This window comes from Cherax quadricarinatus, chromosome 64, assembly GCF_038502225.1.
Source record: "Cherax quadricarinatus isolate ZL_2023a chromosome 64, ASM3850222v1, whole genome shotgun sequence".
Classification (NCBI taxonomy): domain Eukaryota; kingdom Metazoa; phylum Arthropoda; class Malacostraca; order Decapoda; family Parastacidae; genus Cherax; species Cherax quadricarinatus.
In genome coordinates this window covers 2,410,483-2,471,430 of record NC_091355.1, presented here as the reverse complement: position 1 = coordinate 2,471,430, position 60,948 = coordinate 2,410,483, and the positions used below count along the sequence as shown (strand labels likewise).

Sequence of the window (60,948 nt, the reverse complement as noted above, 5' to 3'; positions counted from 1 at the left end):
TAATACGGAAAGTACTTAAATGATCTGTTATCTATCAAGATCCACCACTCTAAAAAAAAATATTATTTTTTTGTCTATGGGTGGCGTCTGGTACAATTTTTTTTTCCGGAGGAATTGGAATATATTTCTGATGATATTTATTGAGAGGAGAGTGTCCAGTGGAGCCTTTTAAGAGCTCTCTCACTGTACTGGCTTTACAAATTTGATGTTAACTGTTTTTATTAATTATTTTGCACACACACACACACTACAAGGCTCTTATAGGAAGTATTTCTTCAGCTTTAGAGTTGTCAGGAAGTGGAACAATCTGGAGAGCGAAGTAGTGGAGGTAGGATCCATACATAGCCTTAAGATGAGGTACGATAAGGCTCATGGAACAGGGAGAGAGTGGATCTAGTAGCGACCAGTGAAGAGGCGGGGCCAGGAGCTATGAATCGACCCCTGCAACCACAATTAGGTGAGTAGACACTAATTAGCACTTCGTACCAATAGGATCATAGACTTCTGGCTCATGGCAGCATGACAAGCTTCTTGAGAGCTTGCTTCAAGGCTCATCAAACAGAACATAGTCTAGGTGGAAGCTGGAGTTGAAGAAGTACTGGAATCAGAGCCAGCAGCAACACCAGCTGGAGGAGCACCACCAGCAGAAGCACCACCAGCAGAAGCACCACCACCGTCAGCGGCAGCTGCAGTAGTGGTGGTGGTGGTGGTCGGAGGTGCGGTCACCAGCTCAATATTATTAGGCTTCAGATAGCTGTAAAGAGTTAAAAAAAGGTTAGGAGACGGAGGATCGAGCCTCCACCACTCCTTGCGTTGAATTACTCACACGGGTTTAGCACTTCATGAAGTGTAATCTAGGGATGCAGCCTCGGGGAGAGTGCTTCATTGATCACTATCATTTATTATACTGAAATAATTCAGCTGACGATACAAACTATAAATTATTATATTAGTTTAAATATATATGTTTTTTCAAGTTAAAATATTCTTGCTGAGCTCAAAGCCTTCAGGTATATTGCTGGGGAAGCGCTAAACCCGCGAGGCCTACCTGTAAGGAGAGAGGGGGACTGCAACAATGCTGAGCCAGTGACCATGATAGTGGAACTGCCACACTCCCTTCCAGCCGGCCTCTGGGTACACGTTCCACGTCCGCAGACACTGTAACAACGACAAGCAGACTGCTGATGACAGGATATATACACTGATAGGTGTATCTCTCAGTGTTTATTTTAATCTATATGTTAAAGTATTCTTGACTGGTGGTGAAAGGGTTACACGTAGCTTCAGTGACACTCGTCTATTCCACAGGCTTTAAACCCCATTAACCAGCCAACCAATAACCCCCTGAAGGTTTTACTATCCTGGGAAAACCCACTGTGTGGTAATTGTTCTTCAAATGTACAACATAGCAGCGAATGCTTAACCAGTTATGGGTCGTTATTTGACTGAGAACGATGTCAGAACTCAGAAGACGCCTGTCCTGTTGTCTGACCAATAAAACACCACCAACAATTACAACCACTCATGTAATTAACGTAAAGCATGATTATGCCATGGTTTTTAACGTGCAATCATAGCTAATAAAGCAACGATTATTTTGAAAATAATCCAAGTGTAAATTCATTGATACAGTAATTGCGAAAATCAGTCTGATTAAGTTAAAGGTAACTGCTAAACCTGTATGGAACAGACAGTGCTGTGAGTAAGGGCTTGTAGTGATAGGAATTATTGGAGGTGGGGATTTATGTCGGTGCATAATTGAAGTCAAAGTTGTGGCACTGGGTTACTTTTCATCAAAAAAGTTAAGTCTATGTTATTTGTGGAACTTTCGATGAAGAAGTTCGAGTGAATATGTCAATGCCTTGTACACTCTTTATATTAACAAATAAGAGCTAAGAAAATATATACTGCAGCACAAAGGTGGTTTAGGTTTAAGAACAAGAGTTAGTGGAATTAAAGTTTAGTGATGTAAAATTAGTGTCATAGGTTACTATTTAAGTCAGAGATGTAGTCTGTCAAATGTGGGACTTTTGGCGAGGAGGCCAGTCAGAGTGAATGTGTCCGGCCTTGAACCTATGGAAAACTAATTGTGCATGCTCTCTGATAGACGGGAAAGTCTATACAATGTAACACAGTTTGACCAATAAAGAAAAGATATACGTTACAGAACAAGTTTCTATTAAAACAATATTTTGCTCTGTGAAGAGAGTTATGTATACTTGATAGAGTTCTATACAGCAAAACTTTGCTTCTATAAAAACCTGTTGTTAAATTTATCTTTCCTTGTCTGGCAGATTTAGCTCATTATGCAGGACACGTAAATTTCCCACACCTGTATACCAACACATTCAACAAAAGTTGCACAGAGTAATGATCGAGCGTGTATACTGACCCCCATTACTGTGATCAAAGTTGCTTCGTCGATACGACTGCCGTTGTAAGAGATGAACATCACCAGTGGATTCTGTCAAGGAAGAAGAGGCTCAGACATTGTAATGATTGTTGATGTTTGTTATTATTGCTGTTGTTGCTATGAGGTGATATGTAGATATACATCACCTTTCCCTCTCTTCTGATAATAATGATAATAATTATAGATGTAGACACTAAATTTGTGTATGTGTGCACTTACCTCCTTATACAAAAGGTCGTGCTTACAGAAGTCGAATCTTATAACTTCTGAAGCCTTCAGTGTGTCCAACAGCCTCTCCTCGTACTGAGAAGATTCCAACCTGAAAGACCGTGGTGAACATTGAGTTTACGTGGGGGCTTTTCAGCCAACACTTGAAGACTTGGCTTATTAAACAATGATTGTTGGAACAGACATGATGTAAGCGATTTCAGTGTTCTAACAACTTACTGAAAATCGGCAGCCTAATAACATTTTAAGCAGGAAAAACATTTGTCACTTTCACTGAGGCTTTACCAAGTATTTGGTAAAACCTCACTATGGGTAACAAAGCCTCAGTGTGGGTGACAAAGCCTCGTTGTGGGTGACAAAGCCTCACGTGGGTGAGATCTTTGTGGGTTAGCTGTGAATTCTTCCAGCTATGTATTGCAAATTTTATTCCCGGTAAAATCTATCGTTACTCACTTGCGCACTTCACTGTCAGGAAGGTCGTAGTCGGTGGTGAGAGCGAGGATATGGTCCCTGAAGAAGTTGTGCTGGATACCTCCTTCAATAGTGACCCCACGGTAGCCGAAGTGTCTAGCTCTCGGTACCTCAGGGTACAGAAGAGCTCTTCCACTCCCTTCTCTGAGAGCCGACCCAAGAGGCTGATACCACTCTTTACTCTGTATGGGACAAGATTAATTATTATTATTATTATTATTATTATTATTATTATTATTATTATTATTATTGTTATTATTATTATTATTATTATTATTATTATTATTATTATTATTATTATTATTATTATTATGAGCTGCGAATAAGGGAAACTTTAGCACAAAAATTGACGTCTGCAAAACTAATCTTTCAAGAGATTTGGTATGTATTTTTTAGCTGCGGTATTTAACATGAGTCAATCTGCAACTATATTCAAGTATACTGAGTATATTCACAACCTAGCAACAAAATGGGAATAAACACTGAACATTTCGGCCCATTATGAGTCATTGTCGTGTTAATATCGGTCCAGGATGGATCGAAATGTCATCTGGAGGAGCCAGAAAATAGGTGTAACCACATAAATAGTTGAATTTAGATTCAGAAAGTGTTTAGTAAAGCACTCACTACGATTTGTTGTAGAAGAATGAAATGTAATCATTGAGATGAATACTTTAAGATGCCATTATAAATGTTAGAGAACTACATGAATTAGAATTGTTGGGTGTGAGTGGTACCTGTCTAGAATGGGGCAATAGGCTTACTGTAGTACTATTCTCACATACTCACATAATTCGCCAGAGGCCAGTTGGGTGCCATGTACTGGTGTACAGTGGTGTCTGGGATGAGGAGAGCTATGGGGTTGAGTTCATTGGTGCGATACACTGTAGTTAGATTGTTGGCCACATCTCTGTAGCCGAAGAAGTTGAAGGCGGAGATAGCCAGTACTGTAGGATCTCTCTGTAGCACTGGCGATACAGCCTGTAGGAACCTGCATCATAGTCCAATACTTTATAATCTAGCAACCAGGACTCGACCCATACAACTACAAACTGGTAGGCACTATTATTATTATATTCATATGGGAGTGGTAAACCCGTAGAGGTTATACAGTGTCTGAGAAATATTAGATAATAGACTGGCATAGTTTCACGATGGATTGAAACTTTTAGATTTCCTCTTGAGCTGAAGTCTGAAGATGATATTTTTTGGGCAACTTGTCATGTGTTGTAGCTACGGTATTGTGACTTTTTTCTTACTTAAAGATATCGACGGAGACCTGAATATCGTCTTCAAGAACCAGGAGGTGAGTGCAGGTGAAGGGCGGCAGTGAATCTTCTGGTAGGCCTCCCTCAGGCACTGTCTCCCTGGAGAACTTGGCACCCATCACGTCCCTGTCAGCCAAGAAACATCCATGGGGGTTCGTTTTAACAATTTCATAACAACGTGTAAATAATAAGTGAAATGATAATACCAAAAAAGCATGACTCCTTGTTGTTGAATCACTTAACATGGTATTTTTGAGTGTAACAATGCATGAAAGTCATGTAACAGGGTAATAATGTTGTTAGAATTACCGACATGGTACAGGATCTCTGTTAACAGAGAGGCTTTACTATCACTGATAAACTCTGCTGACTCAATACCACTGACAGACCGACCTAGAATCAGTATTTAGGCAAACTCTCAATGTATATAAACTGAGAGTTATATACCTCTAAGCACAAGGTCTATGTGTACTGGAAGGTGTGTTATCTTTCACTGCACAAACTGAGAGTTTGCTTTAATCTCTATTTTACGGATTAAAATATTTTTCACTGGAGGTGAATAGGTTACATGGAGCCTTAATGACGCTCATGTAATCAATAAACATTAAACCTAATTAACCAACCAATCTCTCAATACATACCCCGTGTTTGGAAGCTCTGAATGGCAATAGGAAACAAAAGAGGATAGACAGTAGACAAATAAGAAGATCAAAGCCTCAAGGAGCCTCACCTGAACACCCTCTGCATCTTGTGCCTGATGTGTGTCTTGGTGGAATTGCCTTGCTGGGCAGTGACCACAAGATGCACACCGAAGAGTCTGGCTACGGCAGTGATCTCTCTGTGATGAGTGTCACTGTACACTGCCACACGGTCTCTGTTGAGCCCTGAAGCCTCCCACAGTGCCTTCAGCGTCCTGATCACCAGCAGCAGGGTAGTCAACAATCAAATGTTTAATATCACACTTGACAGTTAGTGGAGTACAGTAAGGTTAACCTCTGTTTCTAGCGGAAGGAGGATCGAGCCTGCAGCACTCCTTGTGATTAATATCCCACATGGGTTTAACTCTTCATACACAATAATAATACTGCTGATGCTACAACCACTACTGTTATTGCTACTAATTTTAAAACAACGACAATTACTTTGATGCATTGAAAAATATAATTAAATAATCCCGGGACTAATCAAAAGATGAACTTAATTTGTAAATAACATTGTCAATATAAGGGTCATTAAACCCTTATAACATAATTGAAGTTACACATATATGGACAGATAGAAGTACTGATGTAAATTAATATATCCCCTTTATATAACGTGGGATATGCTTTATATAGCTTGGAATACCCCTTTATATAACGAGGGATACCCTTTACATAACGAGGGATACCCTTTATATAAGCCGGTGTTCCACTGGCTTACCAGTCCACCCCTTTAAAAATTGGTCATAGAATTTATCAGCTGCTATACTCACTTATAAAGGTAATGAGGTCTGTTTGAAGCCAGGATGACCACCCCCATCTCCTTGTACATCTTCTGGTGCGACAGCTGCGTGTCCACCTGCAAATATTGATGCCATGAGCCCACTCACCTTACTACCAAGCACTAACACTAAGACAATCCAGGATGGGGGGGGGAGGGGGTGGAAATCTTTAGCTCAAGTACTTTCACACTTCTCAGTGCGTCATCAGGAGCTATGCAAAGTTGCAAGGCAACAACATTTGCTGCCTTGCAACTTTGCATAGCTCCTGATGACGCACTGAGAAGTGTGAAAGTGCTTGAGCTAAAGGTTCCCCCCCCCGTGGCTTGTCTTGCATTGTTAAGATCGCCTGTCTGCAAGTTTTGCTTTAAGATGGAAGTAATAGGCGTGTTATGCAACCTGTTATAAAATCCTTTACATATTTATGCATCTTTCTACCACTATTCTCCAGTTTTTATTTAAATCATGAAAATACAAGCTACAAGATAACTGTAAGATGAGAGGAAGGTCAGGTGTGATCACTAGTATACTTAATACTACATCGTGTTTAAAAGCAACCAGAGTGGAAATTTTTTATAAGTGTTTCACACTTATGTGATATCACATTTGTGTGCCATCACCTGAGGGATAGCAACTACTGTGTGTGATGTTGAGGAGACAGAAACACAGACTAACAATTCTGCCAGAGTACAAAACATTTGCCAGGTTTCCACTGCATACTTGTAAGAGAAGAGGGAGGGAGGGAGGGAAGTAAGGAAGGAAGGAAGGAGGAGAGGACTCACCTTGTCATCAGCGTGGAAGAAGATATCATGCCAGCTGGTGACATCACACTCACACAGAGCTCCATAACCATCATATCGGTTGCAGAACACACGTCTTGCATCATTACGCTCGTTGTGCTCCCACTCACACTCTCCTGAGAAATACATTATTATTATTGTCACCCGTAGGGGTCATACTCAAGGAATGGGATATAATCAGGCTTGATCCAGGTAACGGAAACGTATCTCCAGGTCCCTGGGTCAAGAGTTCACTGACTACCTGAGTCTCCCCTCGGCTCCTCGTTTTCTTACAAAATTCACCATTTTCTTCTTTAACCCTCCGTTTTCTAACTAAAGGGCGCGTTTTCGTTTTAGATAGTGTTTTTTTTTAACCCAATCAATCAATCAATCAGTCAGTCAAGTTTATTCTCTATAAGGATTACAGTGCGGGGTTTATAGATTTTGGATATTGTGTGGTTTATATGTTTTAAAATACTAATTACAGAGGGGGCCACTAGGACACCTAGCATGGCTAGGCATTTCGGGCAGACTTAGAATAATTCTTAACTTTAAATTATTACAGATTATGGTATTAAGGCTAAGTGACTATTATTATAGTTTGTGAGTTTAGCAATGTGAATGCTTTTGTTTTGGCACAATACATAGTGTCTATATTGGAGTATCATAGGCAAACTTATGACTAGTTAGGATTCATTATTTTAAGATTAAGATTAGTATTTCTGGGTTTATAGTCAGTGGGTGAGTGTAATTGTGAACCACCAGGTGGTTATCATGTAGTTAGTTGATGGGGTGTATCAGGGAGATAAGATGTTTTCTAACTGTAGATTTGAAAGTGATGAATGTGTCTGCAGTTCTAGAGTTTTCAGGTAGGGTGTTCCAGATTTTAGGCCCTTTGACACACATTGAATTTTTGTAAAGGTTTAGTCGGACACAGTGAATGTCATAGAGATGTTTGATGTTTGTGTCTGGCGTTATGCCCGTGGGTCCTGTCACAACTATCAAGAAAGCGTTTTAGGTCAAGGTTAATATTGGAATTTAAGGTCCTGTAGATATAGATTGCACAGTAGTAAGTGTGGATGTTCTGAACAGGGAGTAAGTTTAGATCTATGAAGAGTGGGAGGGTGTGTTGCCAGGGATGGGATTTAGTGATTACGTATTCTTACGGCGGCGTTTTGTTGGGTTATTATTGGCTTTAGGTGTGTTGCTGCTTTCTTCTCAACTCACAATGCATTTCTCTAAACTCAATGTTTTCTTCTCGACTCAGCGTTTTCTTTGACTCATTAATTTGTCTGATTCACCATTTTCTTCGACTCGCAATTTTCAACTCAACTTACCAGTTTCTTTAACTCACCGTTCTCTTTGACTCACCATTCTCCTCGACTCACCGTTCTTCTCCTCGAGGTCAAAGTCGGTCCTGAGGAAGACAGGTCCTCCCCACTCGTATCCAGTATCAGCAGTAGCCACGTTAGAGTAGGTTTCAGCCATCTTGAGTCCCCCCTTCCTGGTGACCAGGGCCCACATGTCTCTGTAACCCAGCTTATCTGACCACCGTGACCCAAGCTCCTTCAGCTTGTTCCTGCCACGCCATGATAGGCTCTTACTAGCCTCGTCCTGTTAAAGTTACACGAAATTAAGCGAGTTTTCACTGAAGAATTACTTAGCACAGTTTTGTGATACAATGATCTTGAATCACACGTGTAGCTCAGTGTGTATATTTAATGTACGATCACCCAGCAAAGTTAAGCAGATTAACTTATTTCCATTAGCTTCCTATTTTACGAATGGAGTTAGACCAATAGTTTAATTGGTTGGGAAATGGGGTTTGAAACCTATCTACTATGGAAGGGTCTTTAAGGCTGCACAAGAATGCTTTAACACCTAAAATAGGGATTAAATTAAACTCTCAGTATTTAACGCTGAGAGAAAATACTCCTCTATCTGGAGTCTGGCTGAGTGGATAAAGTACTGTGTACTATTGATGCAGAGTTTACAAGTTCGAATCCTGCTGTGGACTGAGAGATAATGTTCGCCAATAATTTCGCCCGTTTGCAAATTATTAAGCACTTCTTGGTGTATTATATAGTAGATTATTCTCTCTTTAAATATACACCAGTATAACTTGAGTATCAGACCGGGCCGTGGGGGCGGTGACCCCTGAAGCTCTCTCCAGGTATACTCCAGGTATTGAAACAGATAATGGAAACCCTGAGAGGTGTATGTCTCTCAGTGTATGTATACTGAGAGGTGTATGTCTCTCAGTGTATGTATACTGAGAGGTGTATGTCTCTCAGTGTATGTACACTGAGAGGTGTATGTCTCTCAGTGTATGTATACCGAGAGGTGTATGTCTCTCAGTGTATGTATACTGAGAGGTGTATGTCTCTCAGTGTATGTATACTGAGACGTGCATGTCTCTCAGTGTATGTATACTGAGAGGTGTATGTCTCTCAGTGTATGTATACTGAGAGGTGTATGTCTCTCAGTGTATGTACACTGAGAGGTGTATGTCTCTCAGTGTATGTATACTGAGAGGTGTATGTCTCTCAGTGTATGTATACTGAGAGGTGTATGTCTCTCAGTGTATGTATACTGAGAGGTGTATGTCTCTCAGTGTATGTATACTGAGAGGTGTATGTCTCTCAGTGTATGTACACTGAGAGGTGTATGTCTCTCAGTGTATGTATACCGAGAGGTGTATATCTCTCAGTGTATGTACACTGAGAGGTGTATGTCTCTCAGTGTATGTACACTGAGAGGTGTATGTCTCTCAGTGTATGTATACCGAGAGGTGTATGTCTCTCAGTGTATGTATACTGAGAGGTGTATGTCTCTCAGTGTATGTATACTGAGACGTGCATGTCTCTCAGTGTATGTATACTGAGAGGTGTATGTCTCTCAGTGTATGTATACTGAGAGGTGTATGTCTCTCAGTGTATGTACACTGAGAGGTGTATGTCTCTCAGTGCATGTATACTGAGAGGTGTATGTCTCTCAGTGTATGTATACCGAGAGGTGTATGTCTCTCAGTGTATGTATACTGAGAGGTGTATGTCTCTCAGTGTATGTATACTGAGACGTGCATGTCTCTCAGTGTATGTATACTGAGAGGTGTATGTCTCTCAGTGAATGTATACTGAGAGGTGTATGTCTCTCAGTGTATGTATACTGAGAGGTGTATGTCTCTCAGTGAATGTATACTGAGAGGTGTATGCCTCTCAGTGTATGTATACTGAGACGTGTATGTCTCTCAGTGTATGTATACTGAGAGGTGTATGTCTCTCAGTGAATGTATACTGAGAGGTGTATGTCTCTCAGTGTATGTATACTGAGAGGTGTATGTCTCCCAGTGTATATACACTGAGAGATGTATGTCTCTCAGTGCATGTACACTGAGAGGTGTATGTCTCTCAGTGCATGTACACTGAGAGGTGTATGTCTCTCAGTGTATGTTTACTGAGAGGTGTATGTCTCTCAGTGTATATATACTGAGAGGTGTATGTCTCTCAGTGTATGTATACTGAGAGGTGTATGTCTCAGTGTATGTATACTGAGAGGTCTATGTCTCAGTGTATGTATACTGAGAGGTGTATGTCTCCCAGTGTATATACACTGAGAGATGTATGTCTCTCAATGCATGTACACTGAGAGGTGTATGTCTCTCAGTGCATGTACACTGAGAGGTGTATGTCTCTCAGTGTATGTATATTGAGAGGTGTATGTCTCTCAGTGTATATACACTGAGAGATATATGTCTCTCAGTGCATGCACACTGAGAGGTGTATGTCTCTCAGTGCATGTACACTGAGAAGTGTATGTCTCTCAGTGTATATACGCTGAGAGGTGTGTGTCTCTCTGTGTATGTACACTAAGAGGTGTATGTCTCTCAGTGTACATACACTGAGAGATGTATGTCTCTCAGTGTATATACGCTGAGAGGTGTGTGTCTCTCAGTGTATATACGCTGAGAGGTGTATGTCTCTCAGTGTACATACACTGAGAGATGTATGTCTCTCAGTGTACATACACTGAGAGGTGTATGTCTCTCAGTGTACATACACTGAGAGATGTATGTCTCTCAGTGTACATACACTGAGAGGTGTATGTCTCTTAGTGTACATACACTGAAAGTTTAGTTTATCACATGTTATAGTGACTGAAATATTTATACTGGTAGTGAAAAGATTACATGGAGCTTTAATGACCTTTGTGTAAATGATAGACGTTAAAATCCCTTTAACCGACCGACCTCTTTATAGATAAAAAAGGGTATATACATGGAGAGATGTGTATCTTTCAGTGTATTTACATCGAGAGATGTATATCTCTGTGTATATGTACCGAGAGTGCATATCACTCAATGTATAGGCACAGTTTATAATAATTCTCATTTCGTGTATTAGAAGTTTTGACTAGTAGTTTACAAATAACACCAACTAACCACCCAACTAACCACCCGACTAACCACCCGACTAACCACCCGACTAACTAACCATTCAACTAGTTAACAGGTATTTACCAGTACAGCGAAGACGATGATTCGGCCGTCACGAATATCGTCGATAAATTCGACCATCTCCTCCTCGACACCGACTGAGAATGTGTCAAACACTTGTCGAGCCATAACCTTGCCAGAGTGTTGGTTGATGACCACAACATGTAGACCGCGGTCTCCTAAGTTCCTGTAGATCTGAACAAAGACCAATAAAGGAGTGGTTTAAGGGGAAACTCTTTAAAATTAATCCTTATTCAACCAAGGAATATTTTCATTTATGTATTCAGTCTGTTAATAGTTCTGGGAGGTTCATGAACTCTACACACTAAATAAACCCTTAGTAGCTATATGAACCCCAGGAGCTAGATGTACACTAGGGACTTAAAGAACCCGTTACCCTCAGAAACATCTCACGGCTCACCTCCTTCTTGTTGAGGGACATGAAGACCTTATCTGAGCTGGACATGAGGGTCAAGGTCACCGTCTGATTGGTGATAGCATGACCTTTGAACCTCACCTGTAAATATAACAAATATGCAGCTAAGAAAGTGACTTCTGTGTTTTTTGTCTCAGGAACCTGAAGTGTTTTAGGAGTGACACTAATGCATGTCACATGTGAACTTTGCTGCTCCCTCATATATTTATCTAACCTATCAGTATAATAATAATGCTATACAATACCGAAAAGTAGACGAGTAAAACACATGTGTAACAGTTAGGTGTCTTCATTGTCGACACTTTTGTCACCAATAAAGATGTCCGACTGTTGCACCTTTGTTCTACTCATCTAGTCTAAGCTATTTTGAAAACCTTTACCTGATTGCTACTCTTGCTATCCTTGTGCTCGAAATGCACCGCTCGTTAGTGGCTTTCTTTTGTGCCTGGCAATATTTTATTATATGTAAACTACATTACCAGTATGCTGCAGAAAAGAAATAAATATATTATTATTATTCCACTTGTTTTTAAAACCATTCAAGGTTTTAGCTTCAACGAATCTACTCAGCAGAACTAAATTCGTTGGGATAATACAACGCATATTACCTTGTGACTGTCAGTGATGTTTGCAGTAGCCATGGACCATGACGAGGACTTCTTGGCCTTGTTGCCACTACTAGTACCACTACCACTCTTTTTCTCCCCACCACTACCACTCTTTTTCTCCCCACCACTACCACCCTCTTTCTCACCACCACTATTCCCCAGGCCACTGGTAGGGATGGCCGGGGGTTGCAGGGGAGGTGGGGGATTATCACGGGTGACGGGAGACGGGCGAGGTACCACAGGGGCGCCGTCTGAGCCCTGGTTCTGCTGCTGTTTCAAGGTTATCGTAGTATGCCCTAACGTCATCTTATTCTCAAAGATGGGGTCGATGGCCTCTCCTGTGCGGATGCAAAACAGTTATTGTGTACAATTAACTAATACAAATAAAATAGCTTGGGAAATTAATAAATAAATATTGAATTTAAATTATTACAATGAACATATATTTGTAAATACTACAGCTAAACAAGCTATAGATCAATATGGGCCACTAAAACAGCAAGATACACAGAAGTGTATGTCTCTCAGTGTGTATACACCTGTGCTTGCTACCCTGGGCTCGCTATCCTGGGCTCGCTACCCTGGGCTCGCTACCCTGGGCTCGCTACCCTGGGCTCGCTACCCTGGGCTCGCTATCCTGGGCTCGCTACCCTGGGCTCGCTACTCTGGGCTCGCTACCCTGTGCTCGCTATCCTGGGTTCGCTACCCTGGGCTCGCTACCCTGGGCTCGCTACCCTGGGCTCGCTGTACTGGGTTCGCTACCCTGGGCTCGCTACTCTGGGCTCGCTATCCTGGGTTCGCTACCCTGGGCTCGCTACCCTGGGCTCGCTACCCTGGGCTCGCTGTACTGGGTTCGCTACCCTGGGCTCGCTATCCTGGGCTCGCTACCCTGGGCTCGCTACTCTGGGCTCGCTACCCTGTGCTCGCTATCCTTGGCTCGCTACCCACCTGGAACGATGAGGTTGGATAGTTGAGGTGGATGCTGTGCAGGGTGTGTGGTAAGCAATTGCAGCAGCAACAGCACACACACAGCAGGCAGTACCACACGCTGCGGGAACAGCATAACTGTTACGAGGCGTTACAGAATGTTACGAAGTATATTAGAGGTAGTTACAGGGTGTTACGAGGGGTTAGGGACTGTTACAGGGTCTTATTGACCGATACAGGGTATTAAGCATGGATAAAGATACTAGGATTAATCTGGGAATGGTAATGGGTGCTAGGATTAATCTGGGAATGGTAATGGGTGCTAGGATTAATCTGGGAATGGTAATGGGTGCTAGGATTAATCTGTGAATGGTAATGGGTGCTAGGATTAATCTGGGAATGGTGATGGGTGCTAGGATTAATCTGGGAATGGTAATGGGTGCTAGGATTAATCTGGGAATGGTAATGGGTGCTAGGATTAATCTGGGAATGGTAATGGGTTGTTAAATGATAATGGGTCGTATATCAACTAAGATATCAACATTTTCTGAATTCGAGAGATATGTTTGAGAGAGAGAGAGAGAGAGAGAGAGAGAGAGAGAGAGAGAGAGAGAGAGAGAGAGAGAGAGAGAGAGAGAGAGAGAGAGAGAGAGAGAGACCTACCTTTATAATTGAACTAGCTTTACCAAACACACGTCGACGGATGAAGCTCAACAGTGTCATCCTGGAAGAAAAAAAACAGAGACTAAGTTAACGTTGTTACCAACAACAACACTACAACAACAATAAGAACAACTACAACGACTACAACAACAGCAACTACAACAACAATAAGAACAACTACAACGACTACAACAACAGCAACTACAACAACAATAAGAACAACTACAACGACTACAACAACAGCAACTACAACAACAATAAGAACAACTACAACGACTACAACAACAGCAACTACAACAACAATAAGAACAACTACAACGACTACAACAACAGCAACTACAACAACAATAAGAACAACTACAACGACTACAACAACAGCAACTACAACAACAATAAGAACAACTACAACGACTACAACAACAGCAACTACAACAACAATAAGAACAACTACAACGACTACAACAACAGCAACTACAACAACAATAAGAACAACTACAACGACTACAACAACAGCAACTACAACAACAACAGCTACAACGACTACAACAGCAGCAACTACAACAACAATAGCTACAACGACTACAACAACAGCAACTACAACAACAATAGTTACAACGACTACAACAACAGCAACTACAACAACAATAGTTACAACGACTACAACAACAGCAACTACAACAACAACAGCTACAACGACTACAACAGCAGCAACTACAACAACAACAGCTACAACGACTACAACAGCAGCAACTACAACAACAACAGCTACAACGACTACAACAGCAGCAACTACAACAACAACAGCTACAACGACTACAACAACAGCAACTACAACAACAACAGCTACAACGACTACAACAGCAGCAACTACAACAACAACAGCTACAACGACTACAACAGCAGCAACTACAACAACAACAGCTACAACGACTACAACAGCAGCAACTACAACAACAGCTACAACGACTACAACAACAGCAGCAACTACAACAACAGCTACAACGACTACAACAACAGCAACTACAACAACAACAGCTACAACGACTACAACAACAGCAACTACGACAACAGCTACAACGACTACAACAACAGCAACTACAACAACAGCTACAACGACTACAACAACAGCAACTACAACAACAACAGCTACAACGACTACAACAGCAGCAACTACAACAACAGCTACAACGACTACAACAACAGCAACTACAACAACAACAGCTACAACGACTACAACAACAGCAACTACAACAACAGCTACAACGACTACAACAACAGCAACTACAACAACAACAGCTACAACGACTACAACAACAGCAACTACAACAACAACAGCTACAACGACTACAACAACAGCAACTACAACAACAACAGCTACAACGACTACAACAGCAGCAACTACAACAACAGCTACAACGACTACAACAACAGCAACTACAACAACAACAGCTACAACGACTACAACAGCAGCAACTACAACAACAGCTACAACGACTACAACAACAGCAACTACAACAACAACAGCTACAACGACTACAACAACAGCAACTACAACAACAGCTACAACGACTACAACAACAGCAACTACAACAACAACAGCTACAACGACTACAACAGCAGCAACTACAACAACAGCTACAACGACTACAACAACAGCAACTACAACAACAACAGCTACAACGACTACAACAACAGCAACTACAACAACAACAGCTACAACGACTACAACAACAGCAACTACAAAAACAATAGCTACAACGACTACAACAACAGCAACTACAACAACAACAGCTACAACGACTACAACAACAGCAACTACAACAACAGCTACAACGACTACACCAACAGTTGTATCACATGAGAGTGTCTTACCTGGAGAGGTGATTCTGCAGGTACGAGTAGATATGTGTCTGAGGTACCTACGTCAGCAAGAAGAGCACTCAGGTACTTCTTTATGCCTGTTTTTCTTCCTTTCCTTCCTTCCTTCCTTTCTTCCTTCCTTCCTTCCTTCCTTCCTTTTTTCTTCACGGTAGGTACACACTACACAGAGGCACCTTCACCTAGCTCCCTCACCTGACTACACCTCAGGTACTCCTGAGAGGAGTCTCAACAACCTCAAAATTCCTAATTTTATCCTCGTACGTGTCATCTAGCCTCCTAGCCACCCGAGCCACGTAGATACCCATGACAAGTTGTTTCCTGTCCTCCCTATCCCGCCAGCCCTGACTGTCCCTATTACCGCTTCATGACTGCAATTATGTACGTTCTGTTGAGGTGATGTTTGTTTAGGAGATACTGTTAAAAATAAAAGCGTAGTCAACTGTTGTTAATGGCCATTTTTCCTGCCAGGAAGAGCTGTTTTTATCTGCTTTCTGTCTGTCTGTCTGACTGTCTGTATCTCTCTCTCTGTAGTGTATATACACTAAGAGGTGTGTATCTCTCAGTGTATATGCACTGAAAGGCGTATATCTCTATGTATACACATCGAGGCGTGTATCTCAGTGTGTATACTCTCACTGTATATAAACTGATAAATATGTACCTCTCAATGTTTACAATATAAAACGAGAGGTTTGTATCTCAGTGTATATACAGTGAGAATCTCATTGCCTCTCTTAAAGGTTAAAAACCTTTTGCCATTAGCCTAAATGACCCATGTCAAGTCGATAGGGTTCAAACTGTTAAAAAAGTTAATTTTTACATACTTGAGGCCGAAAGAGTTATTGTTTACCAGAAAACCAGAGAAGAGGCGAGCTATGTAGAGAAAGCTTGGAAGGTCGCAGTAATTATAGTGGTTAGTGGTTAGTGGTAGTAAATGGTGGTGGTGATGGTGAAGAGTGGTAGTGAAGGTGGTGTTGGTGAGTGGTAGTTATCATGGTAACTAAGTGGTGGTTGGTTGGTTGGTTTGTGATGGTGGCTGGTTAGTGGTGGTTGTTGGTCGTGGGTTCTAAAGTGCTGTGGTTAGTGCCTGGGGGAGACACTGTGACCTAGCTACGTGTGAGAATGATGGCACTGATCAGTCACAGTCAGGGCCAGGAGGAAGGAGGGAGTGAAGGAAGGAAGGGACGAACGAAAGAAGGATGAAAGGAAGGAAAGAAGGAAGGAGAGACACTGGTTATACCCAGGTGTTGCACTTGTGTGTAACACCTGGGTATGAACCACTCCTAGTTGTACTGACCCTATGGCAAGTCTCACTGTTGTGTTGTTTCATCCTCTTGAACGTTTCCCTCACTCATACTCCGTCACGTCTCCCACACGAAATAGCGACATAAATACCAGAATCTTGTGAACGTAATAAACTCATCTGACTTATCCCTTTAGAGAACACAGTGAGACAAGTGTCACGACTGCCAGGAAAATTAATGGGGTGGATAATGAGATTCTTAAAAAAGAGAGAGATAAGGTCACTGGCGACATTATTCATATCACCTGTGCTCTCTCGCTTAGTTATTGTTCAGTGTTGACGGCCCCGTCCACAGCAGAAGAGACATTGTTGGAAGAAATACTGCGTTAGTTTGCTACCTCATTATATTTTATTAAATGGTAGGGTGGGGTAAGCCAGTGGAAGGTATCGGTCAGATGAATAAAAGGTTTATCTGTGGATCATATGACTAAGACCCGCGTCAGGAAACACTTGTAGTATTTCGGGGGCGCTGACCCCCGAAACCCCCTCCAGGTATACTCCAGGTACACCTAACCCTACTGGGAATGCCTCACATTTCTCAGTGTGTATTCTCTGAAGCGAAGGAGAGATACATGATAACATAAAGTAATGGTGAAACCAGAGTGGGGACCAGTGACGAGTGGCGTTCCACAGGGTCAGTTTTTGGGATCCTCGTTATTCATAATCTACGTTAATGACCTGGATGAGGGAATAAATTATGACATGAGTAAATTCCCCCGAAGACCTGGAAGATACTTATCTTACTGTCTGAAGCGTCATATTTACCTCGTTATTAGGTTCATGAAAGTAGTTCCTGGCTACGTGGGTGTTGCTGCTGGTAATAAAATATCTGACATTTTTTGTGAATTGGCTTTGTTATATCTTGTGTTTGTTCTCTGTATTGGGTTGATAAAACCCTTGGTGGGTAAAATGTCTCTTTAATAAATATCCTGATATCGCATGTGTGTCATGCATGCAAGGAAGGAAATAATGAGGAAGACGCAAGAATGGAGTAGTAAGAATGAAAGGAAAGGAAGCAGCATGACCTATTTGAGAGAGAGAGAGAAAGAGGGAGAGTGTGTTAGCTCTAAGGTCATGAAGACTGCTCTTCAGGGTGTGGCCAGAAACGTGACACAGACAAGGACGGTACACAACCATGAAAAAAAAAGGAATGGAATAAGGGAAATACGAGATTCTTCTTCATTATTATTATTATTATTATTATTATTATTATTATTATTATTATTATTATTATTATTATTATTATTATATTATTAGTTGAAGGCGCCCAGTATTGGGCCCCTACTTAAACAAGATGGGTCCTACACAGATGACAGCAAGGAAATGAGTGAGCTACTCAAGTCCCAATATGACTCAGTTTTTAGCAAGCCGCTAACCAGACTGAGAGTCGAAGATCAAAATGAATTTTTTATGAGAGAGCCACAAAATTTGATTAACACAAGCCTATCCGATGTTATCCTGACGCCAAATGACTTCGAACAGGCGATAAATGACATGCCCATGCACTCTGCCCCAGGGCCAGACTCATGGAACTCTGTGTTCATCAAGAACTGCAAGAAGCCCCTATCACGAGCCTTTTCCATCCTATGGAGAGGGAGCATGGACACGGGGGTCGTCCCTCAGTTACTAAAAACAACAGACATAGCCCCACTCCACAAAGGGGGCAGTAAAGCAACAGCAAAGAACTACAGACCAATAGCACTAACATCCCATATCATAAAAATCTTTGAAAGGGTCCTAAGAAGCAAGATCACCACCCATCTAGAAACCCATCAGTTACACAACCCAGGGCAACATGGGTTTAGAACAGGTCGCTCCTGTCGGTCTCAGCTACTGGATCACTACGACAAGGTCCTAAATGCACTAGAAGACAAAAAGAATGCAGATGTAATATATACAGACTTTGCAAAAGCCTTCGACAAGTGTGACCATGGCGTAATAGCGCACAAAATGCGCGCTAAAGGAATAACAGGAAAAGTCGGTCGATGGATCTATAATTTCCTCACTAACAGAACACAGAGAGTAGTCGTCAACAGAGTAAAGTCCGAGGCAGCTACGGTGAAAAGCTCTGTTCCACAAGGCACAGTACTAGCTCCCATCTTGTTCCTCATCCTCATATCCGACATAGACAAGGATGTCAGCCACAGCACCGTGTCTTCCTTTGCAGATGACACCCGAATCTGCATGACAGTGTCTTCCATTGCAGACACTGCAAGGCTCCAGGCGGACATCAACCAAATCTTTCAGTGTGCTGCAGAAAACAATATGAAGTTCAACGATGAGAAATTTCAATTACTCAGATATGGTAAACATGAGGAAATTAAATCTTCATCAGAGTACAAAACAAATTCTGGCCACGAAATAGAGCGAAACACCAACGTCAAAGACCTGGGAGTGATTATGTCGGAGGATCTCACCTTCAAGGACCATAACATTGTATCAATCGCATCTGCTAGAAAAATGACAGGATGGATAATGAGAACCTTCAAAACTAGGGAGGCCAAGCCCATGATGACACTCTTCAGGTCACTTGTTCTATCTAGGCTGGAATATTGCTGCACTCTAACAGCACCTTTCAAGGCAGGTGAAATTGCCGACCTAGAAAATGTACAGAGAACTTTCACGGCGCGCATAACGGAGATAAAACACCTCAATTACTGGGAGCGCTTGAGGTTTCTAAACCTGTATTCCCTGGAACGCAGGAGGGAGAGATACATGATTATATACACCTGGAAAATCCTAGAGGGACTAGTACCGAACTTGCACACGAAAATCACTCACTACGAAAGCAAAAGACTTGGCAGACGATGCACCATCCCCCCAATGAAAAGCAGGGGTGTCACTAGCACGTTAAGAGACCATACAATAAGTGTCAGGGGCCCGAGACTGTTCAACTGCCTCCCAGCACACATAAGGGGGATTACCAACAGACCCCTGGCAGTCTTCAAGCTGGCACTGGACAAGCACCTAAAGTCAGTTCCTGATCAGCCGGGCTGTGGCTCGTACGTTGGTTTGCGTGCAGCCAGCAGCAACAGCCTGGTTGATCAGGCGCTGATCCACCAGGAGGCCTGGTCACAGACCGGGCCGCGGGGGCGTTGACCCCCGAAACTCTCTCCAGGTAAACTCCAGGTGAAGCCCTAAACCCGTGTGGGTCAGTCAGCTTTGAGCTAGTTACACACTATACGGGGATAGACTGACCCCGCACCCATCCTAGTGGATGGTACTCACACTATACGCATTCTTGTGGATGGCAGCCACACCATACACATGCTGTGAGAGTTGAGAGGTCTCCATACGAGGCTCCCATGGATGTTCGTACCTCCCTGGATGGTCGTACCTCCCTGGACGGTCGTACCTCCCTGGAAGGTTGTACCTCCCTGGATGGTCGTACCTCCCTGGATGGTCGTACCTCCCTGGATGGTCTTACCTCCCTGGATGGTAGTGCCTCCCTGGATGGTCGTACCTCCCTGAATGGTCGTACCTTCCTGGATGGTTGTACCTCCCTGGATGGTCGTACCTCCCTGGATGGTCGTACTTCCCTGGATGGTCGTACCTCCTTAGATGGTCGTACCTCCCTGGATCGTACCTCCGTGGATGGTCGTACCTCCCTAAATGGTCGTACCTCCCTGGATGGTTGTACCTCCCTGGATGGTTGTACCTCCCTGGATGGTCGTACCTCCCTGGATGGTCGTACCTCCCTGGATGGTCGTACCTCCCTGGATGCTTGCACCTCCCTGGATGGTTGTACCTCCCTGGATGGTTGTACCTCCCTGGATGGTTGTACCTCCCTGGATGGTCGTACCTCCCTGGATGGTTGTACCTCCCTGGATGGTTGTACCTCCCTGGATGGTTGTACCTCCCTGGATGGTCGTACCTCCCTGGATGGTTGTACCTCCCTGGATGGTCGTACCTCCTTGGATGGTCGTACCTCCTTGGATGGTCGTATTTCCCTGGATGGTTGTACTTCCCTGGATGGTTGTACCTCCCTGGATGGTTGTACCTCCCTGGATGGTTGTATCTCCCTGGATGGTTGTACCTCCCTGGATGGTCGCACCTCCCTGGATGCTTGTACCTCCCTGGATGCTTGTGCCTCCCTGGATGCTTGTACCTCCCTGGATGGTTGTACCTCCCTGGATGGTCGTACCTCCCTGGATGGTCGTACATCCCTGGATGGTTGTACCTCCCTGGATGGTTGTACCTCCCTGGATGGTCGTACCTCCCTGGATGGTTGTACCTCCCTGGATGGTTGTACCTCCCTGGATGGTTGTACCTCCCTGGATGGTTGTACCTCCTTGGATGGTCGTACCTCCCTGGATGGTCGTACCTCCCTGGATGGTCGTACCTCCCTGGATGGTCGTACCTCCCTGGATGGTCGTACCTCCCTGGATGGTCGTATCTCCCTGGATGGTTGTACCTCCCTGGATGGTTGTACCTCCCTGGATGGTTGTACCTCCCTGGATGGTCGTACCTCCCTGGATGGTCGTACCTCCCTGGATGGTTGTACCTCCCTGGATGGTTGTACCTCCCTGGATGGTTGTACCTCCCTGGATGGTTGTACCTCCCTGGATGGTCGCACCTCCCTGGATGCTTGTACCTCCCTGGATGGTTGTACCTCCCCGGATGCTTGTACCTCCCTGGATGGTTGTACCTCCCTGGATGGTTGTACTTCCCTAGATGGTTGTACCTCCCTGGATGGTCGTACCTCCCTGGATGGTCGTACCTCCCTGGATGCTTTTACCTTCCTGGATGGTTGTACCTCCCCGGATGTTTGTACCTCCCTGGATGGTTGTACCTCCTTGGATGGTCGTACCTCCCTGGATGGTCGTACCTCCCCGGATGCTTGTACCTCCCTGGATGGTTGTACCTCCCTGGATGGTTGTACTTCCCTAGATGGTTGTACCTCCCTGGATGGTCGTACCTCCCTGGATGGTCGTACCTCCCTGGATGGTTGTACCTCCCTGGATGCTTTTACCTTCCTGGATGGTTGTACCTCCCCGGATGTTTGTACCTCCCTGGATGGTTGTACCTCCTTGGATGGTCGTACCTCCCTGGATGGTCGTACCTCCCTGGATGGTTGTACCTCCCTGGATGGTCGTATCTCCCTGGATGGTCGTACCTCCCTGGATGGTCGTACCTCCCTGGATGGTTGTACCTCCCTGGATGGTTGTACCTTCCTGGATGGTTGTACCTCCCTGGATGGTTGTACCTCCCTGGATGGTTGTACCTCCCTGGATTTTTATACCTCCCTGGATGGTTGTACCTCCCTGGATGGTCGTACCTCCCTGGATGGTCGTACCTCCCTGGATGGTTGTACCTCCCTGGATGGTTGTACCTCCCTGGATGGTTGTACCTCCCTGGATGGTCGTACCTCCCTGGATGGTTGTACCTCCCTGGATGGTTGTACCTCCCTGGATGGTTGTACCTCCCTGGATGGTTGTACCTCCCTGGATGGTTGTACCTCCCTGGATGGTTGTACCTCCCTGGATGGTTGCTGTCCACCACACGAGGATGGTCAATGGCTACCAGCACAGACTAAGCCACAAAGACACATGGAAAACCAAAGATATAAGCTATCTTCAGCCGACTGCTGGAAAATTTAGCAGCATAAGAAGAGAGAGAACAGTGTGAGACTGTAGGGAGGTGGAGTACAAGCAGACAGGTGGAGTACAGACAGGTGGAGTACAGGCAGGTGGAGTACAGACAGGTGGGGTACAGACAGGTGGAGTACAGACAGGTGGGGTACAGACAGGTGGGGTACAGACAGGTGTAGTACAGACAGGTGGGGTACAGACAGGTGGAGTACAGACAGGTGGAGTACAGACAGGTGGAGTACAGGCAGGTGGAGTACAGACAGGCGGAGTACAGACAGGTGGAGTACAGACAGGTGGAGTACAGACAGGTGGAGTACAGACAGGTGGAGTACAGATAGGTGGGGTACAGACAGGTGGAGTACAGACAGGTGGAGTACAGACAGGTGGAGTACAGACAGGTGGATACAGACAGATAGAGTACAGACAGGTGGAGTACAGACAGGTGGGGTACAGACAGGTGGAGTACAGACAGGTGGAGTACAGACAGGTGGGGTACAGACAGGTGGAGTACAGACAGGTGGAGTACAGACAGGTGGAGTACAGACAGGTGGAGTACAGACAGGTGGGGTACAGACAGGTGGGGTACAGACAGGTTTAGTACAGACAGGTGGGGTACAGACAGGTGGAGTACAGACAGGTGGGGTACAGACAGGTGGGGTACAGACAGGTGGAGTACAGACAGGTGGGGTACAGACAGGTGGAGTACAGACAGGTGGAGTACAGACAGGTGGGGTACAGACAGGTGGAGTACAGACAGGTGGAGTACAGACAGGTGGGGTACAGACAGGTGGGGTACAGACAGGTGGGGTACAGACAGGTGGAGTACAGACAGGTGGGGTACAGACAGGTGGAGTACAGACAGGTGGGGTACAGACAGGTGGAGTACAGACAGGTGGAGTACAGACAGGTGGAGTACAGACAGGTGGAGTACAGACAGGTGGGGTACAGACAGGTGGGGTACAGACAGGTGGAGTACAGACAGGTTGAGTACAGACAGGTGGAGTACAGACAGGTGGGGTACAGACAGGTGGGGTACAGACAGGTGGAGTACAGACAGGTGGAGTACAGACAGGTGGAGTACAGACAGGTGGGGTACAGACAGGTGGGGTACAGACAGGTGAGGTACAGACAGGTGGGGTACAGACAGGTGGGGTACAGACAGGTGGAGTACAGAGAGGTGGGTTACAGACAGGTGGGGTACAGACAGGTGGGGTACAGACAGGTGGAGTACAGACAGGTGGGGTACAGACAGGTGGGGTACAGACAGGTGGGGTACAGACAGGTGGAGTACAGACAGGTGGAGTACAGACAGGTGGAGTACAGACAGGTGGGGTACAGACAGGTGGGGTACAGACAGGTGGGGTACAGACAGGTGGGGTACAGACAGGTGGGGTACAGACAGGTGGAGTACAGACAGGTGGAGTACAGACAGGTGGGGTACAGACAGGTGGGGTACAGACAGGTGGGGTACAGACAGGTGGAGTACAGACAGGTGGGGTACAGACAGGTGGAGTACAGACAGGTGGAGTACAGACAGATGGGGTACAGACAGGTGGGGTACAGACAGGTGGGGTACAGACAGGTGGAGTACAGACAGGTGGGGTACAGACAGGTGGGGTACAGACAGGTGGGGTACAGACAGGTGGGGTACAGACAGGTGGAGTACAGACAGGTGGAGTACAGACAGGTGGAGTACAGACAGGTGGAGTACAGACAGGTGGGGTACAGACAGGTGGGGTACAGACAGGTGGGGTACAGACAGGTGAGGTACAGACAGGTGGGGTACAGACAGGTGGGGTACAGACAGGTGGAGTACAGACAGGTGGAGTACAGACAGGTGGGGTACAGACAGGTGGGGTACAGACAGGTGGGGTACAGACAGGTGGAGTACAGACAGGTGGGGTACAGGCAGGTGGGGTACAGACAGGTGGGGTACAGACAGGTGGAGTACAGACAGGTGGAGTACAGACAGGTGGAGTACAGACAGGTGGGGTACAGACAGGTGGGGTACAGACAGGTGGGGAACAGACAGGTGGGGTACAGACAGGTGGGGTACAGACAGGTGGAGTACAGACAGGTGGAGTACAGACAGGTGGGGTACAGACAGGTGGGGTACAGACAGGTGGGGTACAGACAGGTGGAGTACAGACAGGTGGGGTACAGACAGGTGGAGTACAGACAGGTGGGGTACAGACAGGTGGGGTACAGACAGGTGGGGTACAGACAGGTGGAGTACAGACAGGTGGGGTACAGACAGGTGGGGTACAGACAGGTGGGGTACAGACATGTGGGGTACAGACAGGTGGGGTACAGACAGGTGGGGTACAGACAGGTGGAGTACAGACAGGTGGAGTACAGACAGGTGGAGTACAGACAGGTGGGGTACAGACAGGTGGGGTACAGACAGGTGGGGTACAGACAGGTGGAGTACAGACAGGTGGGGTACAGACAGGTGGAGTACAGACAGGTGGGGTACAGACAGGTGGAGTACAGACAGGTGGGGTACAGACAAGGTGGAGTACAGACAGGTGGGGTACAGACAGGTGGAGTACAGACAGGTGGGGTACAGACAGGTGGAGTACAGACAGGTGGGGTACAGACAGGTGGAGTACAGACAGGTGGAGTACAGACAGGTGGAGTACAGAGGGGTGGGGTACAGACAGGTGGAGTACAGACAGGTGGGGTACAGACAGGTGGAGTACAGACAGGTGGAGTACAGACAGGTGGGGTACAGACAGGTGGAGTACAGACAGGTGGGGTACAGACAGGTGGAGTACAGACAGGTGGAGTACAGACAGGTGGGGTACAGACAGGTGGAGTACAGACAGGTGGGGTACAGACAGGTGGAGTACAGACAGGTGGAGTACAGACAGGTGGAGTACAGACAGGTGGAGTACAGACAGGTGGGGTACAGACAGGTGGAGTACAGACAGGTGGGGTACAGACAGGTGGAGTGCAGACAGGTGGAGTACAGACAGGTGGAGTACAGACAGGGGTACAGACAGGTACAGACAGGGTACAGACAGGTAGGTGGAGTACAGACAGGTGGAGTACAGACAGGTGGAGTACAGACAGGTGGAGTACAGACAGGTGGAGTACAGACAGGTGGAGTACAGACAGGTGGGGTACAGACAGGTGGAGTACAGACAGGTGGAGTACAGACAGGTGGAGTACAGACAGGTGGGGCTCCATGGATATTTTTTCTCCCCCTCAATAATTCCTTTGCTCTACAAATGACTATTGATCAGTTTCTTTTTATTTCGTTTTTTTCCCACAATACACGACGCTCGTGTGAGTGATACTGATCTATATTTCCTAACTTCTCCACTTAACACCAAGGTCAAGCTTTTAGGTGAAATCTCTAGGTTATAATATTCAGGGACTGATCCCCTCACAAGTACGTCTTCAAGGGTGATGGACTGACTACATCCTCCATCACCCACACAATGGCCTGGAGCTTCACTACTCCCTCGCCACGGGCTCGAACCCCTCACGTTCCGTGGTTTGTTTACTCATGACTGTGTTGCAATTGCAATGTTTTATTGCATCTTTGACTGATAAAATAGTGTAGAGGCAACATTTTATAACCATTTATGTTTTTAGTCTATCAGACTCTTACATTACCTTGATTCACTTACATCTTTATTTTCTTTCTTATTTTCTAGTGTTACTCTGAATCATTATACTTACATTGTGCCAAAGTGTGTCTTATGTTTTTCTAAGCTGTATTTTATACTAATTCTGTATTAGTTTAATTAGCATTCCTACCTCACATTACAGTACATTCTGTTTTATAGAGAGGTGCATTTTAAAAGTATTTTTGTTTGCACTTAGTTAGCCCTACCACACACTTATGTTATTGAAATTATCTCAGTATCTTTCTTACTATTCAAGTATTACACATTTCTATTTTCACTGTACTAATATCAGTTTTACTACTGAGCTACTACCACTTATGATTCATGAAGCCTGGTCACAGACCGGGCCGCGGGGGCGTTGACCCCCGGAACTCTCTCCAGGTATACTCCAGGTCCCCAACTGATTCACTCTGACGTCAATAACAACCAATTCACCACAGATCATTACTGCAAAGATTGCACACCCAACCTTGCAAATAGCACCTTTAGGAATAACAAGAACTTATCCATATTCAACTAGAGTGCCAGATCCATAAGTACTATGAAGACATCAGTGTACTACTACAAACACTAAATACCAACGTAATATTCATTATTCTTACAAAAACATTTGTAAAGCAGTATATCATCCATAACCACAGACCTGAACACAAGGGAGGTGGAACAGCAGTCTACTGTACTCATGATACCTGAACACAAGGGAGGTGGAACAGCAGTCTACTGTGCTCATGATACCTGAACACAAGGGAGGTGGAACAGCAGTCTACTGTACTCATGATACCTGAACACAAGGGAGGTGGAACAGCAGTCTACTGTACTCATGATACCTGAACACAAGGGAGGTGGAACAGCAGTCTACTGTACTCATGATACCTGAACAAAAAATAGATGGAACGGCGGTTTACTGTACTCATGATATAAAATGCATTACAGCTATATGTACGATACCATCTCTGGTATCGTACATATCACAACCAGATACCTAAAGACCCTTATCATAACATGTACAGTCTAGAGATCTCATGTTAATGGAAGGTATGACGACAGTCTCAAAGACTTAATCTGCACCAGATAACAAGAAGGATCAACTAATAATTGAAGACTTCGATATCAATCTCATCCAGTCTAAAGATTCACAAGAAGCTGTGTTCCCAGATCTGTGTACTTCCTGCGGTAGGTTAAGTTAGGTAAGATGTGTCAGGAAACAGGACAAGTGTTTCCTAACGTGGGTCTCAGTCACATGATGACCCACAGGTGGAGCTTTTGGTCATCTGACTGAGGCCTTCCACTGGCTTACTCTCCACCCATTTCAAGCTACTTTCCTACATTGTATGAGAGAATCTGACTACGAGACTCTCTCGCTGAGAAGTCTCACTGACTCATTGCGAGATTCTTTCACTGTCTCCCGAAGTCTCTGTGACCCAGCAGGCTGTTGTTGCATTTCCTGGTAAAGCGTCTATAAATGTATATTTTCTATGTCATGGCCAAATCTCCCATTCCCTCAAAGCACCGGCTACTTCCTCACTCGAGAGACAATAAAAGAGTACATGTACTCACCTACATATGGGTTCACTCTTTCCTGGCTGCGTGGACCCTGTCATACCTCTTCTTAATACTGTGTATGGATCCTAGCCATTTCCTGCCCACTCTGAGACTGAAGAAGTATTTCCTGACATCACTGTGACTCAATTTTGCTTTTGTTTTCTAACTTTTAGTTGTGACCTCGTGTACCTGATTCCCGCCTCTCGAAGAGTCTGCAGGAATATACTGTATATACCTTTCAGTTCCCAGGAAGATGCATACTCTTCAGGATTCATACTAAGATGTATACATATCTTTATGTATACACACTGAGAGATATACACATCCCTGCGTATACAGTGAGAGATATACACATTTTTATATATACTAGTAAATATACACCACTCTACATAAATCAAGAAATACACATCTGTAAGTTTATATATATACTGTTAATGTTAGGGGTGTTAATGTTGCAGTTTAAAAACTGTAGTGTAAAGCACCCTTCTGGCAAGACAGTGATGGAGTGAATGATGGTGAAAGTTTTTCTTTTTCGGGCCACCCTGCCTTGGTGGGAATCGGCCAGTGTGATAATAATAATAATAATAATAATAATAATAATAATATATATATATATATATATATATATATATATATATATATATATATATATATATATATATATATATATATACACTGAGCTGGACAACTCTCAAAGTATATATACAGATATACACCAGTGTATATGGACATCATACTCGACTGACCCAGAACAAACATTATCTGGCTCTAGCGTCGCCTCAACAACAAACACCAACGATCATAAACTAACCATACTTACCCGCTGCCTCGAACCCCATCATTAGCATTTAGGAAGTAAATATAGTTAAGCACCTGCTCCTGGGTCATGCTAATATCTCTTTAATGCTTTTTGAAGACGGATTTTAACCTTGTAGGTTTGTGGCGTGAGGCAGTTCCCTGGTTAATTAACTATTACAACATCACACGATTGTCTATTTCAATGTTTTCTTTGGATTCTATGTGTAAAAAAACTCTTTTTCTATCTATTGACAACATTTTTTTATTGAAAATTTCGATTCCGGTTTCTTTCTTGGACCCCAATAGAAATAAGTCACTTTTTCCGACTTTTTTTTTTGGATCTTCTTGGTAATTTACATTATGAATGATAACAGTACTTATGTGTACCTGTACTCAAACTAACTTACCATCTCCCAGGAAGGTAGAATGTTGCCGAGAACGAAACACATTCACCATCATTCACCCAATAGCTGTTTTCTTATGTTAATGGTATATGTTACAGGTAAGTAGAAGAGCAAGGCGCATGTAATAACAGTTGGGTATGTTGACTTCTGAAGCTTTTGGTTTGCTCAGTAGGTTTCTTCAGTCTGATACAGAGTCATTGGAGAGGTAGGTGTGAGGTGATCAGTCCCTAAGTCTTGAAGAAGTAGTTTTGAGGTGGTTGGTCCCTCAGACTTGACAAGGCTATGGAGGCGAGCATGTATCAAGGCTGAGGGAATGATCACCTCATATATACCTCTCCATTACTTCTGCTGTCTCAGCTATGTAAGTCACCTCCATATTTGACTGAAGAAACCAAGTGAGCAGGAGAAACGTTTGGTCAACAAAGATACCTAAGTGCTGTACATACGTTACTCACTCACCTCACTGTCTGGTCAGAAGTATTCAGAAACCACGACTCAGACGACCCTCCGAACTGCAACATCACCACCCTCCTGCAGAGTGCAGGCACTCTACAGTGATAATACCAGAGTGAAGTGTGCCACACCTACGGCAGACAGTGCCACAGGTGTTAGAGGGAAACTTTCACTATTGGCCCAACACTGCTGGCACCATCATGTGCAAGAAGAAGAAGAAGAAGAAGAAGAAGAAGAAGAAGAAGAAGAAGAAGAAGAAGAAGAAGAAGAAGAAAAATCTCTTAGGCTCTTAGCCTGTAAACTGAGCTGTCCCGTGGCCTGGTAGGCAGCACTCTCGCCTCACACACTGTGTTCGTGGTTCGATCCCTGGAAAGGGCGAAAACATTGGGAGTGTTTCCTTACACCGGTTGTCCCGTTCTCCTAGCAAGTAAGTACCTGGGTGTTAGTCAACTGGTGTGGGTCCCATCCTGGGGGGCAAGATTGAGGACCCTAATGGAAATAAGACAGACAGTCCCTGGATGATGCACTGAGTTTTTTGGGTTATCCCGGGTGGCTAACCCTCCGGGGTTAAAAATCCGAACATTGTGTTTCCTGTCTACAAAGTGGGAGACAAGTACCTTCCATCAATTTACCGCCCAGTCAGCCTGACTTTAATAGTGGGAAAGTTGTTAGAATCCATAACAGCATATGTAATTAGAAGCCATCTTGATGAGCATAATTTGATTAACGAGACTCAACACGGATTAACGAGGGGGCGACCATGCAGTGGTAGATGATTCTATTATTCCGAGAACTGCTGATATTTCGACTAATACATTTTTTGTGTATAATACACTGGTTGTCCCCCACCAACTTAATGTGACCCAAAAACAGAAAACACATTCACTGTCATTCATTCGCCTTGTCAGAATTGTGCTGACAACACAGTTCAGAAGACCCTCTAACCTGTAACATTCTAACCTTTCCTTCAGAGTGCAGGCACTGTACCTTCCACCTCGTATATGAATGGTATATCAACTCCAAGGCTGAGGGACTGATTACCTACTCTTTTGTATATAGTTCTTCTGTCTTCCAAGTATGTCTTGAATTTGTATTGATAAAGCCACTGGATGGCGAAACGTCTACAATAAAGATACCCAGATGTTGCACATGTGTCTAATTTTCATCTTCCACCTCCAAGACTGTGATATCCTCACCCATCCTTCAGAGTGCAGGCACTGTACTACCCATCTCCCGGACTGTAACATCCTAACTCCTACTTCAGAATGCAGGCACTGTACTTCCCTCTTCCAGGAGGAAAATAAGTGCCTGCATCTAACTGGTTCAGTTAACCGCTTTTACTGTATCCCGTCATAAATGTTACCTTACACTCCAACAGCACATCAGATCTCTAAAGCCCCTCGTCTCCACTAGCCCTGATCTAATACACTCACACAAGCCTGATAGATTTTCAATCCCCTAGCAATAAAAACCTTGGTATTGCTATGAATAAAAGTATTACATTTGTTATTATCGTAACTTATAATGTAATTTGACTGTCAGAATTATTAAAGAGCAACATCAACAATAACATTAATAGTAATAATAATAATAATAATAATAATAATAATAATAATAATAATAATAATAATAATAATAATAATAAATACCAGTAGGTATATAACGCCTCAGGTGCTGTTGGTTCCGGAGACCAAGATGACCGAGGTCGTATAAGTGGGTGTAGCCCATCTTTAATGACACCTTAAACGACTTGTCAAGGTCGCAGTACTAGCTCCAACACTCAAAAAACGACCCTTTCACGACGGCATTTATGGCGTGAATGTAACGTCAGACCGACTTAGGGGTTCTTTATTATCGAGTTCAGATTTGGATTCAGATAAGCTAATCAAATGCCCAATAAAAGTAAAAGAACAATTCTTTCCCGGGCATTGGGAGGAATAACCCGTCAGTGGCCCTATAGACCAACAACACTAATAGGTAAACAATCTTCATGAACGAGCCATCGTAACCCTTATAAACCAACAACAACAATAAATGTGGTAAGACACATAGGCAACAGTTAGGCATCTTTTTCCCGAAACGTTTCGCCTGCACAGCAGGCTTCTTCAGTCGAGTACAGAAAGTAGGCAGGAGCAGTAGAGATGTGAAGACGATGTAATCAGTCCATCACCCTCGGTATTGTAATACCATTTTAATATTCAACAATAAATGTAAACAAACGTCTAGATTGAGCCGTCGTAGCCCTTATAAACCAAGAAAACCAACAAAAGCAACAATAAGTAAGCTATAACCTCACGGATGGTTTCCTCGCAGCGAAGGCTGTGCTAGAAAGGGAGAGAGGGAGAGGAGGGGTAGGGAGGGAAGGGAAATAGAGGGAAACCAACTGCTCTCACCGCCCTCTTCTCCACCCTTCACGCCCTGAAGGTGAAACTAAGCGAGGTCGGCAGTATATAAGAGCTGCCACTCACTAGTTCGGCATCACAGCTCAACCAGTACCATCACAGACAGTTACAAGATGACTGCTAAGGTGAGAAATGACACTCACATCTTCCTCTTTCTGCATGACTGGCTCAAAATCTTCCTCACCTGATCCTGGTAGATCTTGCCTTTACCTCACACTCAAATTCCACTTGTCTTTCCTTCAAGTTGGTCTTTTCCTTCCCTCAAGTTGGGCTTTACCTCAAGTTAGGTTCCTTTTCTCTTTTTCTCAAGTTGGGCTTCTCTTTAACCTAAGGTGGGTTCCTCTTGTCTTTAACTCAAGATAAATTCCTTATTACCTCAAGTCGAGATCCTCTTCTCTGCATGTCACACTGGAATTGTCTTTGGAGTACAGTGTCTTCTAATAACTAGCAGACGGAGGGTCGAGTCTCCACCACTTGAGGCTAGGTGTGTACCTCTTGAAAACACTCAAACCAGGAGCCAGGAGGCCTAATAGAGAACTCAAATTCTTATATTTTTGGCTTATGTAAGGATTAGTGTTGCATGAGCCAGTAGGCCTATGGACTTTCATTGTATGACTCAGTAGGTTCATGGACTACTCTGTTGCATGAGCCAGCAGGCCTTCTACAAATCTCCTCTAATTTTTCTGTTCTTGTGTTCTGTGACAGACGTTAGTGCTGGGCACCATCGTGGCTTTGGCTTATGCCGCTCCTCGTGCCGAACCACCACCACCTAGCTATGGACCACCACCACCACCTACCTATGGACCACCACCTACCTATGGACCACCAAAGCCATCATACGGACCACCTGCGTACAAAGAGCCCGGCATGCCCTTCGACTTCACGTACGCCGTCAAAGACGACTACTCTGGCAATGACTTCTCCCACGATGAGAAGAGTGACGGCACACTCACAACTGGGTCGTACAGGGTGCTTCTGCCCGACGGTCGTACCCAAATAGTGACCTTTAGTGCTGACGACACCAAGGGATACGTCGCTGACGTAGCCTACGAGGGCCACGCATCCTACCCTGCACCACAGCCATCCTACGGTCCTCCTAAACCAACCTACGGACCTCCAACCTCAGCCCCATCCTACGGACCACCACCAACCCCATCCTACGGACCTCCACCAACCCCATCCTACGGACCTCCACCAACCCCATCCTACGGACCTCCACCAACCCCATCCTACGGACCTCCACCAACCCCATCCTACGGACCTCCACCAACCCCATCCTACGGACCTCCACCATCTCCCTCCTACGGACCCCCATCCTATGCCTAAACCTCATAAAACCCCTTCCCCCTAACGAATGACGCTGCCCATTCTACGCCCACTAAATTTTCCCTCTGGTAGCAACACATAGTTAAAATCAACGTTTCTGATGAACTTCGTGAGGACAATTTGGATAATACCACATTTAACCCCAACACTCCTCCTACTAGCCACCACCTTTAGTCCCAACACCCCTCCTATCCCTCTTATCCCTAAACCCTTCCTTCTTCATTATTTCAAGTTTCCTAGTGTCACGTATCCCTGGCGGGCTAGACCTATCCCAGTCTGAACCTATCCCTTGCTATCCACAGCGGTACCAGAGTGGCAGACACTCCCCACCACACTGTTACCTAGCCGTGTGACTCCTTCCCGAGCAACCGTGTGCTTTTAAACGAATTCATCATTGGAAAAGCATTTAATTCGTTTAGAAAGAGACGATTGTATGAGGTGCAGTCATAACACGGTCCCGAGGTGCAGCCATGACACGGTCCCGAGGTGCAGCCATGACACGGTCCCGAGGTGCAGCCATGACACGGTCCCGAGGTGCAGCCATGAGGACTTATTGTAATGGTAGTAACTTATTATGTAAATAAAGGCAACATGAAATAAGCAATTTATTATTACGTTCTCCCTTCATAGGAGGTGCCTGGATGCTGGTGAAGGGCTCATGATCTATGGAATTAGAGCTACACAGGAAAATATCTGGAAAACTGTATAAATGACTGATGTATAGAGGAGAGAATGTATGTGTGACAACATAGTGCGGAGAAGCATCAGCAACCCTCATCAGCAGTGCTGTGTCTGAGTACTTGGCTTAATTCCGGTATCAGTACCATACATGGCTAGAAAAGGCTACAATTTATATAATGCAACATATATCGTTATTTAAGTTACATAGTTTTTAAAGAAACCTGTTTTTAACATAGCTTAAAACAGAGTAAACATTAGTCCACCACTGAATATACCCTTCTGCTTTTCTATCTTTGACTCACACTACTGGCTTTGGCCCAGTAGCTTAGGCACGTAGGTGATTTGAACCTGCCTAGCATGGGCCAGTAGGCCTGCTGCAGTGCTCCTTCCTTATGTTATTATAATACACAATAGTACTTAACATAGACAGCAGTAGATAGTTCTTAGCAGGTATCCTCTGTCTCATGTACCGGGCAAACTCACGATATATGTTAGCTACGATATAATTGAAACTCGACTCACCCAAAACATAACAGGTGACAGTCATAGAGTGCATAAAGATCCTTGTATATACTACTACCATAAAGTAGTGTGTATATATATATATATATATATATATATATATATATATATATATATATATATATATATATATATATATATATATATACAATAGAGGAACACATCAAAATTCTAGTTAACAACAGTAATCGTCTCTCTGGAGGTGAGACTAGGTACGACGTTAATTATCTCTTGAAGTGGTAAGAGAGAAGCAGCTGGAACACTCGTCTGCTAGGAGTCTCTGTTCCTTAACCAGCTGTAGCACAAGGACCTTATTCCTAGGGAGACAGTAGGACGGTCTCCCTGGTTGCTACTGCTGGTGGCCAACGTTCTTCCTGCTATTCAGGATGTTGTCTCTCCTGGTCAGCACACTTGCGTCCACCAGCAATCTGCCACTAGACTGCTGAGCAGACAAGTACCTGCTCTGAAGAAAGATAAATTGATTCATCTTCACTCAGTCTGCATAACTGACATAAGTCAAGCATCGAAAAGAGAGCAAGAGAGAGCTGAGACAACTCACCCTTACAACCACTATCTCGGCTTCCTATTGTTCCATTATCACTGCCTGAATGTCTTAGTTCCCCCCTGTACACAACTGTCCACCAAGCATTTCTTTCAAGAAATCCGATGAAAATACTTTAGGCATCTCCACTAAAACAATAATCTAAATATATTAAAATTTGGATACGGCTCCCACATGGTTCTTAAAGCCTGTTATCCATGTTAATTATGGATATAAATAATAACAAAAACATTTCAAAATAGCAATGAAAATATATATATATAATTATATTTAAAATCCGTTAAATAAGCCAATAAAAATTTAATGTCTTAGAGTATCTAAATAAAATAAGAGCAATTAATTCTACAATAATTTATGAAAGGAATTTGGATATTTATCCGAAAAGATGCGTAGATAAGTGCTGTGTGGAGGAGAGAATGTGTAGGAACCAGTGTGGTGAACCACCACCACCACAGCTACTCCATATTTACCTAAATATTCATATATTAAATCAACACAGAAAACTATGTGTAGAAAATGCTGCAATTTACGTAATGCAACATGTGTAGTTTATATAAGTTTTCCAGTTTATTATTAAAAATGGGATTTTTAACGTGGATATTAATTTTGCAGAACGCAGCAGAATCAGCAGCAGTCCTTCCCATGATCAGGTCCTCTAGTTATACTCTGTGTTGGCTACAATAATCTTATATTCACAAAGAGTGCATGTCAATAGTGTAAAGTTACCTGGGATGGTCAGAAAACATAATACAAACACTTGCAGATTTTTAACGCATTAAAACATCGCAGTATTTGCATTTTGGGTAAATTTCCAACAATTTGCTGATCTCCTTTAATATTTTTTACCAGTTTACCTGGAATAAGCTACAATATACAGCATGCTGGTATATATATCAGTATCAGTATACTGACATACATCACTAGATAATACAGTGACATACATCACACTGATGAGTTCCATCTCTCTCACCTGATGACATTCCTTGCTTTATTCTCTTAGTTTTTCTCTTTTTATTGCTGGCTCTCATACCACCTTTGTTCTATTGTTACAAGTAATGTTGCTCTAGCAGTTGCTGCTACTGTTACGGCTGTTACAGTTCAGGTTCATGCTACTGCTCCTGTTGCAGCTGCCGTTGTCGCCGCCGCTGCTGCTTTTCTTATTGTTACTGTTGCTTATACTGTTCCTGCTGCCATAAAGCCATCCGTTGTATTTCCTGGTGTTCTTGTGACTGCTGTTGCTTGTTGAAGCAGCTGCTGTTTCTTTCTCCAGTGGTGCTTCAACCAGTGGAGAAAGGCAGTAGCAACACTCCATGTGTTTGTTGCTTCCAGTGGTTTTCCTTGTCTGGTAATGGTCTGAGATGCTTCCTCCTTCAGATTAATGGCCCGAAACCTGTCCTCCTTCACATTAATGGCCTGAGACCTGTTCTCTTTCACGTTAATGGTCTGAGACTCGTCTTCCCTCACGTTAATGGTCTCAAATTGGTCTTCCTTCACGAGGTCGCGCCAGAGTCGTGACATGACGTTCCTAATTGATCTGAAGAACAATCCTCTCAACAGGACCTGATATATTGATCCTTCTTACACCTTAACCTTTCACCCACGCTCCATTCTCTCTCTCTCTCTCTCTCTCTCTCTCTCTCTCTCTCTCTCTCTCATTCTCTTTTTCTTGATTATCCTTGTCTCATACGCCTAGATAATACACGATGGTCCTTAATCTAGACAGTCCTCTGCAGAGAACTGTGAACTTCCAAGTCCTCTCCCAGCGTTGCTAAAATAGCAACGCTCTTCTTACCGGATAAGGCAAACGAAAATTTGTGAATGCAGTAATTTTGCAAAAATCATTCTGAACCTAACGAAAAAAATATATTTCATTGTGTTTGTTTATTAAATTATTGCAAACTAAAATAAAACATATTGAGTTGGATTAGGCTAAATTAAATTGCGCTTGTTACAATAAGGTTAGGTAAGTTTTCTAAGATTCTTTTGGTACAAATTATTAGTTTTTACATTACATAAAGGAAAAAATATATATATTTAAACGTATAAGAGAAAATTTAAAAAAGGACTTAATTGTAAGTGAGTTCTTGCTAAGTGACCAGTTTTATATATACGGCACGGTGTATATATATATATATATATATATATATATATATATATATATATATATATATATATATATATATATATATATATATATATATATATATATTGAGGAGAGCCGCCACCTTGGTGGTCAACCAGTGCCCCACTGCCTCCACAAGCACACAACAACTAAGCCAAATATTACCACAGAACTGCCACTCTTCCAAACAATTGTTCTTGCATTGTGCAACGTTATTAATATCACCGATTTAGGGAAAGGTTATAGGAACTGAGAGAGTGTTGCAACTAGTGTTGCCCCAGGCGCATACCTGTCTCACCAACATTGTAAGTCACACTTATTGCACACATACCTGTCTCACCAACATTGTAAGTCACACTTATTGCACACATACCTACAACAACAACAACAAGAACAAGAACAAGAAGAACAAGATCAAGAACAAGAACAAGATCAAGAAGAACAAGATCAAGATCAAGAACAAGAAGAACAAGAACAAGAACAAGATCAAGAACAAGAAGAACAAGAGCAAGAACAAGAACAACAAGAACAAGAGGAACAAGATCAAGAACAAGAACAAGAACAATAACAAGATCAAGAACAAGAACAAGAAGAACAAGAACAAGAACAACAAGAACAAGAGGAACAAGATCAAGAACAAGAAGAACAAGATCAAGAACAAGAACAAGAAGAACAAGAACAAGATCAAGAACAAGAAGAACAAGAACAAGAACAAGAAGAACAAGAACATGATCAAGAACAAGAACAAGAACATGATCAAGAACAAGAACAAGAAGAACAAGAGCAAGAACAAGAACAAGAACATGATCAAGAAGAAGAACAAGAAGAACAAGAGCAAGAACAAGAACAAGAAGAACAAGAACAAGAACAAGAACAAGCTCAAGAACAAGATCAAGATGAACAAGAACAAGAAGATTAAGTTCAAGATCAAGAACAAGAGCAAGAAGAACAAGAACAAGATCAAGAACAAGAACAAGAAGAACAAGAGCAAGAACAAGAACAACAAGAAGAAGAAGAAGAACAAGAGCAAGAACAAGAACACGAAGAACAAGAACAAGAAGAACAAGAACAAGCTCAAGAACAAGATCAAGATGAACAAGAACAAGAAGAACAAGATCAAGATCAAGAACAAGAGCAAGAAGAACAAGAACAAGATCAAGAACAAGAAGAACAAGAGGAAGAAGAAGAAGAAGAAGAAGAAGAAGAAGAAGAAGAAGAAGAAGAAGAAGAAGAAGAAGAAGAAGAAGAAGAAGAAGAACAAGAAGAACAAGTAGAAGAAGACTGCGATAATAATAATAATAATAATAATAATAATAATAATAATAATAATAATAATAATAATAATAATACCACCTGCGGCTCATAAGACTGCCATCCCCACGAGCCCCTTTGAGGCGGGGTAGATGGCAGACCAGAGGCCTAGCTTCTCCCTACGAGCCCCGTGAGGGCGGGGTATGTGGCTAGGCCTGGGGACACTTGGTCCCAAAGATGAGGAGGTACTTGTACCTCTTCCCATGGGAGACTTAAGTCTCGGGATACTCCCCAGATAGGGAACCAAGGCCGGGTCACCACTACTTGGAAAAGACCCGGGCCGGGAGAATACCGGTGAATAAAAAAAAAATAATGATAATAATAATGCCAATAATTTAAGACAAATAAATAGCTATATAATAAATAATAATTCTTTTTATTGTGATCTGTGTTGTCGTTATATTAGTAATTTGATTATAATATTATCAGGATTAACAGATGTATAGATATACACAGAGGTGTATGTCTCTCGGTATATATATACACAGAGGTGTATGTCTCTCGGTATATATATATACACTGAGAGGTGTATGTCTCTCGGTATATATATACACTGAGGTGTATGTCTCTCGGTATATATATACACTGAGAGGTGTATGTCTCTCGGTATATATATATACACTGAGAGGTGTATGTCTCTCGGTATATATATATACACTGAGAGGTGTATGTCTCTCGGTATATATATATACACTGAGAGGTGTATGTCTCTCGGTATATATATACACTGAGGTGTATGTCTCTCGGTATATATATACACTGAGAGGTGTATGTCTCTCGGTATATATATACACAGAGGTGTATGTCTTTCGGTATATATATACACTGAGAGGTGTATGTCTCTCGGTATATATATACACAGAGGTGTATGTCTCTCGGTATATATATACACTGAGAGGTGTATGTCTCTCGGTATATATATACACAGAGGTGTATGTCTCTCGGTATATATATACACTGAGAGGTGTATGTCTCTCGGTATATATATACACTGAGGTGTATGTCTCTCGGTATATATATACACAGAGGTGTATGTCTCTCGGTATATATATATACTGAGAGGTGTATGTCTCTCGGTATATATATACACTGAGGTGTATGTCTCTCGGTATATATATACACAGAGGTGTATGTCTCTCGGTACATATACACTGAGAGGTGTATGTCTCTCGGTATATATACACCGAGGTGTATGTCTCTCGGTATATATATACACAGAGGTGTATGTCTCTCGGTATATATACACTGAGAGGTGTATGTCTCTCGGTATATATACACTGAGAGGTGTATGTCTCTCGGTATATATATACACAGAGGTGTATGTCTCTCGGTATATATATACACTGAGAGGTGTATGTCTCTCGGTATATTTATACACTGAGGTGTATGTCTCTCTGTATATATATACACAGAGGTGTATGTCTCTCGGTATATATTTACACTGAGAGGTGTATGTCTCTCGGTATATATATACACTGAGGTGTATGTCTCTCGGCATATATATACACAGAGGTGTATGTCTCTCGGTACATATACACTGAGAGGTGTATGTCTCTCGGTACATATACACTGAGGTGTATGTCTCTCGGTATATATATACACAGAGGTGTATGTCTCTCGGTATATATACACTGAGAGGTGTATGTCTCTCGGTATATATACACTGAGAGGTGTATGTCTCTCGGTATATATATACTGAGAGGTGTATGTCTCTCGGTATATATATACACTGAGAGGTGTATGTCTCTCGGTATATATATATACACAGAGGTGTATGTCTCTCGGTATATATATACACAGAGGTGTATGTCTCTCGGTATATATATATATATATATATATATATATATATATATATATATATATATATATATATATATATATATATATATATACACTAAGAGGTGTATGTCTCTCGGTATATATATACACAGAGGTGTATGTCTCTCGGTATATATACACAGAGGTGTATGTCTCTCGGTATATATATACACAGAGGTGTATGTCTCTCGGTATATATATATATATACACTGAGAGGTGTATGTCTCTCGGTATATATATACACAGAGGTGTATGTCTCTCGGTATATATATACACAGAGGTGTATGTCTCTCGGTATATATACACAGAGATGTATGTCTCTCGGTATATATATACACTGAGAGGTGTGTCTCGGTATATATATACACTGAGAGATGTATGTCTCTCGGTATATATATACACAGAGGTGTATGTCTCTCGGTATATATATACACAGAGGTGTATGTCTCTCGGTATATATACACAGAGGTGTATGTCTCTCGGTATATATATATACACTGAGAGGTGTGTCTCGGTATATATATATATACATTGAGAGGTGTATGTCTCTCGGTATATATATACACAGAGGTGTATGTCTCTCGGTATATATATACACAGAGGTGTATGTCTCTCGGTATATATATACACAGAGGTGTATGTCTCTCGGTATATATATACACTGAGAGGTGTGTCTCTCGGTATATATATACACTGAGAGGTGTATGTCTCTCGGTATATATATACACTGAGAGGTGTATGTCTCTCGGTATATATATACACTGAGAGGTGTATGTCTCTCGGTATATATACACTGAGGTGTATGTCTCTCGGTATATATATACACTGAGAGGTGTATGTCTCTCGGTATATATATACACTGAGAGGTGTATGTCTCTCGGTATATATATACACAGAGGTGTATGTCTCTCGGTATATATACACAGAGATGTATGTCTCTCGGTATATATATACACTGAGAGGTGTGTCTCGGTATATATATACACTGAGAGATGTATGTCTCTCGGTATATATATACACAGAGGTGTATGTCTCTCGGTATATATATACACAGAGGTGTATGTCTCTCGGTATATATACACAGAGGTGTATGTCTCTCGGTATATATATACACTGAGAGGTGTGTCTCGGTATATATATATATATACATTGAGAGGTGTATGTCTCTCGGTATATATATACGCCGAGAGGTGTATGTCTCTCTGTATATATACACTGCCCTGACCATAATACAGGCTCTTTTTTTTATATATAAAAACACTGGGTGAACATACCTACAGTAATACTATATCCATGGAATTCATTACACTCTGGGTACCCTTCTAAAAGTATTCACATAATTACATGATGTTGTCCACTCTGACTCCATTATCCACTAGCTATACAATGTGTACGCATTTATACCCATTTCTGCAAGCAAACAATTAGCATAACTAACGTAGGAGTCAGACAAGTCAGTAGGTACGTCAATGTCACAGAAATGTACTGTCGTCCTGGGTCGCAGGCCATAGGTATGGAGCCTTACTGGGCCGTCTTCCGTACCAGTAGTAGTGGGAGGAGGGATAGACGGGTTGTCCCTAGCATTGGTCTGATTGTGGCGTTGCAACTCACGCGACTCCAGCTCTGCTTCGGCCTGCACATGGTCCACATACTTCATGTGATCAAGGTGGGCTTCCTTAATAGTTCCCGTAGCAATCTCCCTCACCTCGAACTTATTGCCACGGAGCTGTCGTAGGACACGGTAAGGACCCACGAATTTTGGGACAAGTTTGTGCATACCTGGGGTCTGCGCTGGGTTGAGCAACATAACTTTGCAACCTGGTTCCACTTTGCTTTCCTTGGCGCGGGCATTGCGCTCAGATGTGAACCTATCAGTAGCTTTCATAAGGTTCTCTCGTACCCGCTGGAAGACAAGCTGCGTTGTCCGCATCTTTACTACACTGGGGTTATCAGTATCATAAGTAGGTCTAGGTGGAGCAAACAGAATTTCATATGGTAAGCGCTTGTCATAGCCATACAAAGCAAAATGAGGTGTCTCACCGATCGAGCTGTTGAGGGAGGAATTTAATGTACACTGAACATCTGGGATAGCCTCATCCCATGTAGTACAACTTGGGTTAACGGTTACCCTGAGCACCTCCAGGACTTTGCGATTTGTACGTTCAGCAAGACCATTACTCGCAGGGTGGCGTGGAGCTACTGGCGCTTGGTGAATGTTGAATCTGGAGCAAAGATCCTGCATTATGCCATTTATAAACTCAGACCCATTGTCTGACAGAAGGACACGTGGGCAAGTATGACGAAGAACAACATGCTCACGGAAAGCACTAGCGACCGTTTCGGCGGTTTTATCAGGAATGGGTACTAATTCACTGTACCGCGTCAAGTTATCTACCATTACAAGCAGGTGCTTATTTCCCTTCTCCGAGGTCGAGAAGTTCGTCAACAGGTCGACACATGTCTCTCGGTATATATACACTGAGAGGTGTATGTTTCTCGGTATATAAACATTGAGAGGTGTATGTTTCTCAGTATATATACACTGAGAGGTGTATGTTTCTCGGTATATATATACTGAGAGGTATATGTCTCTCGGTACATATACACTGAGAGGTGTATGTCTCTCGGTACATATACACTGAGAGGTGTATGTTTCTGGGTATATATACACTGAGAGGTGTATGTCTCTCGGTACATATACACTGAAAGGTGTATGTTTCTGGGTATATATACAATGAGAGGTGTATGTCTCTCGGTACATATACACTGAGAGGTGTATGTTTCTCGGTATATATACACTGAGAGGTGTATGTCTCTCGGTATATATACACTGAGAGGTGTATGTTTCTCGGTATATATACACTGAGAGGTGTATGTTTCTCGGTATATATACACTGAGAGGTGTATGTTTCTCGGTATATATACACTGAGAGGTGTATGTCTCTCGGTATATATACACTGAGAGGTGTATGTTTCTCGGTATATATACACTGAGAGGTGTATGTTTCTCGGTATATATACACTGAGAGGTGTATGTCTCTCGGTATATATACACTGAGAGGTGTATGTTTCTCGGTATATATACACTGAGAGGTGTATGTCTCTCGGTATATATACACTGAGAGGTGTATGTCTCTCGGTATATATACACTGAGAGGTATATGTCTCTCGGTATATATACACTGAGAGGTGTATGTCTCTCGGTATATATACACTGAGAGGTGTATGTCTCTCGGTATATATACACTGAGAGGTATATGTCTCGGTATATATACACTGAGAGGTGTATGTCTCTCGGTATATATATACTGAGAGATTACTTTATTTCTTATCTTGATATTAAAAGTAATTCTTAACTGCTGGTGAACAGGTGATATAGATCTTTAATGACCCTCGGGTAGATAGACTTGAAACTCCATCAACCATCCGTACTACAAGACCTGATAACAGGTGTTCTGAACACCAGACCTGATAGGTCAAGCGTCACAGACCCATAGAATAGGTCAAAGTTGTTTGTGAAGGGTGTATGTGTGTGTGTATGTATGTGTATGTGTGTGTGTGCATGTGTGTGTGTGTATGCGTGTGTGCATGTGTGTGTGTGTGTATGTGTGTGTGTGTGTGTGTGTGTGTGTGTGTTAGTTACCAATTTGTCCTAGGCACATGTGTGTGTGTATGTGTGTGTATGTGTGTATGTGTATGTGTATGTGTGTGTATGTGTGTGTGTATGTGTGTGTGCATGTGTATGTGTGTGTGTATGTGTGTGTGCATGTGTGTGTGTATGTGTGTATGTGTGTGTGTGTGTGTGTGTGTGTGTGTGTGTGTGTGTGTGTGTGTGTGTGTGTGTGTGTGTGTGTGTGTTAGTTACCAATTTGTCCTAGGCACATGTGTGTGTGTGTGTATGTGTGTGTGTGTATGTGTGTGTGTGTGTGTGTGTGTATGTGTATCTGTGTGTGTGTGTGTGTGTATGTGTGTGTGTGTGTATGTGTGTACTTACCTAGTTGTCACCTAGTTGTGGTTGCGGGGGTCGAGTCACAGCTCCTGGCTGTGTGTGTGTGTGTATGTTCACTCACCTATTTGTGGTTGCAGAGGTCGAGTGTCAGCTCCTGGCTCCACCTCACCGCAGGCCCCTGAGTTCACTCTCCTGGCTGCGTGAGCCCTGTCATACCTATTCTTAAAGTTATGTATGTCGTTCCACTTCCTGACCACTTTAAGGCTGAAAAAAAATCTTTGTGACTTATGTTTGGTTTTAGCTTGCAGCTGAAGTAAAATGCTTGGAACTATTCTCACCCTCAGGTCCTTCTCTTTCAGGGAGGTTTACAGCCTTTGTTCAATGAGCCTGTACTTTGTTTCCTGTTTTCTTTGCCGTTCCTCCATTTTCATAACTTTGCATTTGCTCCTGAGATTAAATTATAATAGCCATTTGTTAGATTAATCTTACAGTTTGTTCAGATCCATTTGAAGTCTTTCCTGGTCTCCTCCTGTTTGTATTATTTTATTAGTTTTACATCTGCGAACAGGGACACCTCTGACTCGATTCCTAGTGTCATATCTGTTACATGCCCAAGAAACAGTACTGGTCCAAGTACGGACTCTTGTGGAATCCCATTCGTCACACTCGCCCATTCCGACATCTCTTCACAGACAGTAACTCGTTGTTATCTTCCTGTTGAGTATTACGTGATACACTGTAATGTTCTTGTTAGTCCTGCCTGCTTCTCTAGCTATTGTCCAGGTCTCTTGAACACCTTACAGTACACAAGTTTACAGTTCAGCCCTCTCTGTCCCTATCTCTGTCTGTCTGTCTGTCTGTCTGTCTCTCTCTCTCTCTCTCTCTCTCTCTCTCTCTCTCTCTCTCCTGCCTAAGTTTCGATACCTTGTCATAGAACTCTAACTGATTTTAAAGACAGGATATACCCTCTGTAAATCTCCGTAAATCCACTCCTTTTCAGGTGCTCTACTATTCTTCAGATATTCTTCACCATAACCCTGCACACTATACATGTCGGTAACACTGATCTGTCCTTTATTTTAAATATCGGGACAACATTTGCTGTTTTCCGGACATCAGGCAGCTGCCCTATTTTTCACTGACTGGTTAAAGAATGCAGTTAGTGGCACTCGCAGTTCTTGTGCTCGCTCTCTCATAACCCGCACAGAGATGTCTGGCACCATTACCTTCAAGGTATCTAGCTCGTTCAGTAGTTTCTTCACCACACCTCCCATTTTGTGTATTGTGTCCAGTGCTCTTTGGTGCACGCTCGCTCTGTGACTCTGACAATGTTCCATAACTCTTTTGTTCACTTGGTCACAGACTTCCTGGTCACTCCTAATGAGCTTCCTTCCTTCCTTCCTTCTTCAGCCTTAATACCAAGTAACTTTTGCTCAAATTTGCCTTTGGATTCCGTGTCATTCTTAAATTGTCATTCAGCTTCTGATGCATATTGATTTCTGGCTTTTCTGCGCACCTTTATATTTCCTCCACGTTCTTGCACTTTTATCTTTTACCTCGCTGCACCTTTGAGTGAACTTTGGGCTCTGTTTTTGCCTATGTTTCTGCATCTGGGTAGGAACTTCTCCTCGGCCTCCTGGCACTCCTTTCGTTCACTGTCTTTCCATCTAGCTCCTATTCCAGTGGCACTCCACTTAAGAACTGCTTCACACCTGTATAGTCTCCTTTGTCCCATCACGCTCTGTATTCTCCTCATTCTCTTCCACAGGGAAATCAGCCTCAGCACTGTGTGGTCACTAGCACCGAGGGACGACCACTCATATTCAATGTCCCCTACATCAGAGTCATTTAGGATGAACACAAGGTCCAACCTCGCTGGTTCGTTACCTTTGCTCTCTCTCTCTGTAGTTGTGTTCCTAACATACTGACATAAAGTCTCCATCTGCCAACAACTTGGCTCTCCACATGTCTGGTTCTCTATGTGACTCTGGACTTTCTCAATCTATTTTCTTATGAGTAAAATCACTTCAAAATTGTCATATAGAGTGACGGACTGATTACATCGTCTTCTCATCTTTGCTGCTCCGGCTGTCTCCTTTGTAATCGACTGAAGAAGCCTGTCGTGTAGGCGAAAAGTTTCAGCAATAAAAATACACAACTGTTGCATGTGCGTCTTATCAACTTGTCAGTATTTTGTGCCATTTTCGACATATTTTCTTATGGTTGAAGTCTTCCATTGTCACTAGCTTTACACTGCCCTTTCGGGTTCTTCTGGCTACCTTCTCTATCATATCACAATGTTTTTGTCATCTTACTCCTCTCTTGGTCTCCTGCTGTTTAGGGGTGGGTTGTATAATTGCTATCACCACCATGGGTCCCTTAGTTCTGTGTGTGTGTGCTACCTATATGTTGTTACAGAGATCGAGCCTAAGCCTCTGGTCCCACTTCTTTGGTGTGTGTGTGTGTGTGTGTGTGTGTGTGTGCTCACCTAGTTGAGGTTGCAGGGGTCGAGTCCAAGCTCCTGGCGTGTGTGTGTGTGTTTGATTAGGCACAGAATCTCTCGTACAGGAGCGGCAACAAGGTGACGGCTCTGCCAGAAGCACGAGCAACATGGAAGGGGGGGGGGTAGAGGGAGGCACAGTGCCAGAGAGCTTCAGTAACCAGCGATCACTAAGAGTGAACGTACGGCCACTGCGCCACCCACCGCCGCATACTGCCCAGTCATACCTGCGATATCTACGCCGTGAGTGACACCACACACGACACATTGCTACAGCACAAGATACGGCACCTGCACCTTGTAGAAACAATAGTATCGCAGAGCAGATCCTTAGGACTACGTCATGCACACTCTGCATAGAAAAAGCACCCTTACTAGAGTCCTAGTTCAGTCCCAGTACAAATAAATGACCCTAAATGTAATGTTTAAAAGTCACGATCCCTTTGTTCTCTGAGGATAAGCACAGCCACCAGAGGCCCCGTCCACAGCATAATGTATGCCCCGAAGCCCCGTCCACAGCATAATGTATGCCCTGAATCCCCTTCCACAGCTTAATGTACACCATGAAGCCCCGTCCACAGCATAATGTATGCCCTAAAACCCCGTCAACAGCATAATGTATGCCCTGAAGTCCCGTCCACAGGATAAAATACGCCGTGAAGCCCCATCCACAGCAAAATATATGCCCTGAAGCTCTGTCCACAGCATAATGTATGCCCTGAAGCCCTGTCCACAGCATAATGTATGCCCTGAAGCCCTGTCCACAACATAATGTGCACCATGAAACCCCATTCACAGCATAATGTATGCCCTAAAGCCCCATCCACAGCATAATATACGCCATGAAACCCCATCCACAGCATAATATACACCTTGAAACCCCATAAAAAGCATAATGTGTACCCTGAAACCCCGTCCATAGCATAATGTGTACCCTGAAACCCCGTCCACAGCATAATGTGTACCCTGAAACCCCGTCCACAGCATAATGTGTACCCTGAAACCCCGTCCACAGCATAATGTGTACCCTGAAACCCCGTCCACAGCATAATGTGTACCCTGAAACCCCGTCCACAGCATAATGTGTACCCTGAAACCCCGTCCACAGCATAATGTGTACCCTGAAACCCCGTCCAAAGCATAATGTGTACCCTAAAACCCCGTCCACAGCATAATGTACTCACGAAATCGTAATAACACGATTGCAAACAAACCACGGTACAGGCGGGGATTGAACTCGATGCAAGTGAGTCGTAAAATTCCAAACCGTGGCGTTAGCCACTAGGCCAGCTGGCTACAATAAGATTCACCCAACTAGGTACATTTATACATTATAGGAAGGTTAGCATAGGCACCACTGTGACCAAAAATGCAAGATTTTGCAAATGAATCTCTCGCCCAACGGCTAACTTGTCTGTCTGGAGTTTTACCACTCACTCGCCGCGAGTTCAAACCCCACCTGTACCTTGGTTTATTAGCTTAATGTCCGCCCTGATGCCCCATCCACAACATAATGCACGTCCTGAAACCCCAGCCACAGCATAATGCACACCCTGAAGCCGCGTCTACAGCATAATGTACGCCCTGGAGCCCCATCCACAGCATAATGCTCACCTTGAAGCTCCGTCTACAGCATAATGCACACCGTGAAGCCCCGTTCACAGCATAATGCACACACCAAGGGTCTATCTTCTGGTGTAAGCAACATCAGTGCCAAGCTCTGACAAATCTTTCATCACATTTACTTACTACAAGCTAGCACGCGGCATTTATTAAAACACTCGTAAAGCCATCTAAACTGCTGAAAAAAAATCTGCCAATAAAAAGAGGTATTACTGAGGTAATGTTTATCTATGGAAATAAAAGGCATTATTTTTCTATAAAATTTGGATGGCACACACACACATACACACACACATACACACACATACACACACACACACATGCACACACACACATACACACACACATACACACACACACATACACGAAACTAGAAACTAGAGAAAATGCAAAGGTTTGCAACAAGACTAGTCCCAGGGTTAAGAGGTATGTCCTACGAGGAGAGGTTAAGGGAAATCAACCTGACGACACTGGAGGACAGGAGAGATAGTGGGGACATGATAACGACATACAAAATACTGAGAGGAATTGACAAGGTGGACAAAGACAGGATGTTCCAGAGATTGGACACAGTAACAAGGGGACACACATAAGACTGCCATCCCCACGAGCCCCTTCGAGGCGGGGTAGATGGCAGACCAGAGGCCTAGCTTCTCCCTACGAGCCCCGTGAGGGCGGGGAATGTGGCTAGGCCTGGGGACACTTGGTCCCAAAGATGAGGAGGTACTTGTGCCTCCTCCCATGGGAGACTTAAGTCTCGACACTCCCTTGATAGGGAGCCAAGGCCGGGTCACCACTACTTGGAAAAGACCCGGGCCGGGAGAATACCGGCGAATAAAAAAAAAAAAAAAAAAAAAAAGGGGACACAGTTGGAAGTTGAAGACACAGATGAATCACAGGGATGTTAGGAAGTATTTTTTCAGCCACAGAGTAGTCAGTAAGTGGAATAGTTTGGGAAGCGATGTAGTGGAGGCAGGATCCATACATAGCTTTAAGCAGAGGTATGATAAAGCTCACGGTTCAGGGAGAGTGACCTAGTAGCGACCAGTGAAGAGGTGGGGCCAGGAGCTCAGACTCGACCCCTGCAACCTCAACTAGGTGAGTACAACTAGGTGAGCACACACACACACACACACACACACACACACACACACACACACACACACACACACAGCTCTTGAGAAACATAGATGATGCTACAGATAACTTTCCCTTGTTGGTCATGATACGAGAATTTGTAAGAACAATTACATACTTTCTTTTCCCCATTGTACTCGAAGCTGTTGGAAGACTATAAATTATTTATTTGTCTTAAGGTCCCAAGATATTGTGGTTGTGGACACACAGAGACGTCATCCTCTACATCTCAACCGTATGTGGTCAGGAAGTAAAGTCTGTGTGAATAATTCTCTCTCTCAACAGTTGGGGACACGAGTTAGGTACCATGTCTCATAGTTACGTACCAGGTCTCATAGTTCTAGACACTGCCAGGTAGGTCTCATAATTCTCTTAGAAAATGCCAGGTACCAGATCTCTTAATTCTCCTAGACTTCGATCCCCCAGGTTCTCCTTCGTCTCCCTGTCCCCATAGGCCCCAGGTCCACAAGGTCCACAAGGCCCACAAGGTCCACAAGGTCCACCAAGGCCAGCCCCCTTTAAAGTTTACTGTGACTTTCAAGACAGTACTGGTGCTCAGCGACTGTCGCCACAGAGGAGGGGGAGTGGTCCAGCGCCTGCATGGGCGCGGTCCAGCGTCTGCACGCACGCCCACCTGCAGCTGGGGAGGCTTGCCGAAACCTTGCCCACTTTGTGGTGTAGGTTTCTTTGTTATATTTAGCAAAGTGGTATACATGCCCATTGTGCTGCTGCATTGTTCAGTATGATAGTTACACAGCGACAATACAAGTTACCTACATTTTCATGTTATAATTATATCAAGACGGGTCTCATACCTGACGAAGAGGACTCTTGTCGGCATCATGAAGGACACTGCAGGGCGAACTGTCGAACCTGATGACGACTAAGAACGCCTCCACCGTCGACTCCTTTAGCGACGATGAGGCTGGCAAGATCGTCACTACATCGACTCTTAAGGTATTACAAGACCAAAACTTTGAAATAGTTCATCTCCGATTCTGAGAGCGAAGAAATTGATATTACCAGCTAATCAGCGAGCTACTTGAAAAATCTCATTAAAAACCGGCACGAATGGACTATGGCCGACATAACGAAATAGAAGTTCCATGTTCCCCAAGGAACTGCACGCTAGACTCTGTAACAGAACTGAAATACGCCTCTACTGTCTCATACATCTTTACACCCAACCTAGCCCAAGAATTTGTGAGGCGCTTCATCCACGACCAAGACAACTACGCCATCCTCACCTACCTACCAAAAGAAGTGTCCAAGAAACTCAAGACTGGGTCAGCCACCGCCAGTCCACCATAAAGACACAGCTCACCTTCACAACAGCACGCTGAACTCTTGCACCTGCCTGTTTTACCCATCTTTCTGCTGGTAATCAACACATCCCCGTTCGCTCAGCAGCTGGGTTAAGCCCTGGCTCTGTCCCTTCGACTGCAGCGTCTTCGATCAGAACCTGTTAGGTAAGACACATATGCAACAGTTAGGTATCTTTATTATGAAACGTTTCGCCTACACAGTAGGCTTCTTCAGTCAAGTACAGAAAAGTTGATAGAAGCAGAAGATACTTGAAGACGATGTAATCAGTCCATCACCCTTAAAGTTTTGAGGTGGTCAGTCCTTCAGTCTGGAGAAGAGCATTGTTCCATAGTATGAAACAATATTGTTTCATACTATGGAACAATGCTCTTCTCCAGACTGAGGGACTGACCACCTCAAAACTTTAAGGGTGATGGACTGATTACATCGTCTTCAAGTATCTTCTGCTTCTATCAACTTTTCTGTACTTGACTGAAGAAGCCTACTGTGTAGGCGAAACGTTTCATAATAAAGATACCTAACTGTTGCATATGTGTCTTACCTAACAACCTGTCGGTATTTTATACCATTTTAATGTTCGATCAGAACCTATTCTTCGACTATCCCCACTTCAAGACTCACCCCAAGGGGTATTTTCTGTACATACTGTAATGTGCTGTACTATGCTATACTGTAGGGAAGGAATGAAGAAAGTTTGGTTTGGATGGAGAAAGGGTTGTGAGAGGGTATAGAAGAAAGGCACGGAGGGAGCGAGGAAGGGAGAAATGGTAGGAAAGAGGGCGAGGCATCAAGGCAAGGGTAAACTTTACTCTGGATCATTAAAACAGACGAAAAGGGGCCAGGAATATATTTAGCCAAGTCTCCCCAACACCAGTAAGAGAGAACGGGGTTGTAAACAGTTTAATAACCGACGATAATAACAATTCATCATTTATCAAACTAAAATTCCACGAAGGTAATACTTACCAGAGGTCGTAAGAAAATCCATTACTTTAATGACACCGACCTACTTAAAGAGCTTCTCCAACCGCGTATAAGAAAAGTCTTACTTATATTGAAATACACATACCCGATGTTTTATAATAATAATAATAATAATAATAATAGAAATAATAATACCTTTATTTCTACAAGTACATGTACAAGGTATACAGTCCTAGCAGCTTGTTATGCAGAGCATTTTGGGTAAATTAGGTCACTTTTGTCCCCAGGATGCGACCCACGCCAGTCCACTAACACCCAGGTTTTTACCGATGGTTGAATATAGACAACCGGTGTAAAGAAACCTGCCCAATGTTTCTACCCTAGCCCGTTGCTGTGACACTCTTGCTTATGTAATTAGTTACCGGTGAGTATTTATACGTAAATTTAGGTTCATTAAGGTTAAAATAACGTAGACAAATCTTAAAAAAAATCAATAGACGTAAGTACATGCGTAGGATACTTCTTACGTCACATCCGGGGAAGTTATCACCCCCGCGGCCCGGTCCCAGACCAGGCCTCCTGGTGGATCAAGGTCTGAATAACCAGGCTGTTACTGCTGGATGCACGCAGTACAATGTACGAACCATAGCCCGGCTGGTTCGAAACTCATATGAGAAACTAGTCAAGATCCATCTTGAAGACAGCCAGAGGCTTGTTGGTAATTCCTCTTATTCATGGAGGGAGGGCGTTGATGAGTCGAGGACCTCTGACACTCGAGTTCTCTTAGTGTACTCGTCGTGCCCATGCTTCTTAGTGGAGGTATTAAGCACCGTTTACTGAGTCTCTTGTTATACGGAGGGATTTCAGTGTTCAGGTTTAGGATCAGTTACTTTAGGATTTTCCAGGTGTAAATTATGATACACATTTCCCACTTACGTTCCAAGGATACAGTTGAAGATGCTTCAAGTTCTCCCAGCAATTCAAATGTTTGATTAAATATATATAGGAACAGTGAAAATTTTCTTGAAATTTTCCAGCTGAGCAATCTTGCCTATCTTGACGGGGGACGTCAGTATACAGTAATACTCCAGCAAGCAAAGAACAAGCGACTTGAAGTGTATCAACACTGGCTTGGCATCTCTTGACTTGAAAGTTCTAGTTATCCAGTCTTTAATTTTCCTTGTGGTAGCAGTAACAAGATTGTTGTGATCCTTGAATGAGAGATCTTCTAACATCATTACTCCCAAGTTTGAGTTCGTCCTGTACTACGTTATACTCTTCATTCCATTCTTCCATAATGGGCAACTGAAATTTGTCTTCAGTGAACCTCAATGTTATTGTCTGAGGCCCGTTGGAAGACTTGATTTATATTTGCTTGATGATTCTCTGTGTCTATAGCTTTTGCAAAATAAGTCTTAGATGGGCTGTCTTCCAGTACATCCAAGACCGTACCGTAGGCGTCTAGCAAACGTCAAAGGTATTAGCGACTTGTTCTAAAAGCATCCTGCCCTGGACTGCGCAACTGTTGAGATTAACAATCTTGCTTCTCAAGACCCATTCGAAAATTTTGATATTGTGTGAGGTTAGCGCTATTTGCCTATAGTTTTCTTTGGCGATTTCTTTACTGCCACCTTCGTGGAGTGTGACAATGTTAGTAGTTCTCAAGGACTGAAGGATGACACCTATGTCTTACATCTGTAATGAATGTGGAGTTCCACGAGTCTGGACCTGAGACAGTGAACATGCAAACACTGCACACAGAATGAATAATGATTATTATTATATTATTATTATTATTATTATTATTATTATTATTATTATTATTATTATTATGTGACTTAGAAAAATCGTGCTATTTATTCAGCAAAAGGAATGGTGACAGGCTCGATTCCCCGTCTAGTAATCACCAGACAGAAAAATTCACAACCTAATTCCAGGAAGATATTGAGAAGATCCAGTAGTACATAATAGTGGAAGAGAGAGAGAGAGAGAGAGAGAGAGAGAGAGAGAGAGAGAGAGAGAGAGAGAGAGAGAGAGAGAGAGAGAGAGAGAGAGAGAGAGAGAGAGAGAGAGAGAGAGAGAAAATAACGAAGTGAAAGAGAGACAAAACATAGTAAAATCATTACCAGACTTAGTAACACTGAAAGAAATTAATAATAGACGACAAAGTGTGAACAACTAGGTCACAGTCACTCGACCTAGAATCTACGCGCTTACCCTAGTAGATCAGTAGAGCAGTAGAGCAGTAGAGCAGTAAGGGCTCGTGTTATAAGAGGGTCAGGGCGAGATGTATACTTCCACCTGCTGCCCACATAACAGCCGTCTTCAGTCAAATACATGTGAAAATAGCACCGGAGACAGTGGAAGTAATTTTGCAGTGGTCAGTCCCTCAGCCTTGATAGAGGTGGTCAGTACCTCAGCCTTGATAGAGGTGGTCAGTCTTTCAGCCTTGATAGAGGTGGTCAGTACCTCAGCCTTGATAGAGGTGGTCAGTCCCTCAGCCTTGATAGAGGTGGTCAGTCTTTCAGCCTTGATAGAGGTGGTCAGTACCTCAGCCTTGATAGAGGTGGTCAGTCCCTCAGCCTTGATAGAGGTGGTCAGTCTTTCAGCCTTGATAGAGGTGGTCAGTCCCTCAGCCTTGATAGAGGTGGTCAGTCTTTCAGCCTTGATAGAGGTGGTCAGTACCTCAGCCTTGATAGAGGTGGTCAGTCCCTCAGCCTTGATAGAGGTGGTCAGTCTTTCAGCCTTGATAGAGGTGGTCAGTACCTCAGCCTTGATAGAGGTGGTCAGTCCCTCAGCCTTGATAGAGGTGGTCAGTCTTTCAGCCTTGATAGAGGTGGTCAGTCCCTCAGCCTTGATAGAGGTGGTCAGTCCCTCAGCCTTGATAGAGGTGGTCAGTCCCTCAGCCTTGATAGAGGTGGTCAGTCCCTCAGCCTTGATAGAGGTGGTCAGTCCCTCAGCCATGATAGAGGTGGTCAGTCCCTCAGCCATGATAGAGGTGGTCAGTCCCTCAGCCATGATAGAGGTGGTCAGTCCCTCAGCCTTGATAGAAGTGGTCAGTCCCTCAGCCTTGATAGAGGTGGTCAGTCCCTCAGCCTTGATAGAGGTGGTCAGTCCCTCAGCCTTGATAGAGGTGGTCAGTCTTTCAGCATGAGGGACTGATCATCTGGCTTCCTAACCTGGTTTGCTAGCCTGGCTTCCTAACCTGGTTTGCTAGCCTGGCTTCCTAACCTGGTTTGCTAGCCTGGCTTCCTAACCTGGTTTGCTAGCCTGGCTTCCTAACCTGGTTTGCTAGCCTGGCTTCCTAACCTGGTTTGCTAGCCTGGCTTCCTAACCTGGTTTGCTAGCCTGGCTTCCTAACCTGGTTTGCTAGCCTGGCTTCCTAACCTGGTTTGCTAGCCTGGCTTCCTAACCTGGTTTGCTAGCCTGGCTTCCTAACCTGGTTTGCTAGCCTGGCTTCCTAACCTGGTTTGCTAGCCTGGCTTCCTAACCTGGTTTGCTAGCCTGGCTTCCTAACCTGGTTTGCTAGCCTGGCTTCCTAACCTGGTTTGCTAGCCTGGCTTCCTAACCTGGTTTGCTAGCCTGGCTTCCTAACCTGGTTTGCTAGCCTGGCTTCCTAACCTGGTTTGCTAGCCTGGTTTCCTAACCTGGTTTGCTAGCCTGGCTTCCTAACCTGGTTTGCTAGCCTGGCTTCCTAACTTGGTTTGCTAGCCTGGCTTCCTAACCTGGTTTGCTAGCCTGGCTTCCTAACCTGGTTTGCTAGCCTGGCTTCCTAACCTGGTTTGCTAGCTTGGCTTCCTAACCTGGTTTGCTAGCCTGGCTTCCTAACCTGGTTTGCTAGCCTGGCTTCCTAACCTGGTTTGCTAGCCTGGCTTCCTAACCTGGTTTGCTAGCCTGGCTTCCTAACCTGGTTTGCTAGCTTGGCTTCCTAACCTGGTTTGCTAGCCTGGCTTCCTAACCTGGTTTGCTAGCCTGGCTTCCTAACCTGGTTTGCTAGCCTGGCTTCCTAACCTGGTTTGCTAGCCTGGCTTACTAACCTGGTTTGCTAGCCTGGCTTCCTAACCTGGTTTGCTAGCCTGGCTTCCTAACTTGGTTTGCTAGCCTGGCTTCCTAACTTGGTTTGCTAGCCTGGCTTCCTAACTTGGTTTGCTAGCCTGGCTTCCTAACTTGGTTTGCTAGCCTGGCTTCCTAACTTGGTTTGCTAGCCTGGCTTCCTAACCTGGTTTGCTAGCCTGGCTTCCTAACTTGGTTTGCTAGCCTGGCTTCCTAACCTGGTTTGCTAACCTGGCTTCCTAACTTGGTTTGCTAGCCTGGCTTACTAACCTGGTTTGCTAGCCTGGCTTCCTAACTTGGTTTGCTAGCCTGGCTTCCTAACTTGGTTTGCTAGCCTGGCTTCCTAACTTGGTTTGCTAGCCTGGCTTCCTAACTTGGTTCGCTAGCCTGGCTTCCTAACTTGGTTTGCTAGCCTTGTTTCCTAACCTGGTTTGCTAGCCTGGCTTCACAATACGAGACAGACCAAGACCAAAGGAAGAAAGACGGTCATTGAGACGCCAACACAAGTATCGACCATGTCCACGATAATCACCTCAGACCCCTATACCCCCAACATCCACCACCACCACCACCACCTCCACCACGGCTCCACCACCATCATCACAACCCCAACCACCATAGCCTCCACCACCACTAATATATATATATATATATATATATATATATATATATATATATATATATATATATATATATATATATTAGGAGGGGTGTTAATGTTGCAGTTTAAAAACTGTAGTGTAAAGCACCCTTCTGGCAAGACAGTGGAGTGAATAATGGTGAAAGTTTTTCTTTTTTGGGCCACCCTGCCTTGGTGGGAATCGGCCAGTGTGATAATAATAATAAAAAAAATGCTAACCCAGACCTCTAATAGGGCAGTGGTTCGTACGTCGGTTTACGTGCGGCCATCATTAACAGCCTGGTTGATCAAGCCCTGATCCACCTCGAGGCCTGGTCATAGACCTTGATCGCAGGTGCGTTGATGCCCGAATCTCTTAATTTCTGGGTTGCAAATTGTTCCTGCCACGGTATTGCGACTAAACTTGCAGCTTAATACTGAACTGTGTGCTTGCATTGCATTGTATTATTGCAAATGTTCGTTGCGATCTATAGAAATGCACGAACTCGCCGCCCGGAGGCATTCCATACCTGGGTTGAAGAATGGAACTGCCGGGTTCGATAGACACATTCCGGAACAGCTGTAATGTCTACAGGCAATCACCCCGTGGAATGCAAACGCCTCATGACCTGCTAACATTCATTCCTCTTAAGGTAATGCTCCTGACGTCATAAATGGATTCATATAACTCGGAAGTTGGTTCGTGGCTTTACAAAGCGGGTTCGTAGCGTCCCGAAATGGGTTTGTATCGTTCGAAAACAGGAAAGAATGAAAAGGCTCAAGACCGTGACTGGAACAATACACAGATAATCCACACATATGAGAATGAAACGTATGACGACGTTTCGGTCCCGACTTGAATCATTAACTAGTCAGTGGTCCAAATCGGGCCGAAGTGGGTTGTTTGTATATTGTTTGAATATAGGTTTATGACGTCCAGATGGATTTATATCTTTTAAACGGGGTCCGTGTTGTCCAGAATGAGTTCCTGGTATCCTAAAATGGATCTGTGGACACCGAAAATGAGTTTGTGTGTAAAAACGGTCTTACTGCGACCAAAATGGTTTCAAGGCGTCCTAAAACGGGTTCGTGACTCCTCGTAAAAGGCGTATGTCCACAACGCCTTCCGTGATACAGTTCTCTTGTTTTGTGATTACTGTAGCCTGAGCCATGCCAGCCAGGGCACCCCAGGTCGATGCCCCTCAAATCGACTGTTCGGGAAGATGGTAATCTTGGTGTGGACGTGCTTCAGTGGTTCCGGCATGGCCAGGACCCAACACTACCACTTGAGCGACTAGTACACTGGAGTATACCTGGAGTATACTTGGAGAGGGTTTCGGGGGTCAACGACCCCGCGGTCCGGTGGCCACCATATGCTCATCTACGTAATGCAGTAAGGAGATTCAATCTCCAGAAATTATAAATATCTTATTACCGCTAAAAACGTTTATCATTATTGTATTACAGCCTCGTGAAACAGCAGTTCACTCACCTATGAGGTGCAAAATGTGGCTACAATATCAAAATTACAGATATTAACAACGAAGTATTCTGCCACATCCTGCAGTGTTTTCAAGGAGGTGTTTCTGAAAGACTGGATGACTGGACGCTGCAACACAGTAAAAACTATGGAAAATTTTGAAAATCAAAAACGAAGCCTTAATTAAGAATTATTCTCGGCTGTCTTTAAATCACTAATATACTTAGTATGAGGAATGAATTAGATGCCCCTATCTCTGCACACATGTATGACACTGTCGTTGTTTACACACACAAGTGTATGACCCTGTCTCTGTCCACACGCAAGTATATGGTCCTGTCTTTGTCCACACACTAGTGTACCTTCCCGTCTGTGTCCATACATCAGTGTATGACCCTGTCTCTGACCACGCACTCTACATTTCATGTTACTGGCATCTCTACACAAACAGTACTGCCAGAGATACTTATAACCTGGTCTTAATCTGGTAGCAACAACATAAATAACAAAAAGGCACAATACCGTGACTGGAACGATACACAAATAACCCGCACATAAAAGAGAGGAGCTTACGACGACGTTTCGGTCCGACTTGGACCATTTACAAATTTGTGTATAGCAACAACATCTTGCAGTCTACTGACCTTGATACATTCTCCACAGACATGTTTAACTGACATATTTTATTATGACGGTCAATTGATCTTTTAGTTCTTGTTTCTACTGTTCTATTTTCTTCAAATTCGGTTGCTAGTTCTTTCTAAATTTGTTTTTAAACTTCTGTTTGAGGAACGTACATTATAGACGACATTCTTTTGGTTTAATGTTAGGTGGGATGGAATGGGATCACCTGCTGCCATCTTGATGGAGTGGGATCACCTGCTGCCATCTTGATGGAGTGGGATCACCTGCTGCCATCTTGATGGAGTGGGATCACCTGCTGCCATCTTGATGGAGTGGGATCACATGCTGCCATCTTGATGGAGTGGGATCACATTCTGCCATCTTGATGGAGTGGGATCACATTCTGCCATCTTGATGGACTGGGATCATCTGCTGCCATCTTGATGGAGTGGGATCACATGCTGCCATCTTGATGGAGTGGGATCACATGCTGCCATCTTGATGGAGTGGGATCACATGCTGCCATCTTGATGGAGTGGGATCACATGCTGCCATCTTGATGGAGTGGGATCACATGCTGCCATCTTGATGGAGTGGGATCACATGCTGCCATCTTGATGGAGTGGGATCACATGCTGCCATCTTGATGGAATGGGATCACCTGCTGCCATCTTGATGGAGTGGGATCACATGCTGCCATCTTGATGGAGTGGGATCACATGCTGCCATCTTGATGGAATGGGATCACCTGCTGCCATCTTGATGGAGTGGGATCACCTGCTGCCATCTTGATGGACTGGGATCATCTGCTGCCATCTTGATGGAGTGGAATCACATGCTGCCATCTTGATGGAGTGGGATCACCTGCTGCCATCTTGATGGAGTGGGATCACCTGCTGCCATCTTGATGGAGTGGGATCACATTCTGCCATCTTGATGGACTGGGATCATCTGCTGCCATCTTGATGGAGTGGGATCACCTGCTGCCATCTTGATGGAGTGGGATCACATTCTGCCATCTTGATGGACTGGGATCATCTGCTGCCATCTTGATGGAGTGGGATCACCTGCTGCCATCTTGATGGACTGGGATCATCTGCTGCCATCTTGATGGAGTGGGATCACATGCTGCCATCTTGATGGACTGGGATCATCTGCTGCCATCTTGATGGAGTGGGATCACGTGGAGATGATGGGGGTGCTTCCTTCACCTGCTGCTATCTTCACCTGATAGTTAACAGGAACCTGGGTGTTAGTTCCCTTACACCTGCTGCCCGTCTTCACCTAGCAGTAATTAGGAACCTAAGAGTAACGGGCTCTGAAACCAGACCTGCTCCCCCCAACAACTACAAACAGTCGCACTGGGATGGCCCAGTAGTGGAGAATATAGCCTCAACAATGCTTCAGAGTATGCCAGGGAAGGATAGAGCCCTCCTCCTGGCAGTGAGAGCTCCTCATGTAGGGGACTTTCTGTTGGCCGTTCCCAATTCCAGCCTTGGGAACGGCCCGTCTTTACCTAGCAGTACTCACCTAATTGTCTTCACCTGGGAGTAGTTAGGAACTTTAGTATTAACTAATTGTTGTAGGCAGAGGACCAAATGACAACAGTGAAATTAAGTCTTCTTGCCTTTCTTGGGTTATCCTGGGTTACTAGCCCTTCACTTGGGCTGAATGACGTGAGGGTGGGCCTGAGCGGGCGGGCGTGGGCGGGAATGGGCATATCGTAACATCAGAATTCAGAAAAAAAAAACACGGCAGGATGAATATTGACTTACCAGAGAGTTAAATCAATGGTCCATCCCTTGACTCAATGACCTGAACGTGAGTTTGCATATATCTAGAAGTGAAAGAATCCAAGTTCGAATCCTGGGCGAGGAGACGTATGGGTGAAGTGAGTTTTAGGGTTCGCTTGTCATGGGTACCTATTTGTTAGTAGACTGTTGTGGGTCACAACGGAAATAAGCCACACTGCTTGGCTTTCTTGAGTTATCCTGTGTTATTAACCCTCTTAAGTTATTTTATCTTAACATTGTTGTCTTATTGCTGTCTACTAACTAGCCTCACTATAAAGAAAGTTTTGCTTTTTTCTTCCATCTAAACCACGAAGTGAAAATGAAAGCTAAATGGCTTTACCGTCCCTCCTGAACCATTTATCACGTCTTCTTTTATGCCTCCAAAGATTCCAGTTCCGTAAACGACACCTGGAACGCCCAGGACCCCTCCCATCCTCACCAGACCACAGAGTAATGGTCCGGGACCAATTATCCAAGTGTAATTACGTCCCATGGCTGTGCTTAGGGTTACTTGTGTCGCCTGTCTGATGGCTGACACGCACGAGAGAGCACTGTCTGATGAATCTACCTGGAGTCTACCTGGAGGGTATTCCGGGGATCAACGCCCCCGCGGCCAGGTCCACGACCAGGCCTCCCGGTTGATCAGAGCCTGATCAATCAGGCTGTTACTACTGGCCGCACGTAGTCCAACGTACGAACCACAGCCCGGCTGATCCAACACCTGACAATACCTCCCAGTACCTCAAAATACCTTACAATAAATCACAATACGTCACAACGTCAACATACAGTGGGT

At 43.9% G+C, this 60,948-nt stretch overlaps 3 protein-coding genes across 3 annotated transcripts in view; 2 read left to right on the top strand and 1 right to left on the bottom strand.

The window, feature by feature from the left end:
- Positions 1 to 372: 372 nt before the first annotated feature.
- On the bottom strand, positions 373 to 15,791 carry LOC128699949 (protein O-linked-mannose beta-1,2-N-acetylglucosaminyltransferase 1-like). The gene is made up of 17 exons (XM_053792787.2): positions 15,641 to 15,791; positions 13,769 to 13,829; positions 13,127 to 13,226; positions 12,179 to 12,516; positions 11,556 to 11,651; positions 11,159 to 11,329; positions 8,028 to 8,253; positions 6,643 to 6,776; positions 5,855 to 5,940; positions 5,111 to 5,293; positions 4,372 to 4,506; positions 3,902 to 4,103; positions 3,095 to 3,294; positions 2,633 to 2,732; positions 2,393 to 2,464; positions 1,049 to 1,158; positions 373 to 754 (listed from the first exon to the last, which is right to left on the bottom strand). The coding sequence occupies exons 2-17, from the start codon at positions 13,826 to 13,828 to the stop codon at positions 571 to 573; spliced, it is 2,397 nt and encodes a 798-aa protein (XP_053648762.1). The 5' UTR covers position 13,829; positions 15,641 to 15,791; the 3' UTR covers positions 373 to 570.
- A 15,931-nt stretch (positions 15,792 to 31,722) lies between these two features.
- Positions 31,723 to 33,943, top strand: LOC128699950 (uncharacterized). Its single transcript, XM_053792788.2, has 2 exons — positions 31,723 to 31,905; positions 32,486 to 33,943. The coding sequence occupies exons 1-2, from the start codon at positions 31,894 to 31,896 to the stop codon at positions 33,104 to 33,106; spliced, it is 633 nt and encodes a 210-aa protein (XP_053648763.2). The 5' UTR covers positions 31,723 to 31,893; the 3' UTR covers positions 33,107 to 33,943.
- A 12,842-nt stretch (positions 33,944 to 46,785) lies between these two features.
- Positions 46,786 to 60,948, top strand: part of LOC128699978 (uncharacterized) — a 128,886-nt gene continuing 114,723 nt past the window's right edge. Inside the window, exon 1 of the mRNA XM_053792835.2 lies at positions 46,786 to 46,816. The gene's annotated coding sequence lies outside the window, so the exon portion shown is untranslated. The remainder of the gene's footprint in view (positions 46,817 to 60,948) is intronic.

What these genes read in the sequence shown, in the direction of transcription:
- LOC128699949 (XM_053792787.2), bottom strand. Translation starts at nt 13,828, where the DNA reads ATGACACTGTTGAGCTTCATCCGTCGACGTGTGTTTGGTAAAGCTAGT. An exon ending in AAGATGCAGAGGGTGTTCAG is followed by an intron (nt 4,507 to 5,110) that starts GTGAGGCTCCTT and finishes CTTGGCTGACAG; the next exon opens with GGACGTGATGGGTGCCAAGT. An exon ending in GTCCCCCTCTCTCCTTACAG is followed by an intron (nt 755 to 1,048) that starts GTAGGCCTCGCG and finishes AACTCTTTACAG; the next exon opens with CTATCTGAAGCCTAATAATA.